The sequence below is a fragment of the Paramisgurnus dabryanus genome, chromosome 9 (genome assembly GCF_030506205.2).
Source record: "Paramisgurnus dabryanus chromosome 9, PD_genome_1.1, whole genome shotgun sequence".
NCBI classification, from domain to species: Eukaryota; Metazoa; Chordata; class Actinopteri; order Cypriniformes; family Cobitidae; genus Paramisgurnus; species Paramisgurnus dabryanus.
The window spans coordinates 18,632,781-18,696,798 of NC_133345.1; the positions used below are offsets into that span (position 1 = coordinate 18,632,781).

The window sequence follows — 64,018 nt, forward strand, 5'->3', positions numbered from 1 at the left end:
AGTGTTTTTTGTAGTCCTCGAACGTTAGAGACGATAACTCGCGTCATCGTTTTCTTTGAGGTATGTACTTTTTGAATATCGTTAGCATGTACTAATACACACGTACACACAAAAGGATGTTTAAAAACGTGTATCCCATAATAGGTGCTCTTTAATACCAAGTGTAAACAGCCCCATAGTCGGGAGGGAGCTGCTGACACGGACTCCTCCATGCCTTGATGGACACGCCTTTACGTCTCATAAATCTGAGACACCACGATGGTCCATCTCACTGTAAAAAATGATGGATGCAAAAAGTTGTACAAATGAGAAAATACATGTTGGCTCAACATAATGGTTGTCAAAAAATAAATATATGTTTGGTCAATGATTTTATGATTTCTATGACTGTACTACGACTCGGCGCAGTAACACTCTCCCTCTCCCATTATGAGAGGGAGAAGGGGAGCGGATTTTTCAGGCGAGTTGAAGTACTCCCAAAAGTGCTGTTCCGCCATACAATATAGTTCCTCTTTTAAATCCGCTTAGAAAAGCGCTACGTTTTATTTTGTACCACCAAACTTGCTCGTATAACTACTCGTCTTAAATAGGAAAAACGTTGATGTGTTTGGTCACTTCTAACTTTATCTCTGAGTGGTATCATTGAATGAATGGGGCTAAGCTAAATGCTATCGAAGTGTAGCAGCGCGCTCCAGTGCTTAAGTGCACGCACTAAGATAATAGAGGGATGTATCAACTCTTCTTAGTTAAGGTAATAACATATTTTAATATTGAAAATGAGTAGACTATTCCTTTAAGCCAGAATGCAAACAGAATTTGAAAACGAATAGCTGCTAACGTTGTAAGTTGTTTACCAAAACCAATTTGCCTCACCAAAAACCCCCTGTTATCCTGGTACCCAGCAATACTTAGCTTAGAAGAGGCATGATGGCTAATGTGCCATTAAGTTTAAGTATAGTTTAAGAATTTCCAAATTCCTGTGAGTACACTGTTAAGAAGTTTAGTCTAGTCTAGTCAAGTCAAGTGTTATATATATTTAGTGCTTTGTCTAGTTCATTGTTTAGTGTCATAGTATAGTCTTGTGTCTTGTCTAGTTTATTGTTCATTAAGTATCTTGTTTATGTTGTTTTGCCCCCTCGTGGGTTTTGTTTTCTGTTTTTGTTAATTAAGAAAGTCTTTAGTGTTCACCCACCTCTGTCTGCACTTGGGTTCCCTACAAACCATAACAATGAGTTATTTATGCATTTGTCTTTGTTTGTATTTCAGGTTTTTTTCAGACTTAAAATGAAATGCAGTGCCGCTATTGTAAATTTACACATCTGCAGCAAGACATCCTGCTTAAGCACTACAGGCTTCATCATTGGCAAGCAGGTAAAGGTTCTTTTCCCTGCATTTATCCAGACTGTGTTTGTATTTTTACAACAACAGGGCCTTTTAAAAACCCATTTATAGAGAGCACATCCTAAAATTGACAGGCCTATCTCCACATGCCCTGACCATGCCATTTGCTCACTTACCCAATTTCTAAAACATTTAGGAAGACATTTGCAAAACCATGAGCAAGTTCATTGTCCATTCTCCAACTGGGATTTTAGCAGCAACAACATAACTTTCAGAGCTCACAAGTCCAAGAAACACAGAAAACCAACTTTGAATGACCTGTGCACATCTGTTTGTACAGTAGGCAATACAGGCAATGACTTTGACACATGAATGACACAGTCTCAGTTTCACAAAGTCCATCACATCAAGCTGATGACATTCAGGCAGATTCTCATATTTCAGATTAGGACCTTGAGGAATGTGAGCCAGTACTTGAACACAAACTTGCTGCCTTATTCTTGTGTATGCAGTCACAGTTGCATGTGTCCGAAAGTGCCTCTCAGCAGATTATTGAAAATGTAAATGACATTCTGTCAATTGCTAACTCAAATACACTGTTTATGTTCCTCTGTTGAAGACTTTGAAGTCTTTGTTGGAGAGACCTGGGGCCTCATTTATAAAACTTTGCGTAGGATTTGCGTCAGAAGTGGCGTACGGATGAAACATAGGACGCGCGTACGCACAGAAATAATCAGATTTATAAAACCGTGCGCACACGCATCCTACGCATTTTTCCCTTAATAAATCACAATCAATTCTAAATGTAGCGCAGCTTTTGCGGCTTCATGACACGCCCATAGTTGCCCATAAATAGTCTGTGAAACGCCCACATTTAATATGCATTGAATGCGAAATCATGGCAAACACAGAGAGGAAATCAAAAAAACGTAACTTCACTCAATGTGAAGTAGAAGTTATCGTTGGCGAGGTGGAAAAGAGGAGAAAATGTTGTTTGGAGGGCACAGTGTTGGCATTACGCATTGTGATGGGGCATTTTATTTCCATCCATTTAATTGCATCTGACAAGCTACAGATGTCGGTAATAATCGACGTGGAAATGGGACATTGTTCAGCGCAAATGTAATTTCTTGTTGCTTTCTGAATGGTTGAGACATATGCCATACATTGTTTTATCAAAAATAAAACACACTAAAGGCATATGCATGAATACCATAATTGCGTAGATTATGAAGATATGGTTTACTATGAAAACAACTTTCCCCAGTGGACAATTAATACATCTATCTATCTATATATCTCCTTAATTATCTGTCTATCTGTCTGTCTATGTAATTGCATCTATATCTGCTCCGCCAGACGGACACATTGACGAGAATATCAGTTTTGTACATTATTTCGTTCTGTTAACTATATTCTTTATGAGAATGAATTGCACAACATGCCAATATTATTGCAGAACATATTTCACTTTTCTTTTAGCAAATATGTGTTCATTTGAATTTCTGTTGTAATTTTCGATTTATTTATTTTTTTTCACTGCTGATCGATCAAATGGGTTTTCGTGTAGACTGTTAATTGTGAGACTTGCTTTATGAAGTCTTCATGTTATTTATGAGAGGCAGTGTTGTCATTTTCACTTTCACGTGTTTCTTCCATCTGCCGATGGTGTCGCCATTTCTCATTTCACCCGTTTTTGTGCGTACGCCTGGGTCAGAGCTTGCGTGACGGACAGCACATTTTCCCGTCAAGTTTGCTTTTTATAAATAACAAGTATTGCGTAGAGAGTGGCGTACGCCTTCTTTTGTGCGTACGCAACGTTTATAAATGAGGCCCCTGATGTTCTTGAAAATACTTTTCCCATAAAAGAGGGGACACCAGGATTCTACACCTCACCTTTTGATGGTCAGTATTTCAAAGTTAACAAGCTTGTAAATGGTCAAGATTTTAGACTTTCACTTGGGTTTTATATTGATGATTTTGAAATTGCCAATCCATTGGGAACTTCTAGAAAGAAGCATAAAATTACAGCAGTCTATTGGGTAATTTTGAATTGGGATTCACAGTTCAGATAGAGTCTCCTCTCTATCCAATTGGCACTACTTGAGAAAAGTTCTGAAGTGTACGAAGGAGGATTAAGGCCATGCTAAAATAAAAAATAAAACCATCTCGAGATTAAAGTCATTAAAATTCGAGAATAATTTAACGAGATAAAAGTCCGAATAAATATAATTTCGAGAATAAAGTCGTTATTTAACAAGAATAAAGTCGTTATTTATTCAGTTTAGGCCTATTCTTTACGTTGTTTACTGCATTAAGAAGTGATATAAATACACTAAATTCACTACACACTATAATATATTATTAATAAGCATGTCAAGCAAAAAAGCTCAGAATGTGCTAGTTTTCATTAAAGGAAACAAACGTGCACTTTAGCGGTTTGTGTTCTTATTCTGGGATCTTCTGCTTGCCTATACACAGACTGTTTTATTAATAAAATGTTTGCTGAATATTACTGTGTATTCAATGTTGTCTTTTAGGGTTATAAGGGGTCTGCACTTAGTAAACTCCTTCTGTTTTAAGGCTCCTTCAGACTGCAATAATCTACCTCCATCTGTGAGATCTTATACTACTTTAGGCTACTTTAGAACATCTTTGTTAATCTATTTGAAAAATGATTGTAAATGCTTTTAATTGTAATGGCTCCTTGAAATATCTTGTTCAGTCTTTGTAATTTGCTATGGTTCCTGAAACAACTGTCCTTGTAAACACTTGTATAATGCAGACTTTGAAATGGCTCTGGGAGGGGACGGGGATTTGTGAGCAGAATTGTCTTGTAATGTTTGTGTTTGTATTGTATTGAATGTATTGTTTTTGTTGTATGTTTTTGGTCCCCCTTGAAAACGAGATGCTGCATCTCAAGGGGTTTTCCATGAATAAAATTGAAATTGAAATAAAGATTTTGCTTTCATGAGAACAAGCCTAAAATGAAACGTAGCCTACTAGTTGCATTTATCTTCACAAAGTCGCAGAGACTTTCCATTACTCCCTCGGCCATACGATTAATATCCCTTATCACCTGTGAAATTTAATTTACAGTAGGTGCGCCTTCATGTTCGTAACTTTCCTTACGAAAATTAACCATGAAAACCAAAAAACCATGATAACTGTAGTAAAACTGTGGTAACCACAAAATAACCATGGTTTTGACAATCATGGTTTTCAAAAACCATAGTTAAACCATGGTTAATGTAATAAGGGGAACTGTGCTTAATGTGTCTGCAGACAATCTTGGTGCGCATGGACTTGCAGGTTTTCAGGAAAGTTTTCGTGTTGAAAAATTCTGCAGATTTTGCTTAGCATCTTTGAAAGACATTCAGACCACAGAAGTTAGGCAGGGACTCTTTCCACTCAGATGTCCTGAGCAACATGATCAATGCATTGCTGAGTTAAAGAGCAATGAGTTTGTAACAAATGTGCATGGTGTGAAAGCTGAATGTGTTCTTCAGATACACCTATCCTTCTTTCATGTCATCACTCGTTTCCCTCCAGATGTTTTGCACAATCTGTTTGAAGGGCTAATACCTAGGGAATTGGCTTTGTTTGTGTCTGCAGAATTTGATTGGTACCAAGTACTTTACATTTGAACAGCTCAATAACATTATCCAACAATTTCAACACTCATATTCAGATAACGTGAATCACCCTCAAAGAATTCCACAGACCTTTCACTTGAAAAAAAAAAACAGTTGGAGGAAATGCACATGAAAATTGGCCCTTAATTAGACCGCTTCCTCTCATGGTAGGTGGTATGGTGCCTGAGGATGAAAAAGCATGGCAACTTTTAATGGACTAAAAAGACATTGTGGAATTAGTGGTTAGTTCAAAGCTATCAGAAGAAGCTCTCTGTTATCTAGAGAGTAAAATTTCTGATCATCGCCAGTTGTTCACTGATGTTTTTCCAGATGAGAGGCTTTTACCTAAACATCATTACCTTGAGCATTATCCAAACCTGATCCACTATTTTGGGCCTTTGGCTGATCTGTGGACAATGCGGTATGAAGCGAAGCATAGCTTCTTCAAGAGGGTGGTGCACGACGCTCGAAATTTCAAAAATCCCCTCAAAACGTTGGCAAGTAGACATCAATCAATGATTGCTTTTGCTTTGGACGCTCAACATTTCTTCAAAGCACCATTGCATGTTGAAAAACTGAAAGTGGTGAAATTGTCAGCTGTTGACCCGCGGCTGCGGACAGCTGTTGAAAACAAATATCCAAATCTGAGTTCCTTGTCTCTGCCAACAAATGTGACATTGCTTGGGAAAAAAAAAACTTCAATGTTGTAGAACCAGTAGAATATATATTAAACAATCAGAAACAACAGAAAGTCTTTTCAGTATGTCCCCTTACTAAAATCCCTGCAGCAATTGCTTATTTGTGAAATAATAATACTCAGTAAGGCTGTAAATTTAAAAGAGAATTTTAAACAGAAGAGGGTGGGAAACGTTTGTACAGATCATTTTGGGAGTCAAATAACTGTAAAAGAAATTGTAAAAAAAATTCCCTGATCTTGTATATTGATGATTTTGAAAATTGTAACCCCCATGGTACTTCACGAAAAAAACACAAAGTGTGTCCAATGTATTGGACTCTGGGCAGTCTGCCCCATGGCTATACCACTCCTCTATATTCAGCATTTATTAAGCTGCTCTCATTAACAGCAATGATGTCAAAGATTATGGTTTTGACAAAGTCTTGAATCCTTTGATCAATTATCTCATACAAAAAAACCTGTGCTGTTCTAAGGTTATAAGTTGGGGAGAACTTTAAAGGGTACAGTGCAGTTAGTCCAGGCAAAATAGCGTTTTACGACAGACTAATTGTAAAATAATTTTTTTCAGCATAGATCATTTCTATGAGGTGTCCAGAACAACATACTAAAAGTCCTAAGAAATCCTAGTTGAGGAAATATGTTAATTTCTCATCAATCCGAAATGTGTGCCAATAAGGCCAGACTACAATACAACCCAATAGGGCTATTTTTTCCTTTACTCCTATCAAAATGAAACTTTACACAATGAAAGTACCCATGAAAAGTAATTTTTTTTGTATTACAAGTTGCTTTGAAAATTAATTTTAATATGCAAATGAGGTATACACTAATCGAATATGCCCAAAATACACCCAAAAGTAGCTTTTTGGTATTACAAGTTTCTTTTGAAATGAATTGTTTCTGCCAGCTGTATAACCCCCGCCGGTATAATCTTCAGGGTCACGGAGGAACACAAGCCTCCCCACCACCACAAGGTAGCAACAGAAGGGGAGGCCTTTTTTGGTGTTTTTGTTTTTTGGTGTTTTTGTTTTTACATCTTTTTTTAAATCCAGCCTGGATCCTCGACCCCTTCTCTGTGGCTCTTGGTTCTGGCACCTCCTATATCAGTTCCTGGTTTGTTCTTTGCTTAGTTCTTCCCCTCTGGGTCATATTCATCTGATAAATCAGGCAACTGTGAGTTTGTAAAGCTATTACCACAACATTCTACACAAATGTTAGTGCAAGGGGGTCCATGTTTTTTGCATGTGCATCTCTTTGTGCTGCAGTCTTTCTTGCAACTACAGTGGACGTAACTATCAACTACAAAAGTGCAGCAGTAAGTAAACATGATTTTAAATGGTATAGATCAATCTTTCTGCGTATGTAATGATTGAGCTGAAGTTTAGAGCTACTGTGTGCATCATGCCATCCAGAACTGAAGCCCGGAAAATGCCGCTATAAAGTATAATGTGGTTATAATGTAACGCTATAGCCTATAATGTAAGTGAGCATCTTATTTATGTATTTAATTTTTTTCAATTCAATTTTATTTATATAGCGCTTTTCACAATTTGGTACCTTTTAGACCCATGCGTATGTGTTTAGTCATAGCAGTGATTAACGATCGCTACTGAAAAATTCAGCTAAGACCAGCATAAGCTGGTAACTGGTTTTTGCTGATTTAAGGTAGTAGCTGGTTTAAGCTGGTCCTCCCAGCCTGGGAAAAAATTGACATGGTGTTGGCTCGTTACGCTGCTTGGCTGATCAGTCATTATTGGCATTAATCTCCCATCCAAAACATGGCACCCCCAAGGTTTTGGGTCCATAGGTTCACTTCCCCCTTTCCACTTCATCATTTGGTAAAAGACCCGACAACTATGGAACTTTGCAGCTGCTGACGTTGGAGGGAGAGATTGAGCTTCCACTGGAGATGAGTTCTGAGTTAATTTAATAAAGAATTGCCTGTATCTTAGCATTGTTATGACACACGAGAGGAAACAAATGCGAGTTAAGAGGTTTATTGAACACAGAGTAAATAGGTGGATGCAAACAGCAGAGCGGGTGACACAGGTAGTTGAGGTGGCCAGCGTGAAAACAGGAAACTCCGGTCTTGTGGAAATCAAAATCCAAAAACACGACACGAACACGAGAGCCGGAACACAGGAACACACAGCACGAGACCTCACTGACATCCACAACGATCTGACAAGGAACATGAGAACAGAGTGAGTATATATAGGTGAGACAATGAGCTGCAGCTGGAGCGAGTTGATGACAATCAGGTGCGCTGGAGGTAAGTGCCACACACACCCACACCCGCACACACAAACACAACACAGCCATGTGAATCAGGAAGGAAACAATGAATTCATAAACCGTGACAAGCATGTCCAGTGATTCATCCTTTTGCCCCCATACAGTGATACTAGAGCTTTTTCACCTGCAATGATGATGCCTTTTCCCACATTTTCCTGTGACTGGCTAAACACCTTAGCTTGTTTGAGAAAGCTAGTGTCATTCTTTACCTTTTTCAGTGCCATCCCTTTCCTATGCCAAATAGATGAGATGTAGAATTACAGCCTCAAAATGATTGGGGTTGGATTGTTTGAAGAGCTCGATGTGTCATCTTGAATGGAAAAAGTCTGAAATCATTTAGTTGCTTTTAAATAAAAATCTATAATACGGTAGTGTTTTCGTTCCCTGATTAAAATGTAAGTATGGAAAACAATCAGTTACACATTCTTAATAAAAATGTCATTTAAATTCAGAAACATAAGAGGATTTTATATAAACTGTTTCAGCACTGACCCATAATAGTGCCCCAACAAAATAAATGGCCAATTGCACTGCATTGTAATGAATGTATTTTGCAATGCAATTTTTTTTTACCCATATCAATGCTGCAAGGAAACCTCAGGTACATTTATGCTGTTATACTATTGACCTTAAGAAAAAAGGAATCAGTCTTTCTTGTGTTTTGTTAATGCATTTACTGTATTGATCTATTTTCTTAACATGCATTTAAATTGTACAGATTTTGCTAGTGCTGCAATTCAGATGAGGCAATTTTATCAGATGAATATAACCCAGAGGGGAAGAACCAAGTAAAGAACAAACCAGGAAATTATATGGGGGTGCCCGAACCAAAAGCCACAAAGAAGGGGTTGAGGATCCAGGCTGGATAAAAAACATAAAAAAATGTAAAAACAAAAACACACAACCCTCCCCTTCTGTTCAGGCTTGTGTTCCTCCGTGACCCTGAAGATTATACCGGCGGGGGTTATACAGCTGGCAGGAACTACCAAGCCAGGCAGTTTTCAGGTTAGAGGCCAGTCTAAAAGCAGCAGATGATTGGATGAACATTGGGCCGATATATTTATCAAACATATGAATGGTGTTTCTGCCTATGCAAATTAGGACATATTAAATAAGTGTAAAGCTCATGTGGATATTCAAATTCATTTCAAAAGAAACTTGTAATACCAAAAAGTTACTTTTGGGTGTATTTTGGGCATATTCGATTAGCTCATTTGCATATTAAATTTAATTTTCAAAGCAACTTGTAATACAAAAAATTTTACTTTTCATCGGTACTTTCATTGTGTAAAGTTTCATTTTGATAGGAGTAAAGGAAAAATAGCCCCATTGGGTTGTATTGTAGTCTGGCCTTATTGGCACACATTTCGGATTGATGAGAAGTTAACATATTTCCTCAACTAGGATTTCTTAGGACTTTTAGTATGTTGTTCTGTACACCTCATAGAAATGATCTATGCTAAAAAAAATTCTTTTACAATTACTTCTATTTTTTGCTCCAAAATGAGTTAGTTTGCCTGGACTAAGTGTGTTGTTGCAGACAATCTTAGGGCGCATGGTATTGCTGGGTTTGTGCACAGTAAAATTGGCAGTGTTAATTACGCAGTGTTACTTCACATTTACTCTTTTGGAGTTATCGTAACAACAAATAGTGAAAGATACCCCCTAGTGTTGGTGAAAATTTTGAGTGCTATGTTCTGCCTCGTTAACTTTACACTGTCAAGCTCCACCCCTCAAGCTCTCAAATCTTGACTCTGAACAGAAGTTTCGTCTGCGTCCATTTTCTTTTCACTCTCGTCGAAAGGTAAGCTCCTATTAAAACGTAATTTTTCCATTTTGTGTGAAAAAATTTGAATACGTGTGTTATTTTCTACTTCATAAGTTTTAGTTTGATAAATTTTGTTTAATATATGTTGGTTTAAACTTTAACATTTTGAATAGGCAACTGACCAAATTCGCGGCAAATTCATTCAGTAGATAATGTGGTAATGATTAGCTTTTATGTTGTTTCACAGTTTTTCTTTGCTATGTAGTTTTTTTTTATTAAAATAAGATTTTTTTAACGTATTTCTTAAAGAGCACCTGTTATGAGATACACGTTTTTAAACATCCTTTTGTGTGTAAGTGTGTATTAGTACATGCTAACGATATTCAAAAAGTACATCTCTCAAAGAAAACGATGACGCGAGTTATCGTCTCTAACGTTCGAGGACTACAAAAAACATTCGGATTGTAGGCAACAGTTTACTTCCTGGGATTAGTGACGTAGATAAGACCAACATTATCATAGTTCAGCCCTCTCTGCTTTGCTTGGGTACGCCCTCAAAGACGGGGGTGGAGAGCGCCAAGTCAGAAGAGAGCTAAAATGGCGGAGGTTGGGAGTCCCTGCTTTGACTCTGTTTGCAAACTCTTGTTTCATCGTTTAAGCGATTAAATCTCTCGAGTAGACGCTGTCTCTTTAGATGCGAGGGCAAAATAGCACTTTTTGGACTTCCACAGAGGACATCATGTTTAATACGGTTCAGGAAAAATCCAGTCAGAAGTTGTTCACGGAGTTTTCACAATAACTGCTTCTCATGAACCGAAGCTGGATTTGCGCGACGTCTCCTCCTGAAAGTTGGATTACTGTGCACTTCTGGATCACAGGCTGTAAGTATTCACGTTTATTATTTGCCTTTTACAGTACGTTACGTAACCGGAGATTAACATAATGTGCGTGTAGAGCTAAGCTTGCAAGCTAATTGTTTTGTGTTGTAATACGTGTATGTTGAATTATGCAAACTACCGTTTTTTTATCAATGTTGGTTTAGACATGTTTACAAACTTGCTAAGTTACCAGCTAAACTGTTACGGGTAAAATTTGTTCTCATGATCAAACTCAAGAATCTCTTAGTACAGATGATTTGTTTAAAGTTATATGTATTTTACTGTTGTATTTACTTGAAGCTTTCTTAGATTTTGAAACGAAGTAAACACGTAATGTGTGTTGCTAATGTTGGGCCATGTAATATGTAATACATTAACGTTTTAATGAATAGTCTAACGAGTTATAGTCGTTGTACTCTATTGTTATAATATGTCTTTTTGACTGAATACATGTTTGTTTTATTTGTCTATATCCTAGATTCGCAGCTGGACACATCCTTCTACACTGTATGCAAACATGCAACATCATTACACACAGTACAAGGAGTCAGACTGGCATATGAGGAGCAAAGGTGTGTCACACATACAGATGTGGCCTTTAAAAATGCGCGTCTCTGAAAGCAGAATGCCGCGAGCACTTCCGAAATTCTGCGAGATCCCGCAGAAGGGGGAATTGGTGGGGGACGCAGGAAATAAAAAACCTGTAGAGGGCAGTCGTGTTTCAAGTAGGGCATAGCCTACTACGACAATGTGTGCTCGACTTTATGCTTTAAGCATTCTATATGATATTGAAGTAACATGACAGGGATTCTTGGTGCATTGGCAGTACTTTGATGTCACATGCAAGCTTTTTGACAAACATTTGGTTGGCGAAGTTTTCTTTTGCCAGTTACATAAACAGTCAAATATTTTTCATAAAAATCTGACTTAAACGCGGATCATTCGTCTTATTTTTTTTTGTGTACACTTACAGTAGAAGAGACGTGACGATAACGGAGTCTTATAACAAAATAATTCGCAAAGACCTTTGAAGAAACCGAGAGCATTTGCGCAATATCATTAACTAGTTTATCTAATTGTACATTTAGTTTATCTTTGCATCTGAGCGTTTTTAATAGCTTGATTGTAATGCGCTTTTCTGCATTATTGTACTTTTTATATTATCATGTTTTCCTTTACATGGTATGAAACTCGATATAAAGTGTGCAATGATGTTGAATAAATTTGTATAATGTGTTATATTTTGTAGTAAGTAAATAAAATCATGTTGTAAGTGTAAATATTCAATTCGAGGAGTTTCTGAGGTGTTTGTCATCGACAAAAGGCGCAGTTTCTCTGTTGCTGATTAAAACCCGTTGGCTATATGATTTTTTAAAATTAACATTTGTTCTAGTTATTATTTTATTTATTTGCCTACATTTACTCAAATAATATCAATGTAAAAATAGTAAGTAAATCATAGTTCAAGTTAGGCGTAAAATGTACATTTTTTTTAAGTTGTTGTTAAATACAAATAATATTAATTTGAAGAAAGCAATTATTACAGGTTTAAAAACTTAAATATATAATTCTGACATTATCAAATATATTGATTAAAATAATCTGTAAATTAAATACTTATATTATTAAGGCGTATACATCAAATAAAATATGTACATTTTAAACAAAATATCTATTTCTAGTCATTAATTTTGGTTTGTCTAACTAAAAAAAACCCACATAACTGAAATTAAAAGATTTTATTAAGTTACTTTAATCATTTATTTTAGATAGCCTACATTTACAAAGCCACTGAATCATTTTTTACAGTGTATACATTGTGATCTTACGGTATTATTAAATGCATATAAATAAAAATATGTAAAACTAAATAAAATAGATGTCATACACGGACTCCATGAAAGCATACGTTTTCTTGTTCGGTCCACGTGGGTTAAACGGTCACATAGCCTATTCTCCATAAAAATCCGACTAAAATGCGGATTATTTGATTCATTTTTTCTGTGCAATTAGAAGAGACGTGATGTATAACTGAGTCTTATAACAAACCTCTATTCGCGTAGACCTTGAAGAGACCGAGAGCATTTGCGCAATATCATTAACTAGTTTATGTAATTGTACATTTAGTTCATTTTTGCATCTGAACGTTTTTAATAGCTTGGACATGGTTGTAATGCGCTTTTCTGCATTACTGTACTTTTTATATTATCATGTTTTCCTTTACATGGTATGAAACTCGATATAAAGTGTGCAATGGTGTTGAATAAATTTGTATAATGAGTTATATTTTTGTAGTAAGTAAATTAAATCATATTGTGAGTGTAATAATTCATAAATTCGAGGAGTTTCTGAGGTGTTTTTCATCGGCAAAAGGCGCAGTTTCTCTGTTGCTGATTAAAACCTGTTGGCTATATGGGATTTTTTAAAATTAACATTTGTTCTACTTATTATTAATTTATTTTTTTGCCTACATTTACTCAAATAATATCAATGTAAAAATAGTAAGTACATCATAGTTCAAGTTAGGCGTAAAACGTAAATTTTTTTAAGTTGATGTTAAATGCAAATAATATTAATTTGAAGAAAGCAATTATTACAGTTTCAAAAACGTGATGTATAACGGAGTCTTATAACAAAACTCTAATTCGCGTAGACCTTGAAGAGACCGAGAGCATTTGCGCAATATCATTAACTAATTTATCTAATTTTACATTTTTTGTGATTTGTGAATTCATGTTCTGCTTGCCCCAATTCCAAATATTCTGTTGTATTATTATTCCCATTTTTTGTTAAACCGAGTATAACTCCCAAGCTGAACACCTACAAAACTAACCGTTTTGTCCAGTCTTAACAGTGTATGATATTCAGCTGTCTTAATTTAATTATTTTATTCCGCCGAATGGAAAAAAATCCATAGGCTATCTGAATGAATGGGATTCAGGAATAAAGTACAATAGTCTATACGTGCGTTAGTGAGACCTGTCGGCAGATCACGTTTGCCAAAACATGAAAAGAAACGCGTTTTCAAAACATATTGCGAGCAAACACAGACGTCTTCATCCGGACGGGATTACATTTCTCAGATGACCTCTGAGTTCGGCGTGAAACAGTAGGTAAAATGCTCTGAAATTTACAGATTACAGAGGTCGTCAGAGAAAAACACAGACATGGCCGATTCAGACGGGATTAAAAACACAGTGGACCTCTGAGAAGCATGATTTCTCAAAATGATTTTTGTCGAGGGTGCCCCGCAAGCACGAGTTTGAAGCCTATGAATGAAAACGTTATTATTCGCTTTGCGTCAAACCCTGTTGCTGAAGGAGACGGACCGGAGCTCCGGCAAGGTGTGTTGTGGACCCGAGGAGGCGGAGCTGCGCTCCGGCCCAATTTAACCTATTACTTCCACTAACTGAGGTATCCTTCCTCCTTTGCTGTCTGCCTGGTATGATTTTATTGGTCATCTAGGAATAATTTTCACTTTATCTTACTTAATGGGGCGCAGCGCAAACCCGTTGGCCTGTGACATCACACTACCGCGAGATCTATTCAAAAGCATACTGTAGGCCTACTGTCTCGCGGTGCTAAGACGTCACATGCCGTCCGATCGGGCTGCGTGGCGCCGCAAGTCGTCAAACGAGCGCTGAGCATTGAGTCAAATACGCGTCAGAAAATTACAGAGGTCCGGGCGGCCATGCCCTTTTTTGCCTCAAAATGCAGACAAATAATGTTTTTAGTAAGGCATGTTTGTTAAAACTAGTTATATTTCCTATTTAAACTAAGTCCTGGCTTAAGCTTATAAAGACCCCGCAAAAACCCTGCTACAGCTCCTGAGGGGGTGCTCTCACTATTCACATGTAAATAAAATGGTTAGAAACCGGTTTTTCTGGTTCTCATTGCAGGACTGTGCGGGGGGAGGGCATTCCGTTTCCATGTGGAGACATTTAACAAACACATTTGATATACACCAAGTTCCAGATTACAACACCAAAAACACATCACGTTTGATAGCAGTGCATGTAGGCCCTACTCAGGGACGGACTGGGGCTAAAAAACAGCCCTGGACTTTTTCCCAAATAGGCCCATCATCCGGCCATTCGCCCCTAGCCGTGCGCAACAGACACAAGGATGTCCTGATACTATGCCACAATACTGTCAGACTATTAGACAAGGATATTTAATATTTTGTCCATGTCATATTAAACTTTATACCATGGTCTGTTTAAATACTCGATTCTGATTGGCTGGAAGGTGTGCATTAAAACCGTTTAATGCACAGGTAGTTCCAGTCAGTTTGATTACAGTTAGAAATTAATCCGCTACTATAAACATTGGTTACCATAGTAACACAGTTACACTTGCAGAGAGAGCGAGAGAGACAGAGCGAGCGAGAGAGAGAGACGTAAGTGCGTCTCTCTTTAAAGTGCGCCGGTTTTATTTCACACTTTACATAAATAAATGACATGATTAGTTCAAATAAAGATTGCCTTGTCACTGTTGCCTGTCATTCATAAATTATTTTAATAAATCAATTAAAGAATCATTAAGTTAGCTATATGCAGAGGCGTTTCCAGCTTTGAAGGACATTCGGGGCTTAGCCCAGACATATTAAATACAGGGATCACTCAAAGAGTGTATAAAGTGTATAATAAGAATATTAACGTGATCTGTAGCATATAAAAGTGTACTCACCTAATGGCGGCGGGTCGCAGGAGTAAAATGTCATAAGAACTTTAATCTTTCATCTCAAGTAGATTTTTGCACGTGAGTTTTACTCCTGAATGAGCTGATGTCACAGAACCGCCAAAATTAGATTATTAAACTGCTGCGCCGAAGGAATAACGATCAAGTGATAAATAAACCTAAAATACTGTATACCTACTGTATAACCATCTTATTTATGTACCATACATAACGTCTAAAACATAATATAAACAGAACATCTAAAACTAAATATACGTATTGCTGCTGGAGACTTGCCATTTTGTAATTGAATAAATAATGAGGTCAGTGTAAGAAAAGATTACAGGAGCTATTTTGGGGATGTTTTCATAAATATTACTTTGTTTCATGGTATTATGTTTTATATTATTACGTTTAATGTTATAATGCGTTATTATAATTATCTGATTTAAATATTAAAGATACTTTTTCAAGTTACCGTTGTTGAGATCAGTGTTTCCTTTCCCGTAGCTAAATAAGATCTCGTCAGCTCCTCCCCTACCTGTTGCATATTCAACAGAGTGGCAGAAACGGAATAGCCCATAGGCTACCGACAGCAAAGAAACGTATTCTATGGGCTAGATATTTTTTAAGACCTAGCCCTATGTCTATTTCTAACAGACTGTATGCAGTAAAGCCAAAGCACAATGAAATAAGACGACTTGATTTAAAAGGTTTACATAGGCTTTTGTCTGGTTTCATATTTGTCAGTCAACTTTTCAAAATACATTCGAAGCAACGAGGGGATAGACTTTAAAAAAGAGACGCACACAGCCACAGGTAACTCGCGCACGCATCTCTCTCTCTCACTCTCTCGCTCTCTTTCTCTCGCTCTCTCTCTCCCTCGGGTCCTTTTTCATTTCTCTTCTCTGTCTCCCTCTTTTACTAATGAATTTTAATAAATGTGATAATTCATTTAAATAAAAGCAATACAATGGCACTACTTTATTTAAAGCGGACGGAGTGCGAGCCTTAACTTAAGAAAATGACCGTAATTTTTACCCTTCTGTTAAAAAACTACACTGTAAACATTATTTGCAGCGTTAACTTGGCAAATAACCAAGGTATAAGTGGGATAATCCACGGCTAGCCATGCATTAAAGCGTTTTAATGCACTTCGCAGAGGCAACCACCCTCCGCTACGCGTCGGGTGGTTCTTCGCCTCTACGTCGTGCATTAAAACCCTTTAATGCATGGCTAGCCGTGGATTATCCCTTACTTGATGTATAATAAGGCTGTGAAATAATGAAAATAGCTAGGCCTATTAATTTTGTCTGTACAGCTTTCACAAACAACCACCAGGTCTTTGCCAATTCCACAATACTAAACTCAAACATGAAAGACAAGGAAAAAATGCACTCTGATGGAAGACAGACAGAAAGTGCAAGCTAGGATTTTTTGGTTAAACTAATATTTGGTCAATTATTTAGCCCCCTTTCTTATTAGCACGTTTAGAGTGGTTGCAATGCATGCCTGATATTTACCCGTTTAATTCAATACCTTAGCCTAATTGTAGCAGAAAATGTGAGCTCACTATAATCTCTCATATACAGTACAATAAAGTCAATGAAAGAAATGAAAACCAATGCAATACGATGAATGTCCACCCACAGACTGATTTCAAACGGGGTTGGATAAATATTTTTTGCTTTGATGTGTGTGATTTTGGTTAGATGACAGTTGTAGGTTACAGTTTGACAAGAGTTTACAGTTTGACAAAAGCAAAATGTTTTGTTTTATTGCGACTGTATACAAATATAAGCAAACACTTTGCCGTTTGAATTATGTCCCATATGAACAAAATGACAGAGTATGTATTGTTTTTATGTTTCCGCTGTTCAATCGCGCCCGCGCCTCTCTCTCTCTCTCTCTCACACACACGCGCGTGCGCACACACTCACATCACGTCTTTCTCTAACACTAGTTGCGCATTACCTTAATTTTCACGCGAGTTTAATTTATTTTTATATCGTGTATATTATATTATAATGTCACGTGTCCTGCTACTACTGGCACTTAGCTCTTGCTGATGTGAAGTTAACTCGGTCTGTCCCTCATCATGACCAGGCTGTGGATGCTCAGGCTCGCAAACATAGACGCTAACGAATTCCGGGAATCCGTTGACCAATCACGGCTAGTAGGCCGACTCTTCTTCCTTGTTTTTTTACACTTAGCAGCATATAAGTGATCGTATTAGTGCCTCTGCTGTTGGCTGTTCATATTGCGTTATTAGACTTTTTTTGCCACCGGCCGGGCGACGGCCCTCCGTTGAACGGCCGTTCTGGACTTTTCCAGAACGCACAGATTGCCAATCCGTCCCTGGCCCTACTTATTTGAGTATATTGATAGAGTAAGTATTATGTTGGACACTATTTTGGATATCAAATTGTCCTTTTCTCCAGACAAATAAAACACTGATGTGCATGTCTATAGATCTTATCTAAAGAGTCATTGCTATCATTTTCACTTTTGTGTTGGGTTAATTCCCTGACCAGACCTCTGTCATTTTCTTACGCTCGTCTTATAATTTGACTCAACGCTCAGCGCTTGTGTGGCTTCTTGCTGCGCAGCGCAGACCAATCGGCATGTGACGTCTATAAGCAGAGGTGGGACAAAGTGAAGGTGGGGCACTAAACAGAAGATACAGTCTGTCAGAATATCTCTCCACAGTTAGAGATGTAAAGCAGAGACGAATCCTCACTAAATACAGACTCAGTGATCACAGTCTGGCAATAGAGAAAGGCCGACATAGACAAACATGGCTCCCAAAAGAAGAGCGAATCTGTGTCCATTGTGACAGTGGCGAGATCGAGACAGAGACACAAGTAGTTGTAGCGGGACGGCATTCGTCAAACTTTTATGACCCCCTCCCCCACCCGGTGACAGTTGCTATCTGACAGGTCGTTTTTATGACCCTTTGACAGGGGGGCGGGACCATCAATCAAAATCTGTACAAGTTGTCAACTTTAGACAGAAAGTATTTAATGGTTTTATTGCCGGTCATTTAGAGTGATTGTTTTTCCTGAGTGTGTTTTATGTCACGCGTATGCTGTTATGTTTAATGACAGGTTGTGTTTGTGACATTTGCTGTTTATTGACATTTGATGTCAGATCTCAACCATCCTTTGCTCGCCCCGTGCGCTTCTCAATACTGCGTGTCACACTGCGGGTGTGTTGTTGAATCTAAAGTTTTGCAACATCAAAAGTTTATTTAAAGGCAATCACTAATCATATATATATATATATATATATATATATATATATATATATATATATATATGTATATATATGTGATTAGATGTAACTGGTTAAACTTAAAGCCGATATTTTCTATCGAACTAGTCTATTTTCTGTTCAGACACAAAGTTTTCTGATGCTGATATTATGACAGTGTGTGTTTGTGTGGGGGTCGTGTGATGTAATCTTTGAAAGTTTATGACCGAACCTTTATTGGGGAGCGACAAGAGATCTCCGGCATCAGTTTGGATGGATCAGAGCTGTTATACTCAAGTCTATTGGTACGTATGTGTTTCGCTGTGTTCGTTCCAGTATTTTGTCTGATTTATTTAAAAACTAAAAATTCAATCTCTGGTATTGCAGCGAAATTGTCTAAACTGGTATTAACTATTCCTGGTAAATCGCGGAGAAGAGTGGAATGAACAAAAAAGTCAGACCGTGACTAGAACCATCAGCAGTGTAACAAGGAAATCTTGGAACAAAAGAGACGCAGAGTGGAGCGTGTTGTCCGGTGTGTATTTATTTAATCCTGTTACAATAGATTTAAACAAACTGGTTTGTTTAAATATTTTCTAATAACATGTGTTATCTGTTTTAAAGGTTTGGATATCAGCGGCAAAGCGAACGTTGTGTGTACTATTGCAAAATATATATAGCGGATCTCCACGGTACGTTTATGTTGCATAAGAAAAAAGTTGTTTTATTTAGATATTTGTCCTAATAACTTGTTTTTATCTGTTTACAGACTAGGATACCGACCACAACACTTTGGACGTATCTTTAAAAAAGAGAAAATCAGAGACTTTTTGGATTTGTCTGGGCACATTTTAAACATTTTGTGTCATATTGGATTTTAAACATTTCGGATATTGGATACCTGTGTTGATTTGTCCACAGAGCTGATCGTTTTTTAAAATCACAAGGGTAAGTGACTATTATAAATTGTTTTGATGTTATTTTAAAATTGTGTTCTTAATACCTATTGTTTTAGTTTTCATCGTTTATATAATCCGTTTTTATACTCATTTTGGTTTAGAGTTTTCATTGTTTTAAACATATTGTTTTACTGTTGTTTTAAACTTGTGTTCTTGTTATATTTTTGGTTTAGTTTTCATCGTTTATATAATCAGTCTTTATATTAATTTTGGTTTAGAGTTTTTCATTGTTTTAAATATATTGCTTTACTGTTGTTTTAAACTTGTGTCCTTAATACCTATTGGTTTTATTTTTCATCGTAATCCGTTTTTATACTCATTTTGGTTTAGAGTTTTTACATTGATTTAACTATATTGTTTGTTTTGTTGGTTTAGTTTTATTGTGTTTACATTGTTTGATTATTTGAATATTTTGGGGTTTCACTGTGTTTCCGAATATTGTGTTAGAAATGGCCCAAAAACGTAATTCGGACTCTGGTTGTAGTCATGCGAATAAAATTATAAGGCGCAATGAATCCCCGCTTGATATATTTGATTACGAATTGGTAATGCAAATACTGATAGAAACTGTCAGAGCTATGAATGGAAATCAGCGTAATTCAGCCGAATTCGCAGAATTGATAAGTATGCTCGATCCCATTTCACAGCCCCCTCCAGAGCCTACTATGGTCTTAGATCCTGATGTTTTAAATACGCATCAAGTTTTTGAGGTTCCAGAAGCTGTATTTATCAATAATCAAATTGATCCAGAGGCTCCAGTCGTTGATCTAAACGACGGGGCATCCGAGAATTTACATGTTCAACACGGTGGTGAGGGGGCGGCCGACCCCCACCACAATTCTGAAATGGCTGATATGGGTCTAACGTCCGAAGACGTTGAGAGGCTTGTGAGAGACGGGGGTGAATTTAATGGTTATACCGTCGTTCCTCGTACAAGATTTAAAAGTGTGGAAATACTTAGGAGTTTAAATCTGAGGGCAATAGCTTCTACAGATATGGCATCGTACGTGCTATTTTTGGATGGTGTTCTGAATGAAATAGTCTCTCTATCTAGAATATTAGGTGGTGATGGGGGTATTATAAATGTTTTATTACGCGGAGAGTCATTAATGTCGGATATAAATGCGATGCTTACGCCCGCTAACGATTATAGCGTCTCCGCGCTGTCAGACCAGCTTGAAAGAGTCATGCAAAGCAACAGGGCCGTGCGCGTTGATGACAATCTGATGTTAAACGTGTCTATTGTAAGAAGCAAAAACGGCGGTGGTGGTGCTCGCAGAAAATTCAGCGATCTAGCACACAATGAGGTTATAAAAAGAAATAGAATGAATCTTTTTTGCCCAACAAATATGTCCGACAAGCTATGCTTCGCACTTTGTCTGGCACACTTTTTGAACCCCCAAAAAACAGACCCAGAATTAATGCCCATAGCTGCTGACATTCAAAAAAAGGCTGGATTTTCAATCCAAGATATGATACGATTTAATGACGTCGCTTTGTTTGAGAGATTGTTAAACATCAAAATTGTAGTTTTTCACAGATCAAGCACTGGTGGTTTGGAAAAATACATGACAAAAAATAAGCCCCACTACAAGACGGTGTTTCTCTATCTGTCCGATAGTCATTACTTCATGATAAAAAGTTTGACAGCATTTATCGGATGCAAGTACGTCTGCGACTATTGCTATGCGGGCTTTTCTAATAAGAGAGATCATAAATGCAGATACGCCTGTGACATATGCAATGCCCCCGACTGTTACAAACACACGGCGAAGACGATACACTGTGCTGATTGTTTGAGGTACTGTAAATCCCAATATTGTTATGATATGCATAAAAAACCTCCACTGAATCAACAGTATGCCCAGTGTGACGTGACCAAATACTGTCCAACATGTAATCAGCGCTATTACATTAGCGGTGACAAGCCAAAACCGCACAAATGCACACCGGAGAAGTGTTTGCATTGTGGCATGGAGTTGACACCCGATGCGGTTCATCAATGTTTTATTCAGCCCCTAAGGCTCGAGACACCCAGTGAGAAGTACATCTTCTATGATTTTGAGACTCGCTACGAGGGTGGCAAGCATGTTGCAAACTTTGTTTGCGCCATCACTTTTGCGGGTGAAGAATTCACGGCAGAGGGCCCCGAATGCATCGCACAGCTAGTGCAGAGATTCAGACACCCTAGGTACACCGATTACACGTGGATAGCTCACAACGCTTCTGGCTTTGACAATTTTATTCTTTTGGAATATTTCACAAAAGTGGGGCTCACTCTTAAAATCATGATGCAAGGATGTCGTCTGATATTTATGTTTGACGAAAGCTACAAGCAAAGATTTATCGATAGCTTCTCATTTCTCCCAATGAGTCTAGCCAAGACAGCATCTGCCATGAATCTGACCTGTGCAGAGAAGGGCTATTTTCCACATCACTTTAACCGTGTGGAAAATGAAAACTACATAGGCCCCTATCCGGACAAAAAAATGTACGGATATGACACAATGTCAGAGAAGGCCAGGGAACAGTTTGACGATTGGTACAAGACCGTAGAGTGTAAAGTTTTTGACTTTAAAAAAGAGCTGGCACTTTACGGCAAGAACGATGTTGTTTTGTTGAGAGAGGCGTGCATGAAATATCGTGATGAGTTTATACAGTGCACCGCCCTTGACCCCTTCAGATACACAACTCTGGCATCGTGCTGCATGGCCGTGTACAAGACCCATTATCTGGAGAGAGACACCTTAGCGTTGACGCACAACGGCGCCTATCTGACTAAGAACAAAGCCTATTCAAACGCCTCCATCGAATGGCTTGAATATGTCAGTCATTCGCGAGGCGTCGATGTACAGCACGCGCTAAATCGTGGTGAAATGTCGTTCGGATCCTACCATGTGGATGGTGCTTTTTCAGAAAGATGGTCAAACTTATATTTTGGAATTTTTAGGATGCCTCTGGCACAGTCATACGTGCAAATATAATGAATATGATATTCATCCTGTGACAAAATTGACGCACGCTGTACACAGAAGACAGCATGAGGCCAAAATGGATGTTTTGGAGAAGTCGTATGGGTTGAATGTTGAGGTTATGTGGGAGTGTGAATGGGACGCTGCTAAGCAGTCTGATCCTGACGTAATAGCGTTTATGTCCACTTACACGCACCCCGAGAGACTGAAACCCCGCGACGCTCTATTTGGCGGACGCACTAACGCGTACAAGCTCTATCATAAAGCCGCCGAAGGTGAGAAAATCAGATATGTCGATTTTACAAGTCTGTATCCCTTCTGTCAGGCCAAGAAGTGCTACCCGATAGGACATCCCCAGATAATTTTAAAAGATTTTGAACCCCTTGAAAATTATTACGGGCTTATCAAGGCATCAGTGTTACCCCCAAGAAACCTGCTGCACCCCGTGCTCCCATACAGAGCCAATAATAAACTGAATTTCCCTCTCTGCGCAACCTGCTGTGAGCAGCAGAATCAGTCTACCCCCTGCGATCACACAGATGAGCAGCGAACGCTTTCAGGGTGTTGGGTAAGTCTCGAGCTGTTAAAGGCTATCGAGAAGGGTTACATGGTGACAAAAGTGGACGAAGTGTGGCATTTTCCACAATCCTCAGAAACCTTGTTTTGTGAATATGTCAAAACATTTTTACAATACAAGCAAGAGGCCAGTGGGTACCCCGCACACGTAGTGACAGATCAGGACAAAGATGCCTACATTGCTGATTACTTTGAGAAAGAGGGGATACAAATGAATCCTGATAAGATAAGCCTTAACCCCGCGAGACGATCTATCAATAAGCTGTTGTTAAACAGTTTGTGGGGTCGTTTTTCTATGAGAGAAAATATGCCCACCACAGTGTTGCATCCGGAAGAGTTTACGAGATACATTTTTGGCATGGCGTACGAGATTAAACACTTTTCGTTTGTGTCAGACAACGTCGCTCTAGTGCAATGGATCCATCCGAACGGCAAAGGCGCGCGCACGCGTGACATAAACATATTTCTAGGCGCCTTTACCACAGCTCACGCGCGTCTAGAGTTGTATGACCTTATGGACAGGCTGAATGAGCGTGTGCTTTACAGCGATACCGACAGCGTGATTTTCACGTCTAAAGACGGCGAGTGGGACCCCCCGCTGGGGCCGTATCTAGGTAATCTGACTGATGAAATTGGGGATGATGATTTTGCGGTCGAGTTTGTGTCGTGCGGTCCAAAAACATACGCTTACCGTACCGCAAAGGGGCGTTCTGTCCTAAAGGCCAAAGGCATCGTGCAAAATTATACAAACTCCCAAATTATCACATTAGACACACTGGTTGATCTTGTCCGTGATTATGTTAATGAGGGTGATCGTGACAGGCACGTGCTAGCTTCTGCTGACAGCATTGTGAGGAATAAAAGACACCTCACGCTCCACAACAAGACAGTTGTGAAGAAGTTTAAACTCGTATACAACAAGCGAGTAATAAACAAAGAAAATCTGACGACGTTACCGTATGGATTCTGATAACGTTTTTGGGCATAAAGGTGCCAGGGATGCTAAAGACCATGACTTTAGGCTACAGCATCCATTCTCTTTAATTGTAGCGGGGCCAGCCAACAGTGGGAAATCAATCTTTGTTAAGATGTTGTTGGAAAATGCTGTAAATTTGATTTCTGAAAAGATTGAGAATATTGTAATTATATATGAATGTTGGCAAAAAATGTATGAAGAAATATCAAGAATGTACAAAATTAAATTCGTTGAAGGGATTCCACAGACTCTGAATGATGATCATTTGTTTCCTGTTAATAAAACATCTCTGCTAATTCTAGACGATGTCATGCGTGATGCTTCTGGAAACATCGAAGTGGAAAAGGCATTCACTCAGTATGTACACCACAGAAACTTGAGCGTTATTTATATTGTACAGAATTTATTTTGCCAGGGAAAGTCGAGCAGGACTATAGCTTTGAACACAAATTATCTAATTCTTTTTAAAAAACCCCGAGACACAAATCAGGTCATGGTTCTAGCCAGACAGATGTACCCCGGAGAAACAAAATATTTTATGGAGGCTTACAAAGACGCGACCAGTCAACCTTTTGGGTATCTTATGATTGACTATAAAGCCAAAACACCGGAGCTGTATCGTCTCAGAACAGATTTGCTTTCACCGCACCCAGTGGTGTACGTCCGGAAAAGAAAACAAAGAGTTTGAAAATGTCTGATAGGCTTTGTAGAAACCTCCCTCTTTTAAAACTTCTATTAAAATCATCACCCAAACAGAGACGTGTTATTCTACAATCTGCCACGGATGATTTCGTTGTGGCATTGTGCGAACTAGCTCTTAATTTATTACACGGACATATACCTCTAAAACATGTGCAGTACCAAAAATTGAAAAAGAAGAAACGTGAGATAAAAATCGTTGCGGACAAGAAGATTAGTGTGGGGAGAAAGAGACGTTTGATAAACCAGCAGGGTGGCTTCCTTCTTCCCCTCCTAAGCGTCGCTATCCCTTTTATTACAAGTCTGATTGCCTCTAGATAAAGACCAGAGAATGGAATTTGCGGAGAAAATGTATCTAGTCCCACAGCATCAACTGGATAAACTAAAGACCGAATCCCCTCGTGAATCTATTCAACAGAATGTCGAGAGCGATATGGATGAATCTATACGAAATATTTTGCACAGAAATGATTTGGATGTTTATGAAAAAGCAAAGTTGTACTCGAACGCCTTACAGAGATTTTTAACAATCGCAAAACACAGAGACCGTGAAGTCAACACTTTAACATTAAGCCTTCCCCCCTCTGATCACACAGATAAGGAGCAAACTACTTTGGCTGTTAAGGCTAATGATGCAGAGGATGTTGTGAATGATGTGTTAAACAATGCTCCACAAAAAAGTTTAAAAAACATCAGATACATTTTAGATAAAATGTCTAAAGCTAAAGATGTATCTTCATGGACAGGTTCAGGGGAATTTGTGTTTAGGGGAAGACCTATACATGGGTCCCATTTGTTTGATTTAGTGAAAAGTGTTACCGCTTCGCATAAGATCAAAGACGAACACAGACCTGTAGGTTGGTCAGAGTTTTTAGAGGCGATCTCATTGTTAAATTTGCCCTATTCTATACTACCAAACCATGCAGTCAGACAGGCTGTTCAGTCTTTTAAATCACCGGCCACATCATCTGGTGTGCCGGCTCCTTACGGAAAAAGTAAAAAACGAAGATCACGGGCTCGAGCATCTGTTGCTCTATCGGATGAACCTCTGTTTAAATCACCCAATCTAGATTATAACAAATGGTTACGTTTCTAATTTTTTTTTCCATTGATGTTGTTGTTGTTGAATGTCTGTATTAATAAATAAAAAACAATCTTTCTGAAAAATCTTGTTCTGGTTAATAGTGTATTTATTGAATAAAAACATTATACAAACATGTATCCCGTCTGCACACACTGAACACATTTAAACACATTTTTATAACAATCAGACGGTTTTATCTTTTTCACAAAACACGATACCATGTTGTCATTTTTAAGCAGATCATCTGTATACTTTTTTAAAACATTTTCATATTCACGATCCATGCACATATTATACAGGAAAAAAACACAATGCTGACCGCAGGTATCTGTTGAGAAATCCTGGACTTGTTTGGCAGAGTATTGCACCGTTACAGAATTGAGATTTAAAAAGTCATTGATTTGATGGGGAAAACGGTAATGATCCGGTCTGTTGCCAAAACTGTCAAAAAAACAACCCACTCCGTATTTGTTTATGTAAATAGATAACCAATGTTCGCCGGGGAGTCCGGACGGGTGTGTATTAATTATGACCATGGCAGGCAATGTTCTTAGGGGGTCATCTGGTAAATGGTCACACGGCACCACTCCAAGGAAATGCGTATTGCATGAGATTTTATCCATTAGGCTCGTTAGTTGCAGAGTGTTCATGATTAATAGTAATCAATCATAACCTGTCGGCGATTAGATATTTCCAGAATTGAATCATAAATCGCATATACGATCAGAGTTATCGTATTTTGGAGAGGCTGCCTAAAACGAAGTTCTAATCTGATATTGCCTGATTTGACTAGCGACACGTGACGCCCACATTCTTCATCTGGTGTGAGGTTAAACGCATAGAGCGTATATCCGTGCAGAAAGGCCTCTCTATCGATAGACAGAGCTTGATTTTTCAAATGTTTTCCCGAGGCCAATGCTAGCTGGTAAAATTCCCTTACAGCAGCACCGCTTCCAAAGTCAGGCTGGAGAGGTTTTGAAGGTGTCTGAACACCGTCAGAATAGATCGCCAAGAATTCCAGATCGTAGTTTTTAAATGCAAAGGGGTTTTTATTATAAGCGCCTGTAAAAGCGTCATTATCAACCATAGCCAGAACGATGGATTTGGGTAGGGTTCCTAAAAATAAGTTTTCTTGGTTACATACACGGGAACCAGCAGGTATGGAGAAGTTTTTCAAACACACTCTGTCGATGGGGTATTTGGCTGTAGCTGATAACAGAGCCTGAGCGTGCCCCAGTCTCACAGCTGGTGACACTGAAACTTTTTTAACAAACAGAGATGCTGAAACAATGTTTATTCGGTAGTTTATATTATCGTTTCTCATCAAACAAAACTCATCTTTGGCCCTAGTCATACGTATTTTAATATCCACGCCGTTAAGCATCAATTTTTCTTGAAAGAATATATCGCTATGAATGGGTCCTAATAACTCGACGATATTACTGGACTCTGTAAAGGCTGCTCTCTTTGTCAGGCCTCTATTTCCAGCAGCTGGGTCTGTAGCGTCCATATGACCCGGCGAATCTTTATAATAAAGTCCAGAGGAGAACGTTGTTTCGAGAACGTCTGTTCCATAGTTTAACAAACACTCTATGACGCAGCGATAAGGATGCGTGCTGGAACTCTGCGAAATTAATCTATCCCCGAGCGACACGTCCGTTTGGGCAAACAAACTTCCAATAGGATAATTCACTAACCCCACTGGCGCTCCGGTGGCTATGTCCGTACCGTTAGGATTAGTAATTTTCACCCTTAAAAACAGCAATGTGTTATTTAAATCGATATAATCCTCTCCGGTTCCTGCTATAAAAAACTCCAACGGGGCTGTGTCTGATAGTGCTGATAAAGGTGGTATTTCTACATAAGTATTTTTTTCAATAGATGTCTGAGTCAGAGGTACCATGAATAAATCCAGTTCGGATTTAATACACTCTTCTGACATGTTGTGTAGCAGTGCCATGATCTAGAAAATAGTTTTAACTCTCTTTGCCGGTGGTTTTTTTACTGATGTCTTGCGCTTACGCTTTGCAACTGATGATTTCTTGACTGTACGCCGTGCTTTCTTTGGTTTCTGGCCACTCCTATTGGTTCCCGGCGGCCTATACACACGTTTGCGAGACATAACCATCAAACCCGAACCGTCCTGTTCGTGGTTGTTGAAAGAGCCTGCCATCGTATTGCTAACGACGTCACTAAATATGTTTTTCGCCGCAGATTTAAGATGCGGTTTGGCTATGTTAAAGCCACGCTTCAACAAGGGCATGGCGAATCTAAACAGACCTCTGAAAAGCCCCCCAAGCCCATTACCGTACATGACCCCTCCCCCCACATATCCTGGTAGTCCATTTCCAGCCTGGTTTGTATAATATGTCACGTAGCGCTCGGGGTTTGCGTTATAATTATAATTGTAATAAGACATTACTGAATATTAAAAAGATGACTGCTTCACGGGTCTAAAATGTAGTTTAACACACACTTTACCGTAAGAAAACGCAACGTCTTTGTTTTGATCGTCCTTTACTTCAATAGCAATTTCTGTGATAACGGACTTGTTTGTAGGTACGTAATGAGGTTTGTCGTATCTAATACTGACGATGTTGTTGTTTTCACCAGTTATATGTACGCATCCTAGGAGCGGAACATATGCGTCACCTACTGATTGATATTCGATAATGTCCGTGTAGATATAGAGCGAATAGAAGCCTCCGTGTATGTCTGCTTGATGTGGACCTCTTGTCGTAACATCTTTGACAGGCTCAGAGTCGGGTGACCGCATGGCCATCCCTATAGGCACATTCGGTTTCAGCCCTAAAATAACAGCCAACTTTCCGCTAAACATTAACAAGACACCGGCTGGTGCTTTTAAAAAGACCCTGTTTCTTATGTTATCATAGCCCATGACTCCGTTTTCACTAATCACCGATGTGACATTTTCATAATATCCTGCTTTTATAAACAGACGTTTACTATCGTTGTAAATATTGGACTCTCCTACTTCTGTAATTATATCAAAAAATGCGTCTTCGGTACTAAATGTGTACCATGTTCTAGGATATTCAATTTCAACAATCCCCACCTCCCATTTGCCTCTCAGGTTTATAGGATTTCCTAACATGGTCCTATAATTTGAGATAGTATTGTTGGTGTAGACATCCAAAGATGCGTTGCATGGTAATGTGACATAAAATCCACCGTCACCCATGTCTACTTTTTATTGGACTGACTTTATTCTGCGTGGGTTTCTCCTTTTTAAGGATTCTGTATATCGATCACCTCTTTTTCTGCGACCCAGCTATTAAATTTATCAGGCCATCCGAGCCATTTCACTAAAACCAATATTTTTTTGCCACGTTTTTTCTTGTCTAAGATTTTTTCTACTTTAAATGCCTTGTTTTCACACACAGATATTTTTTGTAATTCTTGTTCGTAAAAGCGACCATCAATAACTTCGTTATCGTAATCCTGTAATTTGTAGACCGGTGGATCCCGGGGTATACACTCTGCGATTGTAAAATACTCTTCTGTGTAATTCTGTTCATAACCTTTCGCGAACGGACCCCTTACTTTGGAGATTCTGACAACATCCCCGATCTTGTATTTAAAACACACGGGTTTGTCTCGTCGCACTCCTGCAGGTCCATACAGATTTTCAAACACAACGTGTTCAATATCTTTGTTGACATCCACAGGTCTCATCTTAATACTCCTGTGATAAATGGTGTTGTATCCCAGCGTGATATCTTGTAACACGTCAATATATCTCCTGGAGTTTGTGGCTGTTAAAAAACGCCACATTAAGTTTTTGAGACTGCGATTAAACCTTTCAACCACAGAAGCTTTTAAATCCGATGCGACGGCAAAATGATGAATATTATATTTTTTAACAACTTCTTGAAAATGCTTGTTAAAAAATTCTTTCCCCTGATCAGTCTGTATTTTTTGAGGTACCCGACCTTCATCAAGTATTGATTCAAAAGCCTTAGCGACCTCAACACCGCTTTTGTTCTTTAAGACCCGAGTCCACGCATATTTACTAAACACATCTATGCATGTGAGTAAAAATTTTGTGTCGTCATTTTCCTTGGAATATGCAGACATATCGACCAAATCAGCTTGAAATTGCATGTCTATCCCGTAAACAATCACTTTGTTTCTTTTGAATTTAAGAGGGGCCTGTCTATGTAATGTGTAGGCATCCTGTGAGGAGAGCCAGTCTGAAACCTCGTCGTCATTTAACACCACATCGTAATCTTTTAAAACAGCTTGTTTTAAACGATTTTTACCACCTAAAGACCCGGGGTTGGATGGTGTGTAATATACTTTGCTCATGAGCTCTGCCGACATGATGTCTCCTCATCAGACCACAAATAAGTAATGCATGAGAGTTGGTTAGAAAGTCTTTTTTTATTTTCACACACAGCAACGATAATACAGAAAGTCATTACATGGTGTCTAAATACCATAAAAAGTGTATACATGAAAATTTTTTTTATCAATCATATATTCAGCAGCTGTTGCGACAACTTCGTACACATTAAACTGTGCATTCTTTAAAATCATAGCAATGCATAAATCAATTACATATGTAGACATTGTGATTACATCGCCTATGTAAAAATTATCATGACTTTTATACATCAAATCTAGAGTTTTTTTAATAAAAACACAAGGATGATCTTCGGCATTAACACACATCTGCACCATGGTATTCCATGTCTTAGCAATATCTCGAACATCAGACATTTGTTGTTTGAGGTTGGTCACACGTTTGACTGTGTTTTCACAAGCATCAGGTTTGAAATCAAAGTCAGTTTCAAGAGATATCACGCTACATAAGAGTTTAACCAGTTCGCGTTTATAATGGTTTTTAAACATATTTTTAATCAGTCCGGTAAAACACAGATTCCCCATCTGAATATCGATGTCAGTTCAAACTCAGCAGATTTTACTCCAGGAGTCCACACAATCGTAGACGAGTTTCTCACATTTCTCGTCGACTAGCTCATCTGTAATTTCTTTCAGCTTAGCCACAACGTAAGGTTCAGACCTTAGTTCACACAGAATAGCATCCACAGCTCCTTGGATCCGCAGGGGATGAAGTTTCAGACCGATCTGGTTCAGAGCTTGTACGATGATGTGTTTAAACTCCGGTTTAAACAAGGTTCTGGTGAACTCTTCATAATTAAAGTCAAAGTAATAGGGTGTGGGTTCATAGAGGCATCCGTGTTGTATTTGACTAGGATGGTTGATTTTGCAGCCGTAGCATTCACGTTTCATCTTTGAACCGACGGTGCTTCCCAGAACGGACGCAACAATGGCCTTTATTAGCTTAAAGCCATCGACTCCGATACAGCCGTCCACGCCGTCCTCTGATGCACTGTGCGCGGCTGTAGCGATGTTACAGCTACGCGTTGTGAGGAAGTTCAGATTGTGATACCCCAGCTCTCTGCAGAACTCATCCAGCCAGCTGTTAATAGGCGGTGTGTCCTCAACACTTGGCGGGGGAGCCTCCATGGTATCGGGTGTATCTTTGACTGTGTGGCAGGGTGTTTCAGAGTCTTGAGTCATTATGGATCAGTGTGTTTGCGGGGTCTGTGACGGCTCATTTAATGCTTGTAGTAAGTGGGCGGAGTCGACATCTCGTCGGTCTCAGCCATGCTTCCGCGGGGGTCAAACAATTTAACCCTTACGGAGTTGTATTGATCTCGCATCTTGCACCATCTAAACATTTTGTCAATGTGAGCAAAAATATCTCCAAGCACACGAACGTCGCGCCATTGGAATATGAATTGCAGATCGTAGTGGTTGTTGTGCTCATCCTCGGGTATAGGCCAAGTACGCTCGGAAATCTTTGATGCGTCTCTACATGTGAAAATGTAGACACACTCATCAAGTTTCTTTTTACACTGATTGGCGACTACACGATAGCGCATACCCCGTGTCACACCGTTCCACTCTCCAACGTACAACGGCACGTCACAAAATCCTTGCACATCTTTCCAGATACGTTTGTAGAACAATGACCAGTCTTTAGCAGGGAGGAAAAGGAATGGATCGCCGTATTCATGTTTCTCACCAGATTCCACACTGTAAACCTTTACAGTGCGCAATTTCTTGTCAAACTCGTAGTACCCCAAACGCTTGTCAGCCATTAGAAATTCATATTTAACAGCGTCTTCCGAATCGTGTAAAAATTCTGTCATACGCACACGATGTCCCACACCCCTCCGGGGCGCGAAAGTTAGATCCTCATCCATTTCCATACCAGAAGCCGGAGGTGTATTAAACGCGCCAGCCATTGTTCAACGGTTAAGTCAGAGTCAAAGTGTTTTCAGTCACTGAAAACCTATAACCTGTTTTAAACAACCCTATCTTATAACAGCCCATTTATACAACACACACCCGCAGTGTGACACGCAGTGGTGAGACGCGCACGGTTCGAAAAGGGAGGGGTGATAGACAGCAAATGTCACAAACACAACCTGTCATTAAACATAACACCATACGCTTGACATAAAACACACTCAGGAAAAACAATCACTCTAAATGACCGGCAATAAAACCATTAAATACTTTCTGTCTAAAGTTGACAACTTGTACAGATTTTGATTGATGGTCCCGCCCCCCTGTCAAAGGGTCATAAAAACGACCTGTCAGATAGCAACTGTCACCGGGTGGGGGAGGGGGTCATAAAAGTTTGACGAATGCCGTCCCGCTACAACTACTGACACACTTTCTCCTTTACTGTGGTAAATATAAAGAGCTTAGAGAAAAACACTTTGACAAAATCTCAAAGCTCATACCAGAGTTTCATAAATCTTCAGACTCAGATCAAATGAAGATGTTACTGGGGGAAGACAGACACCCATCAGCTGCTGCTAAATTCATTTATCAGTTACACACCATCAGAAATAATCCACAGCCCTGATCTTGTACAGTACTTTTATTTTACCTCTCATGTGCCTCCATAAATGTACATTTGTATACTTCATATTTTTATATTTCAAAGTCAACTTTATATTGTAAATATCCTCTGATTTTATTTTATTTTATTTTGCAGTAGTACTTCATCCATCACCCAGCACCTTAGCTTAATTGCACCTTAATGTTTGTTAATATTGTGTTATTGTATGTTTCTTGTTTTATGTATAATGCTTTGGCAATATTGTAAGTGACACAATCATGCCAATAAAGTTCTTTAAATTGAAATTGAAATTGACAAAGTCATTGTTATGCAAGTCACAAGTAAGTCTTTGCCAGGCACGTGCACACATAGACATCAAAGGGGGCTTGAGCACCTGCCCTTTTTATTCCTGGAGAGAAAGTGCCCTTTTTTCTGGGGTGCTTTAAAAAAAATAAAATAATAATATGATCTTTATTCATATAACAACTGATGTCTGTCTGTTTCTTGTGTTTTTTACTTGTTGCTTATTTAATTAAACATGAATTTATTCAGAAATCATTTAAATGAGATTTAAACTCTTATATAAAGAAAAATAGCGCTATTTGTGGCACACAAACGGTTAACAGATGAGTCCCGCCTCCAAAATTCAAATCGCTAATATGATTGGCTTTACCTTTCCTTAGTCCCGCCTCTCTAACTTACTTCGCTTTATGATTGGTTTGTCTACACTCATGCTGCATCATTCGCGCTTCAAGCGCCAAAGCTCAGCCCGACCGAGACGCGATCATGTGCATGATTATGCAGGCAGGCTACCGGTAAGTGTGTGAGGAAGAAAGCATTCTTATATTAACAGTTTTATGCACAAAATATGGGACACGTTGTTACACAAAACATTGTTTTCCATGGCAATCCCATATTAACCTGAAGAGTTGCAAACTTGTAACAGTGTATTGTAGTTTAAACAGACTGCTCAGAAAATAATAAAGCACAAACAATAAAATAATTGCTAACTGCAGTAGTAAGCTTTTTTGTTTGCGTTTTTTGTAATGGCTTTTAAATAAGTATAATGTGTTATACTGGAGTGCTGGAGTAGATTGGGAAGAAATCTGATGGTTCAGTATTTTACTTGCCCAGTCTGAATTTTCACTGACATCACAAAAAAGTAAAATATAAAATACAAATAAAATAGGCCTAATCTATATTTGTTGTTTCTGACATGTGTAACCCTAATAAATATGAAACCTAAGATTAAAGGTGCCATAGGATGTGTTGCCATAATGTGTTAAATTGTTCTTTGACAATAACATAGAATGTTGCTTTAGTAAGTGCAAAAATTATCCAGAAACGTTTTTACATGTCAATTTACAACCCTAGAATTTGTCATTTTAATTAAATGGTGTATTTTTGCCATATTTGAAAAGGTACTGGAATAATAATGTTGAGCTCTGCTCTGATTGCTCTGCTCTGAGGCTCATGCCAGAAGCTCACATTAGTAAACAGACCTTATATTTTGAGCCCTTATCAGACAAAAATACATTTTGAGTAACAATTAACAACTAATCAGCTAAACGCTAGCATATGATATAGCATTTATTGGCATAACTCAGCAGTCACAACTTTCTTTTTAGCATTTTAACAAATTTGTAATTAAAGTGTAATTTAAAGTTTTAAAACATGCACATTGTGTAATGGCTTCCTTTGGTGCTCTATAAACCTAGACTACTAAGGAGACCATGGTGTCTGTGTGAACTGATTATTTTGTAGACATCTTTTGAAAATTAAACAATTGCGTGAGTTTGAGGAAGATAAAATTAATTAACTTTTTTAATATTTTTTTTAAAAAGGAAGTCAGAATTGCGTTAATATATATATACTTTTTGGTAAAAAAAAGAAAAAAATATACATAATTATGAGAAGTGCCCTTTATTTCACTTGAGCCCCTGCCCCTCAAAATGTCTGTGCACGTCCCTGGTCTTTGCCCTCGAGTCCCGAGTCAAGTCATGTCAAAGATGAGGCAAGTCCCAAGTCGAGTCAAAAGTCAAAGCCAACAAGTCTCAAGTCGAGTCCAAAGTCCTACCATTTTAGTTTCAAGTCATGTCAAGTTCTCTTACAACAGAAATAAAATGCATGCTGTGGACAGGTGGAGGGAGGCCCCTATACTGCATTGCATTTTCAAAAGATCAAATTGGCCATGATGCCACCATGGCTGAAAACTCGCTCCACTGTAGCACTAAGCAGGCACTGCCAAGGCTACTTGAAAGAGTGAAGAAAGAGTGCCCAGAACAAAATGGCATTCTGTCCTTCTGCCATGTCAATGTAGTGACTTAGCTGCAGTGGTATAGATCTCTTGGTGATGTCAAAGTACCGCGAGAGCGATTCCAGTTATCACGTGGCTAAATCCGCTTTGAATCGCTCTCGCGGTACTTTGCTGTCACTCGCCTGTGGGTGCTCTCTGCATGCAGGTGGTGCACATTTTTTTCATAGATGCAGACACACAGAGACCGGCGCAACCGTGTGCATTTTTTGTGTAATGGGTAGGTTGCTTCACTGCTGATTCTTGCCATACCTCCGTTGCCTAAATGCGCACGCATACGGTGACATGTCAACATGGTGTACAAACAGTTAAAGGGTCTATTAAGTAAGATGAAGTCAAAATGAAACCGAGATGACCAATAAAATCAAACCAGGCAGACAGAGGTGCAACACAGAGGTCAGATGCGCAGTTAGTGGAAGTGCAAGAGAGATGTAAGTAATCAAACGCTGACTATTATACAGCAGTTTATTGACGAGAAATATGAAACCGTAGTGACTGTCAAGGTGACAGGACAAGAAACATTAATGCCGCTGAGCACTTGGGTGTCCAAATTTAATGCGCTGCTTTCTCTCCCTCCAGTAATTCACTTTCCGTTAGTAGTTGTAGCGGGCCACCATTCGTCAAACTTTTATGACCCCCTCCCCCACCCGTTGACAGGTCGTGTTTTATGACCCTTTGACAGGGGGGCGGGACCATCAATCAAAATCTGGACAAGTTGTCAACTTTAGACAGAAAGTATTTAATGGTTTTATTGCCGGTCATTTAGAGTGATTGTTTTTCCTGAGTGTGTTTTATGTCAAGCGTATGGTGTCATGTTTAATGACGGCTCGTGTTTCGACATTTGCTGTTTATTGACATTTGATGTCAGATCTCAACCATCCTCCCACATTTGCTCGCCCCGTGCGCTTCTCAATACTGACTTTCACACCGCGGGTGTGTTGTTGAATCTAAAGTTTTGCAACAGCATAAGTTTATTTAAAGGCAATCACTAATCATATATATATATATATATATATTAGATGTACCTGGCTACGCTTAAAGCCGATGTTTTCTATCGAGCTATAGTTTCTGATCAGACACAAAGTCTGAACTAAATAAAATTTTAAACGGTTCACGAAGTCCGGGAATCTTTTCATGACCTGGTCTACAGTTTCACGCGTATTAAAGATCCGGCGGTGTCTGACAAAGCGTCGGGTGATTGTTCATATCTGTCATTTAAAATAAAGTTAATAAATGTAATTCTGTCCACTATGGCAAAATAGGAATTTATTTTAGATTTAGGGGAATCTTTAACCATGTCTCTGATTAAAACTTTTGATTGTAACATCACAAGTTATTTAATTAAATATTCCGTATACGGGTATAGTTTAAGCAATGAGCCATTACCTTCGGAGCCGTCAATACTACAATCTTTAGACGATAGTCTAAACTAAATAAATTTTTTAAACGGTTCAGGAATTCCGTGAATCTTTTCATAACCTGCACTATAGTTTCACGCGTATTAAAGATCCGGTGGCGCCTGACAAAGCGCCGGGTGAGCGTTCATATATGCCATTTTAAAATAATGTTAATAAATGTAATTCTGTCCACTATGGCAAAATAGGATTTTATTTTAGATTTAGGGGAATCTTTAACCAAGTCTCTGATTAAGACATGTGTATACGTGCACAGATGGTGACAGAGAAACTTATATATGACGTTAATAAACTTTTAAATGTTTTTAAGAAGTATTCACCCCATTTTGGGGTTTTATTTTTAATTAAAGGCTTCTTAAAACATGTGTGAATATGTGTATATTATACAATATTGTCTGCTCTGACAAAAATAAATTATTATGTAGATTTTAGGTCAATTGCCTGCGTGTATCTTATAAATACAACTTGATAATACGTTTGTATTGGCAAGAGACTTTTTTTAAAGTCACGCAAGAATAAATATTTTAGTTGTAACTGGTTAACCTTAAATGTACTATTATCTATTTAACTATAAGCTGTATTTTTCTGATAAGACACAAAGTTTTTGATGATGAACTTATGACCGTGTGTGATAGATATTTCACAGCAGGGTCGGTTTGTAATCTAGGTAGAGTCTTTTAAAACTGTAATGTTAAAATGTAATATGGACACTCAAAAATCAAAAATAAAAATAATAAAAATCAAAAATAAAGCATTTGTTTGTAACAAATTATTTAATGAAATATTCAGCAGCGGTATAGCGATGAACAGTGCCAAAACCACCGGGGACACCAATAACACATTCTTTAGACTAAAGGCTATTTATTTTAAACTAAATAAAAGTTTAATCTTTTCAGACATAGTATTCTGATCACACCATTAGATCGCGCTCCGGCGTTTACAAACATACGCGGATGAATGTTCATATCCACCGTTAAGAAACTTTTAAACGATTAAAAACACAATCATATCATTTTCTGAGTTTTGTTTTAAATTAATGACATCTTAAAATCAACTGTGAATATGTGTTTATTACACAATAAATTGTAATTCTGTCCGCTCCGGTATAATAGGGGTTTTATTTTAGATTTGGGGCTTTCTTTAACCAAGTCTCTGATTAAAACATGTGAATGCGTGTACCAACGTTGCCAGAAAACGTACGCTGATGCGCACATATATCTGGCGTTAAGAGCCTTTTAAACGTTTTAAGACATTTCACACCCTATTTTGAGTTTAATTCATTAATGTCATCTAATATCGCAGTGTGTACATGTCTATTTACGATAAATGTAACACGGTAAACATTGCCAAAATAAAAGGGTTCTTGAACATGTTATTCCAGGGGGTGTTTTTTTGTTTTGCGAGTGTTCGACATATTTATTGATGTGGAAAAAGTTTGTTGTTTGGACGAACAGTTTCAGTCTCTCTCTCTCTCTCTCTCTCTCTCTCACCAGTCCGCTATCAACCAGCAGACAACCCACCAGATGTCTGGACAGAGGGAGTGTTGGTAAAATAAAAGAAACTCAGACCCCATTGACAAAAAGTAATAGATTTATTTTAGATTTCAGGCTTCATTACTCAGATACAGATTAAAGCATGTTATTTCTTATTCGTAATTTAAAGAAACTTAGAAGTTTTAAGACATTTTATCTCACATTGTGGTGTTGTTTTTTAATTAATGTAACCATAAACCCTTGTGTTAGCCCTTAGAGGACAACAAAAAGGGTGCAAATATTATTTATCAACGTTTGATGTTGTTATAAACCAGGTTGTCACATACGTGACAACAATCATTGCTTTAAAGACAAAACATTTAACAAATTTGACATTTTGTTAAACATGGTTGTGTGCTAAACACAACAACAGTTAGGACATGGTTCTACATAATATTAAAATCACGGGCTTACGTTATAGGTAAACCTTAATTTTTACTAAATAAAATAAAAATAAACTATTTGAACATATTATCTGCTATTAGGTTAGGTTTAAGATCGTAACATCGTAAAACCCCCAGCGGATATGGTGCGTGCGTGTGTGTGTGTGTGTGTATGTGTGTGTGGGTGTGCAATGGCTGTTATCACGTGGTGCGGACCAAACGACCAACGCTGCGGGGGTTGTGAAGCGAAGAATGTTCTGTATAGATGAGAAGTTTTTCCTTCTGAACACAGAACCTTTACCAAAAACGTAACCCCGGATTAACACATCACAGAACAATTTGAACAACCGTGTCGGATTCGTACACACCAGAGGTCTGTTTTATGTTTTGCAGTAACTGTGGAAACTTTTGATGCTGCCAAGGTGTCCGAATTCGCAAACAAACTATCAAACGCAACGCGGCGGAAACAGTGGACACGAGCCTTTTGTTGCTGAGAAGGCTATTGAACACAGAAACAAACAAGCAAGCAAAGTTGTCTACGAAACTACAGATTCTTGAAAAAGATGGCACAAAGATCATTCGAACGACTACGCAATGGCCAGAGGGGGTATGTGTACGGGACCGACCTTTTTAAAGATATGCTTAAAAAGAACTACAAGCGCGAGATGTCCAATCTACTATGTACTGTGATATACAAAGAGGCCAATGTGTGCATGCCTCCAAACTATTGCGAATCTAACGCCGGTCGTGTAACCAGACTCAAGGAAAAAACAGATGGTGTGAAAATTATAGATGGCTCTTTCAATAACATGGTACAGACAGTTGTACAGGCCCAAGAGGAACCCCGTGTGATTATTAGAAAGGCCCTAGAGATATTTTATGAATGTGACGAGGCCGAGTTCTACATCATCAATATCATACTTATGTCGGCCTTTGTAATTGACGTATGCATTGATATCCTTGTAAAGAAACGAGAAATTAATGTGTGTGAAATCATAGAAAATGCCGTAGATTTCATGTTTGAAAAGGGTCTTGGATCATGCATGCACTATCTATGGTATCTAGATAATGTCATAACGGTTAATGATGACTAAAAAACCAAACCTGTCAGCCAATGGTATATTTTACGCAAGTTTTACAGTTGTTTTTTAGTTTTCCAAAAGTTTCATTCTGTTTTATTTTTACTCAACATTATGATGGCAAGCCATGTCCGTCAACAATTGTATACTTTAACAAAAACTACGTTCTAGTAGTTTCAATGTATGGTCACTGTTGTTTTTCATCATTGATTTTGTTTACTGCTTATGTTTTTTGTATGTTTTGATGTACCGATTTCATAAAAACAAAAAATATACAAGGATTTTTGGTCTTAATGTCTGTGTTGTTACCATTAGAACATTTAGACATCTTGTTCAGACAACGTGTGACATTGCTCATTCTTCATATGTTTTTGCAAATCCACACAGAGAAATGTGAAAGATTAATAGAAATTACATGTGGCTACATCACATGTTTTTTCAGAGGCGTAAAAATAAAAGTCAACAGTGTTAGTATGGGGATCTAAAACATCACATGCACGATATGATCCTAATTTTGTTACCTGACGTCTGTCACATAGCCAAAGATCATCTACTTCATGTCTCTACGAATCCTGACAGAGCTTTAGTTTCATATACACAACACATCAAATGTAAACCACGGTAAACTAAATACATTTGACAGTCAAGATCTCTAATTTTCTGACAAGCCCAAAAAAGATGATGGGGTCATCATCAAACATCACTCACTTTTTAGGTAGCGAAAGGTTTTTGTTTATTTTAGTTTAACTCGACACTGAAATTTTAGTTAAGCACACAGAAATGCACAGATTTTACGTTTTAAGTATACATGTGTACATCACATTGCGATTTCAGTCTCAACTAGATCGATGATCTATCAATATTAGCTACAAATGTTGTTTGTATGCTTGCTCTGATTTCACAAAACATCCATATACATTCAAAACCTTTTGGATTCAACGCCTTAAAGTCATCAATTTTATTTCGTACACATCAACCACACCAAAATTTTTAGAATGTGCAAACTGTTTTACTTCGTTTTAAACATGTTTGTGCGGTTTCGGTCTAGATTTTATAGAAAACTTCAGAACATGACACCGTTTTAACATTTACAAAATGATGAAATATTTTACTTTTAAATGGCTCCCATGAGTATGTGTTGCTGTGACAAATACTTTTGATTGTTTGGAAATTATATGAATGCAGAGAAACAACGCAAAAGTTTTGAACTTTAACATAATTTTATATGGGTCCTGATTTTTAAAAACAGTAAGCTGTAATGTTTCTTTCACACAAATCTAAACACATCACAAGTCTGAATGTTTATTAGTATGCAAAGGGTTGTTGGCGTATTTTTAGACACAAGCTGTTTATTTTCATCTTTAAACAAATGTGTATGACAAAAGTTGTTCTGCCTGAACTGACACTAAGGATCGATGCCGAAATGTTAAATCTAAGTATTTGCAAAACAACCTTCACCGTCATATAGATGTTTTCAATCTAATGGTACCTGATTAAATGTGACCATACTATTTCAAACATTACCAAGTTGTAGATGGTTGTGACTCAAGTTACAAAGGTTTTAACAAACATTACTGTTTGCCACGGTGTGTTTCATCGCATTGCTGCTGCATACAACAGACTCTCTAGTTTATGGTAAAAGGCTTACTAAAAATAAAAACCTAAGCATTCTGTATTATGTTGGTGCTGATGATTTTACAAGTTTACAGTTTCAAACATTATTGCTATATTCGCTGTGAAAGATTTAGTAAATAAATCTAAAACATAAACAGTGTTGAAGAGTTACCGCAATCTTCTAGCAACAATTTTCAAGAGATTACCAACATGTATGATGTACTAACTGTCAGGGGATCTGTGATATTATTTTCTGAAGTAATTAGCTATCTAATGGCTACTGCACAATCACTTAAGCGATAAAGAGTTTGACAAATGTTACATAAACTATAGAAACGAAACAAGATAAATTACAAAGTCACTGGCATGAGGTTTACACTTAAATAAATCACGCAGATGTTTAAAGTGGTACATGTGTTTTATTTCTTATCAAGTAATAGAAATACATAATTTGTTATCATTGTAGTGTAGAAATATCACAACGTTTTTCACGACCGGTTCATTTCACAAACAGCAATTTGATCATTATTTGATATTGTAAACACACACAAACACACAGTAATAGTCTCTAAAGATTCTACAGAATACCATTAGCTTTTTGTCATCAAGTTTGTAACAGATGTATCACGAAGCCTGTTTCATGATCTTGAAACCAAACAGTCTGGGGAATCGATACACACAATGTGTATTGATTCGTCAGGCATTGTCGGATCCTTCTTGGGGACACAGGTCCATTGGAACATCATCAGACATTACTTGAGCAGTACAAAGGGTGGTGTTGTTGTAGGGTGATGGTCCGCCATCAGATACTGTGGAGGTCTTATTGAGTGCGCAAGTCCAACTGTAGGTTCTATCATCTTCATATTGCTGTGGGGTGGGTAGCGCGAATGTGTCGGTGTAGCAGTAGGAGTCCATAGTTTCTTGAAACTTGTTAGGCGAATGTGTTTGAATGAATCATACTGGTGCCGTTTTAATGACTGTAACGGATAGGCGGAGATAGGAGTCCTGGAGTTAGGGACACCCCTCTCTGAGGGGTAACAACTGCACTTTAAACATCTGCGTGATTTATTTAAGTGTAAACCTCATGCCAGTGACTTTGTAATTTATCTTGTTTCGTTTCTATAGTTTATGTAACATTTGTCAAACTCTTTATCGCTTAAGTGATTGTGCAGTAGCCATTAGATAGCTAATTACTTCAGAAAATAATATCACAGATCCCCTGACAGTTAGTACATCATACATGTTGGTAATCTCTTGAAAATTGTTGCTAGAAGATTGCGGTAACTCTTCAACACTGTTTATGTTTTAGATTTATTTACTAAATCTTTCACAGCGAATATAGCAATAATGTTTGAAACTGTAAACTTGTAAAATCATCAGCACCAACATAATACAGAATGCTTAGGTTTTTATTTTTAGTAAGCCTTTTACCATAAACTAGAGAGTCTGTTGTATGCAGCAGCAATGCGATGAAACACACCGTGGCAAACAGTAATGTTTGTTAAAACCTTTGTAACTTGAGTCACAACCATCTACAACTTGGTAATGTTTGAAATAGTATGGTCACATTTAATCAGGTACCATTAGATTGAAAACATCTATATGACGGTGAAGGTTGTTTTGCAAATACTTAGATTTAACATTTCGGCATCGATCCTTAGTGTCAGTTCAGGCAGAACAACTTTTGTCATACACATTTGTTTAAAGATGAAAATAAACAGCTTGTGTCTAAAAATACGCCAACAACCCTTTGCATACTAATAAACATTCAGACTTGTGATGTGTTTAGATTTGTGTGAAAGAAACATTACAGCTTACTGTTTTTAAAAATCAGGACCCATATAAAATTATGTTAAAGTTCAAAACTTTTGCGTTGTTTCTCTGCATTCATATAATTTCCAAACAATCAAAAGTATTTGTCACAGCAACACATACTCATGGGAGCCATTTAAAAGTAAAATATTTCATCATTTTGTAAATGTTAAAACGGTGTCATGTTCTGAAGTTTTCTATAAAATCTAGACCGAAACCGCACAAACATGTTTAAAACGAAGTAAAACAGTTTGCACATTCTAAAAATTTTGGTGTGGTTGATGTGTACGAAATAAAATTGATGACTTTAAGGCGTTGAATCCAAAAGGTTTTGAATGTATATGGATGTTTTGTGAAATCAGAGCAAGCATACAAACAACATTTGTAGCTAATATTGATAGATCATCGATCTAGTTGAGACTGAAATCGCAATGTGATGTACACATGTATACTTAAAACGTAAAATCTGTGCATTTCTGTGTGCTTAACTAAAATTTCAGTGTCGAGTTAAACTAAAATAAACAAAAACCTTTCGCTACCTAAAAAGTGAGTGATGTTTGATGATGACCCCATCATCTTTTTTGGGCTTGTCAGAAAATTAGAGATCTTGACTGTCAAATGTATTTAGTTTACCGTGGTTTACATTTGATGTGTTGTGTATATGAAACTAAAGCTCTGTCAGGATTCGTAGAGACATGAAGTAGATGATCTTTGGCTATGTGACAGACGTCAGGTAACAAAATTAGGATCATATCGTGCATGTGATGTTTTAGATCCCCATACTAACACTGTTGACTTTTATTTTTACGCCTCTGAAAAAACATGTGATGTAGCCACATGTAATTTCTATTAATCTTTCACATTTCTCTGTGTGGATTTGCAAAAACATATGAAGAATGAGCAATGTCACACGTTGTCTGAACAAGATGTCTAAATGTTCTAATGGTAACAACACAGACATTAAGACCAAAAATCCTTGTATATTTTTTGTTTTTATGAAATCGGTACATCAAAACATACAAAAAACATAAGCAGTAAACAAAATCAATGATGAAAAACAACAGTGACCATACATTGAAACTACTAGAACGTAGTTTTTGTTAAAGTATACAATTGTTGACGGACATGGCTTGCCATCATAATGTTGAGTAAAAATAAAACAGAATGAAACTTTTGGAAAACTAAAAAACAACTGTAAAACTTGCGTAAAATATACCATTGGCTGACAGGTTTGGTTTTTTAGTCATCATTAACCGTTATGACATTATCTAGATACCATAGATAGTGCATGCATGATCCAAGACCCTTTTCAAACATGAAATCTACGGCATTTTCTATGATTTCACACACATTAATTTCTCGTTTCTTTACAAGGATATCAATGCATACGTCAATTACAAAGGCCGACATAAGTATGATATTGATGATGTAGAACTCGGCCTCGTCACATTCATAAAATATCTCTAGGGCCTTTCTAATAATCACACGGGGTTCCTCTTGGGCCTGTACAACTGTCTGTACCATGTTATTGAAAGAGCCATCTATAATTTTCACACCATCTGTTTTTTCCTTGAGTCTGGTTACACGACCGGCGTTAGATTCGCAATAGTTTGGAGGCATGCACACATTGGCCTCTTTGTATATCACAGTACATAGTAGATTGGACATCTCGCGCTTGTAGTTCTTTTTAAGCATATCTTTAAAAAGGTCGGTCCCGTACACATACCCCCTCTGGCCATTGCGTAGTCGTTCGAATGATCTTTGTGCCATCTTTTTCAAGAATCTGTAGTTTCGTAGACAACTTTGCTTGCTTGTTTGTTTCTGTGTTCAATAGCCTTCTCAGCAACAAAAGGCTCGTGTCCACTGTTTCCGCCGCGTTGCGTTTGATAGTTTGTTTGCGAATTCGGACACCTTGGCAGCATCAAAAGTTTCCACAGTTACTGCAAAACATAAAACAGACCTCTGGTGTGTACGAATCCGACACGGTTGTTCAAATTGTTCTGTGATGTGTTAATCCGGGGTTACGTTTTTGGTAAAGGTTCTGTGTTCAGAAGGAAAAACTTCTCATCTATACAGAACATTCTTCGCTTCACAACCCCCGCAGCGTTGGTCGTTTGGTCCGCACCACGTGATAACAGCCATTGCACACCCACACACACATACACACACACACACACACGCACGCACCATATCCGCTGGGGGTTTTACGATGTAATTCGTAAAGCTAACCTAATATCAGATAATATGTTAAAATAGTTTATTTTTATTTTATTTAGTTAAAATTAAGGTTTACCTATTTAACGTAAGCCCGTGATTTTAATATTATGTAGAACCATGTCCTAACTGATGTTGTGTTTGTGGACGCACACAACCATGTTTAACAAAATGTCAAATTTGTTAAATGTTTTGTCTTTAAAGCAATGATTGTTGTCACGTATGTGACAACCTGGTTTATAACAACATCAAACGTTGATAAATAATATTTGCACCCGTTTTGTTGTCCTCTAAGGGCTAACACAAGGGTTTATGTCATCATAGGATGTGTGATGAAATGTCTTAAAACTTCTAAGTTTCTTTAAATTACGAATAAGAAATAACATGCTTTAATCTGTATCTGAGTAATGAAGCCTGAAATCTAAAATAAACCTATTACTTTTTGTCAATGGGGGCTGAGTTTCTTTTATTTTACCAACACTCCCTCTGTCCAGACATCTGGGGGGGTTGTCTGCTGGTTGATAGCGGACTGGTGATAGAGAGAGAGAGAGAGAGAGAGAGAGAGAGAGAGCCTGAAACTGTTCGTCCAAACAACAAACTTTTTCCACATCACTAAATATGTCGAACACTCGCAAGACAAGAACCACACACTGGAATAACATGTTCAAGAAACCTTTTATTTTGACAATACTACCGTGTTACATTTATCGTAAATAGACATGTACACACTTCGATATTAGATGACATTAATGAATTAAACTCAAAAATAGGGTGTGAAATGTCTTAAAACGTTTAAAAGGCTCTTAACACCAGATATATGTGCGCATCAGTCTACGTTCCCTTTCAATACGGTTCACTTCGCATTGCGTCAGTTAGCTGACGCTATGGGGGAAACTCCTGTTTACTCCGTGACTGAAGCCTATTGGTTAACGTCTGTACAAAGTACAGACCAATGACGTTTGAACCCGCGCGCGGGAGGAACGCGTCCTTATATAAGCGCGGTTCAATCGTCAGGAGCTCATTATTTTCTCCTTCAGCGCGAACCTCTCGCTGCTCCGAAGAAAAAGAAGAAGCCTTACCTCGCCGTTGACAAAAGCCCTGCAGCGGAGTCCAGGCCTAGCGTCTTCCCCTGCCGTTTTCCGGCTGAGAACCGAAGATAGCAGAGTCCAGGTCTAGCGTCTTCCCCTGCCGCTTTCCGGCCGAGAACCGAAGATAGCCTTCGCTTGCCGTGGTTCGAGCCCTGTGCAGCGGACACACACCTGAGAGGTCTCCCCTGCGGCCGCCCGGTAAGATCAATATTTTTAATATAAAGCTATAAGCTAAAAGAGCAGGCGCTGTTGTAATAGCGTCCAGCACAGCGGCTCGGTGAGCCTCTCTGCTATGAATTTCCTCCGAGCGCGTTACCGGTCTGGCACCTCCCACGCCGGGACCGCGCTTATGCTTTGGTTGTCTCATCCATGTTTCGTGCTCCCCCTGCTGTTCCTCTCTCGCCGGGATGAACACACGGCGAGCCATGAGACTAGATGGATGCATAGACAAGCACACACGGACTAACCCCCCCTGTGTTCTGTCACACCGCAACCGTTCATGCTTACAGAGTCCCTTCGCTCCTTTCACATTCAGTGGCGAGATCTCTGGCACATATATTAATCCCCCGAGTGCATCGGGTGATACCGTCACGACGCATGGCTGTTCTGTCTGTGTTGCTGCTCCCCTCTGTCGTTCCTCTCTTGTTGAAATGAACAAGCGGGGAACCGTAGACCTGGATAGATGCATACGACAAGCAAACACGGGCGGTCTGCCCCTGTCTCTGTCATAGCACAGCCACTCGTGCTCCACGCTCGCGGAGTCCCTCGCTCCTTTCCCCACAGTGGTGAGGTCTCTTAACGGCTTAGCTAGCACGCGGTATTACGGCTCGCTGCCTCTAAATGCAGCTGTCCAGTGTTCAACGATTACAGAGCTTCATGCCCCTCCCCTCCTGGAGCGGCGCGATCTCATTCGTCTGCTCGATAGGGCCGATTCGCCGCTATTGGAGCACCAAGAACACTCATTATAAGAGAGCTTCATGCCCCTCCCCTCCTGGAGCGGCGCGAACTCATTCGTCTGCTCGATAGGGCCGATTCGCCGCTATTGGAGCACCAAGAACACTCATTATAAGAGAGCTTCATGCCCCTCCCCTCCTGGAGCGGCACGATCTCATTCGTCTGCTCGATAAGGCGGACACGCCTCTATTGGAGCGCTAAAACACTTATTATAGAGCTTTACTGGCCTGAGCCGATCTCACTTCAGATAGCTCATTTTTCGTCTGCCTGGTCATTTCTCTCTGGTTTAGACGGAATCAGAGGCAGAACGAATTTGTTTATAATATACTGAGGCCCGAATACCTCCCTTTATTCAGTCCCGTCCTATATCAGTGCGCTGAATATTGGTACATTCTTATATATATATACCCGGTTTTTCTGCCCTTTTAATAAACGGCAAAACCGCGGGCCTCGCGGCAGACTTCCTCTCTGCGATGGGTTCAGTCTGACATTAAACTACCTAGACATACTACCCTGCTCCGTGAGCCGTTCGGTCACCGTCACTACTGAGGCTTGTGCACCTGAACGGCTGAGCTCTGGTCTCCGCAGCATAGCTGCATCAACAGAGAACGCAACTGTCTGGGAAAAAGGGGTTATGTCGCGCCTCGGCTGGACTGCCCTGAAATGTTTTCTGTGTGCTGTTTATCCAAACATACTGTGTAATACTGTCGGCTATGCGACCTCACTATAGTGGCGAACGGTATTTAATTCCTCTAAAAAGAGTAATTTCCGTGCTTACTATACTGTGTTTTGACACCCACGGTTGTACGGTGTCTCTAAACACTTTATCGCCTTACTGACAAGCAATCAGTAATACGCACACACGGCCCGCTGTCCATAATTCTATCGACGCTAGCCGAAAAAACCCCGGTTTGGCCATATACTGTGTATTGACACCCCACGACTGTACGGTGTCTCTAACACCTTTCTGCCAAATTCGCTCGCAGCCCACCTCAGTTTCTCCGCTACGATGCTGATGGCGCAAACGAGCACGGTCTTACGGCTGTTATTCTCTCTTCCTAGAGGAAGGACAGCCTCAGACTTTTGCATGGCTCCAAGCGTTTGAATCGCGCCCTCTCCGGACGGCCACTCAAAGGCTTACAGCCAAGCGGTTTATGACGTTTTTCGGCCATATAGCTGATTTATATTAGCGGTCCGAAGACGCTCACACCTCCGCTCCAATACTCGGAGATATTAAGGGTAAGATCAACCTCAAGTGAGCTTGCTACCCGCCACAATAAGTTTCAAAGCTTAAAGCGCGCGCACAGTCAGACGCGCGCGGCATCTCGTTTAAGACGGGCGCACGTACCCCTCTAACGAGCCTCAGAAAGCTGAACATCGTGGCATTGTTCATAAGTCCACTTCAGTTTGACTAAGCAAAGGTCCCGCCCCGAGCTGACGGCCGGGAAGCTTGCTTAAGTTACACACTGCTGCATGAAGTGCTGTCATCACGAGCTAGCCCAGCATTTGCTGTGGGTTGAACACGCTTTACGACGGCAATCAGCCTTCGGCGCGTGGAACGCCGTTTGTCTCATATAAATCACCTTGTACTGTGAATACGGTACATTAAGAGGATGATTTAGCACTGCAGCACTCTCGACCGTGTTATTGTGATAATGCGGTCGGGCAATCTACGGTGGTTTCATTATTTACCGAACCAGACTGAGATCTCGCCCCCTGAACAAGCTGACGAGTCATCTCCTTTATAAACTCATTGCATCGCTTTATAAGCTATGTTCAATCAGAGTGATACGCATCTCATGCTTAAACTACCAATATTAACCCATTACGATGGGCGTGCGGAGATGGCATCCGTGGGACACGACCTACATTACGTGCCTTATGACACATTGACACAAGCTGCTAGGACCCCTTTCACGAGGCGTCCTTATGCAAAGTCTGATCCATTCTGTCTAGTGACATTTGAAAGTCAATACCCCCCGCGAATCGTGGGTGGAACACTTTTCTCCTCACTACAGAGGCACGGCGGCTCTCTCCCCTACCTATATCTATGTGGCCGTGATAACAGCGAACCACGCTTTTACGACCGACCATTCATTTAATTCACAAGCCTGTCATCTCTCAGATGCGGACGGCGGCGGTAACAGCGAACCATGCTTTTACGGCTGGCCATTCACTTTATTCATAAGCCTGTCATTTCTCAGATGCGGACGGTGCCCGAGGCACAGCGCTCTGGAACTGTCCAAGGTCCTGGATGACACATACGTCTGACGTACATCAGACGATCAGCTGTTCATCTGCGTCACAGATCACTCACTAGAGCACCTGTCAATACAGGCTATTTATGGATCGTTGACGTTATCACCTCCCGTGACAATTATGCTCACTTGTCTTAGAGCATGGGCATGGTCTTAGAGGTTTCTCATTTGACAATTGTGACACGGCCGGCTGGTCCCCGCCGTCCACGTTGTCAGTTTACAGCTTCGACATCCCTGCTTCGCACTACTGTGGTTTGTTGCATTAAAGGTGCGCCCATTAGCTCACCTGTATGCACGATATGGTTTTTAATTATATGCGTCCACCGTGCGCTTAGAGAAGCTCACATGTACACGCTATAACATTTTGGTATACAATAAGATGCGCTTGGGAAAGCTCACCTGTATACACAGCTGTGTTATGATTTGTGACACATACATTGTTGTTCATCTGTGTACGTTCACGGTGCGTTGGGTGCCCACCGTTACGTTCATCAATCATATTTGTACACATTCACGGCGCGTTCTGTGCACTGATTTATCTATACGCATTCACGGTGCACTGAAGAGTTCACCCGTGTGCGCACAATTTATTATCAGAACACATGACGGCGCGCTCGAGAATCTTGCCGGCCTGTGCATTATAACACTCTGATTCATCTATATGCATTCACGATGTATTCAAGTGTTCACCTGTGCCCGTGCAATTTATAGTCAATACACATTTACGGCGCGCTTGGAAAGCTCACCGATCTGTGCACTATAATACTACCTATATGCATCCCGATGCGCTCGAGGGTGCACCTGGGTTCACACTATTGTGGTATCTGTATAATCCCACGCTACGAACCGTTCTGCCGCATATTATAGTCAGATCGGCCGTTCGTGAGCTTCGCAGATCACTCACTACGTATGTCTGTTGCTAACAGTGGTTATTTAGATGGATGGTGGAAACCATCGCACTGGCTCACGCCCCTCTATGAGCTATGTCCTATATAGAGCCCACTCTCTGCGAGTTTGGCTTCTTCATGAACTTGGTCTACAGGGGTATCTATATCTATATTTGATATCTGCTACGCGGCCGGCTGGTCTTCGCCGTCTACGTTGTCAGATTGTACAGCTTAGACGTCCCTGCCCTACGAGCGCAGGTTCTCTCGGCTCAATCATGCACGCTCATGCGTTTTATGTGTACACCACGGTGCGCTCAGCGAGCTCACCAACGTGACTCTGAATTTACTTATCTCGCACAGCCGCGGCGCGCTCGGTACCTCGCCGTCTTGTGCTATGTTATGTGCCCCCGGTGCGTTTAAAACCCCACCTTGTGCGCGTCAACAATTTATATGGTGCTTACACATTTGCTTTTTAAGCTGTGAATATGCCGGGTATAGGGCCACACGCAGTGTCTCTCCGGTAAGGCACTTCAGTACGTTGTGTATGCACGGCGTGATGGGATTACGTTCCCCCATAGCGTCAGCTAACTGACGCAATGCGAAGTGAACCGTATTGAAAGGGAACGCTTAGGTTACTCACGTAACCCCGGTTCCCTGAAATAACGGGAACGAAGCATTGCGTCTCTTGCCGTGCTACAAACGTCTACGCAGCGAGTGTTATTCGGCTGCGCGCTTCAGTCGAATATAATGAGCTCCTGACGATTGAACCGCGCTTATATAAGGACGCGTTCCTCCCGCGCGCGGGTTCAAACGTCATTGGTCTGTACTTTGTACAGACGTTAACCAATAGGCTTCAGTCACGGAGTAAACAGGAGTTTCCCCCATAGCGTCAGCTAACTGACGCAATGCTTCGTTCCCGTTATTTCAGGGAACCGGGGTTACGTGAGTAACCTAAGCGTTATCTGACAACTTTGGTGCACGCATTCACATGTTTTAATCAGAGACTTGGTTAAAGAAAGTCCCAAATCTAAAATAAAACCCCTATTATACCGGAGCGGCCATAATTACATTTTATTGTGTAATAAACACATATTCCCAGTTGGTTTTAAGATATCATTAATTTAAAACAAAACCCAGAAGATGATATGAAAGTGTTTTTAATCGTTTAAAAGTTTCTTAACGGTGGATATGAACATTCATCCGCGTATGTTTGTAAACGCCGGAGCGCGATCTAATGTTGTGATCAGAATACTATGTCTGAAAAGATTAAACTTTTATATAGTTTAAAATAAATAGGATTTAGTCTAAAGAAATGTCGACCTACGGGGGTTTTGGTACAATTCATTGCTATACACATACTGCGTATTTCATTAAATAAATTGTGTTGTTAAAAACTTTTAGATACAGTAATGTTTGCCATAAAATAGATTATGATCTAAAATAAACCTTTTACTTTTTTTTTTTTTTACTTTTTTTTTTGAGTTACCATATTACATTTTACCACTACAGTTTTAAAAGACTCTACCTAGATTACAAACCGACCCTGCTGTGAAATATCTATCACACACGGTCATAAGCTCAACATCAAAAACTTTGAGGTTGATCAGAAAAATATAGCTTATAGTTAAATAGATAATAGTATATTTAATGTTTACCATTACAACTAAAAGATTTTATTCTTGCGTGACTTTAAAAAAGTCTCTTGACAAAACAAACGTATTATCAAGTTGTATTTATAAGATACACGCAGTCAATTGACCTAAATAATACTTTATTTTTGTCAGAGCAGACAATATAAGACTCTTTGTATAATATACACATAATCACACATGTTTTAAGAAGCCTTTAATTAAAAATAAAACCCCAAAATGGGGTGAATACTTCTTAAAAACATTTAAAAGTTTATTAACGTCATATATAAGTTTCTCTGTCACCATCTGTGCACGTATACACATGTCTTAATCAGAGACTTGGTTAAAGTTTCCCGTAAATCTAAAATAAAATCCTATTTTGCCATAGTGGACAGAATTACATTTATTAACATTATTTTAAAATGGCAGATATGAACGCTCACCCGGCGCTTTGTCAGACACCGCCGGATCTTTAATACGCGTGAAACTATAGTGCAGGTTATGAAAAGATTCACGGAACTCATGAATCGTTTAAAATTGTATTTAGTTTAGACTTTCGTCTAAAGATTGTAGTATTGCCGGCTCCGAAGGTTATGGCTCAGATAATTGCTTAAACTATACACGTATACGGAATATTTCATTAAATAACTTGTGATGTTACAAACAAATGTTTTAATCGTAGCATTGTTCATGATTTGTCTAAATCTAAAATAAACATTTTACTTTTTTGACACCGTAATGGGGGATTGTTTTACCAACATTGAGTTTTAGAAATCTTTAATCGCTTTACAACACGCACCCCTGTGAAAGAATGCATGTCTTGTGCGAAAGGAGGGAGGATGGTTGAGATCTGACATCAAATGTCAATAAACAGCAAATGTCGAAACACGAGCCGTCATTAAACATGACACCATACGCTTGACATAAAACACACTCAGGAAAAACAATCACTCTAAATGACCGGCAATAAAACCATTAAATACTTTCTGTCTAAAGTTGACAACTTGTACAGATTTTGATTGATGGTCCCGCCCCCCTGTCAAAGGGTCATAAAACACGACCTGTCAACGGGTGGGGGAGGGGGTCATAAAAGTTTGACGAATGGTGGCCCGCTACAACTACTTCCGTTATTCAGCATGTTTATTAACAACATTCCACGCCACCCTTTAATTCTTGAAGATATGTTTTTAACTGTATAATGATTAGATTCCCTGTGTTGCACTGGACTTCTGCTAAGCTTGAACTTGAAAACGCGATGCATCACGTGCGCGGTACAACGCTTCATCCACCCGTAGCGCGCGTGCACGGAGTTTAAATGTTCATATTTTGGCTTGAACATTTTATTGCATTCAGTCTTAAAGCCTAATAAACAGTACCTGTTGAAGTCATTAAAGTTAAATAAATAACAAAAGAAGAGAAAGTGTGCAGCAGTGTGCCCAGGATGGTAAAATAATTATTACAATGTATTCCTAATGACCAACACAAGTCTTCTGGATCCTGACATGGTTTGAAATCTATAGGTATTTGATTCTTTGGTTTTCTGATGTATTAAAATTCATATATGTAGAGCAGGGAAATAAGAAGCTTTTTTTCCTGGGGTGCATGCCCTGGAAAATACTTATATGGACCTCGGTATTTATAAAATCATGCAATGCGGCGTGTTTGTCTTTACAGTTATGAAATTTATTATTTTAAACACACATTTCACAAAGTATATATTGTAAGTGTAAATATTCATAAACTCAACACTTCGGAGGCGTTTTTCTAAAGAATAATGTTTAAACTTTATTGGTGGTGGTTGAGAATAATTCCTCTTTCCATATGTAACGCATTTTAGCGCAATATAAATGTATCATATTGTTATTCTTAATATATAAGAATACTAATATATTTTTTAAAACATTTATAACACACACACACACACACACACACACACATATATATATATATATATATATATATATATATTTATATATATATATATATATATATATATATATATAAAGATGCTTAGTACAATAGCTTTGCTTCATATAAGTTTCTGTAATAAATCTTTAAATCAATCACAAAACGTGTTGACAGTGGCAAATAAAATGCTTGTTAATTTAAACAAGGCAGAAAGGTGTATAAAACAGCTTTAATTAACAATATCTGAATTGGCTCTTTGCACACTTCAAATTTTCTCATGTCATAATTTATAATTATTAATTAGATTTAATATAAATAAGTTTTGAAAAGTGTTGAATGCGAACGTGTAAGATATCTGGAAGGCGATGTGGCGTGTTTGTCTCTACAGCCACATGTTATAAAATTGATTATTTTACACACACATTTCACAAAGTACATATTGTAAATATTCATAAACTCAACATTTCGGAGGTGTTTTTCGTCCACAAAATGCACAGTTTCTCTGTTCGCGTCAATTATTTTGGTTTGACCAACTAAAAAAACACAGAAGTGACATTAAGACATTTTATTAAGTTACTTTAATAAATTATTTTAGTGATATTCTATTTTACAATAATATTTTTTACAATTATGAATTACGTAGAAACACTGACTGCATATGCGCAAGAAAGGTAGCCTATTATTAAAGATTTTATAAATATAAATATGTAAAAACGAAATAAAAAAGATATCATATGGCAACTGTACAGCCCGGGTTTAAACGCCTTTTTTCTAAAGAATAATTTGTAAACTTTATTGGTGGTGGTTGAGAAGAATTCCTCTTTCCATATGTGAAGCATTTTAGCGCAGTATAAATGTATCATATTGTTATTCTTAAAATATAAGAATACTACTATATTTTTTACAACATTTTTAACTTTAAAACATGTCTTTTTTATACCACATTAATCTCTTTAAAATATTGATACTTTTAGAAAAACTGACAATTATAAATATTATGAACAAACAATGAAACGGTGTCAAAATTCGACAACACAAATAATTAAGATATTCATTGTAAATAGAGTCGCGTTTATTAGGCTCACACTAAAATCTCTGTTGCACTTCCTATAAGTTCGCATTGCACGTATCTTAATAGTTGTATGCGCTGTTATGCTGGCAAGAATGGGTTGACATATCACTTTGCTGTTTTAATACAGTAGCAATGTAAAATATTCAGCAATGCCCTTATTAACTTCTGGAAACAACGCAATGCAATGTTTTTATGCGCCACCTGGTGGATATTCTGTGAAGCGAAACACATTAAGGGAAAATGGAAAGTAGCCCCCCCGAAAGCACTTGCAGAATGCTGCGAGACTCTGCGAGACGAATTGGCGAATGCCGCGGGAGAAAACGCTCATTTTTAAAGGCCACATCTGTATGATGTATTTAGCTAGTGAAACCACTACCAGTCTTAAATGTATAACTGATGATGACAAAGTTTTTTTCCTCTGCATAATCATAGGAACCCAGGCAGTAGCATCGTTTCACAATGTTTCCATCACCATCATCAGTGGATGCCTTTGCCGTCCGTAGCCTGAGATTTCAGATTTGCAGCAAAAAATTAGATTTTCTCATTTATTGGAATGCTGTGCAGGTATTTAAGTATTTAAGTAACTGTGTTAAATAAAGTAGTATTTACTTTTACAATAAATTTATTACTTGTTTATATTTTTACAGGTTGTACCTTGCAGCCATCCATTACAATGTCACCAAGCCGTAACAAAAGCAGGAGAGGGAAAGTACAAGGCTATGTTCCCAAAACACACAAGTGACATACCGTAAGCAGTAATGTTTTATTTCAAATACATTCATAATTAAAAACTTAATGTATGAGCAGGGAAATAAATGATCAAAACAAATGATTTATTGACTGCAATATTTCTACAGTTATGTGGAGGATGTGATCAGGCTTCTGTTTGATGAGGTATTTGAAGATAAGCTGAAGGAAACCCCGATTCCAATGGACCCATGGATTAAAGTGACAAAAATTCTTCTGACTGAAATTTTTTTCAGGCCAAGTCATATTTCTTTTGTTTACTTTCTCCTAAGACCTAAATGGTCGTGTTTATATGAGGATACTTGCAAAGACGGGATTTTTGATGCATATTTGTATTTAAGGCCAATAAAGTGGCAAAAATACTCACAAGCTCAATGAGAAGCGAATGCGCGGCTTACGTGTTCAGCTCTGACACACAAACAGTGGATGCATAGCACTGTTGTTTGTGTTTGAATGGCTTAATATCACTTGTTTATAAATTGCGGAGCTTAAATATATGTACAAATGTTACGTTTTTTGAGACCACACGCAAATGAAACTGCAAGAACTAACAGGTGGATGACATCAAAGTGCCGCGAGAGCATTTCGGAAGCAGTCTCCTCTTATGATTCCTGAAATCGCTCTCACGGTATGTGGATGTCATCTGCCTCTTGGTTCTTGTGGCGCCACATTAAGTTTACCCACGAATTTAACAAACCTGTTGTATCAGCAACTGGCCTGATGAGCATAGCATTCAAAAACGGGACGCGGGTGATCACGTACGTGAGAAATCATTTACCCCCAAAATACAGGACCCCTAATCGCAAAGACACGTAAATTACCTGGCGGTTTGATTTTCTTATCCCACGAAATGAAAGGCTTGCCAATCTTCATCATTTCGCTAAGCCAAGTCAATCTCCAGTGCTCTTTTACACCTTTATCAATCGCCAAAAACATCGGAGCCTTTCTGCATTACAAGTTTGTCCATGCTAGCTGAAATAAAGTTTTACCTCAGCTTAACGTGATACAGTCAGAAAACCCGGAGTGGATCCGGTGCGCAGTGATTACAGAACGCTTAGAGTGGAGAGAGGAACGTGATTTGGATCCACTCCAGGCTTTGATCACATCCAACTTAAAGTTGAATACACGTCGTCTTTATGAAAAGTGAATTTAATAATTTTGCAATTGACGGAAATCCGTCTAGCGACGGAAAACTTTAATCCATGTGGACCTGGCATCACAGTTTGAGAGACCTTCAAAGGAGGAAGTGATTGCATGCCATCTTCAGTGCAGGGGTCATCGAAAGCCAACATTGTGACCGATCTGATCAGGAAGCTCCAAGCGTATCTGGAGAACAACACACGACAGCATGATAACCTTATAGTGTCGTCTTAGATAGCACCAGCTGACAAAGCTTTGATATGCCATTTATCTGAATAGATAGCTGTAAGAAATGAATTGAACAATTTTTGAAAGAAGAGCACAATATGGTTACTAAAGTATGTTTATTTGTATATTGTTTAACATTTAAATATATATTTGTAATAAATAAAAAACTTTTGACTGACTACTATATTTTCTTTAAAGTTACATCTTTTGTTCTTTTGGGTACTTTGTTACTATAATGATACTTTAGTGTTATTGGTTTAAAAATGTAATAAAACTTACTCTAGTCCTGCGCCTCAAAGGCTTATAGTCGGTACAATAAATGTTCTGTGTGTAGGGATTTAGACAATTTGTGCAAAACCTGGATGATTTATTATTAAAGAAACTTGATGATTGGAAAGTAGGAAGGTAAACGTATTAAAAAATATATTGTAATGCTACTACTTACTGTATATATTTTGGTGTAAGTCAAACACACAATTTTTTGTTATCTTGTGGACATAATCACACATACTGTCATGTTTATGCAAATTGTTGCAACAGTTTATCTCTTTATTTATACGCATAGCACAATCTTTTCTTTTTTGTTAACTGTGAAATTCTTACAGAACATGCTGGTTAAGGTGAAACTAGGGGATGCCCAAAAAATTTTCAAAATATCTGAGCTAAGACTGAAGGATTTTTTGTCTGCAGGTAAATTTTTTTTTATTTAGGTGTATTTAGCTGTATTTTAGCAGCAAGCTTTTTTTAAGACCATTGATGTCAAAACTACAATTTAAGCAGTTTAGTTTCTCTTTAAATTCTCTTTAACTTTTTTCAGCCTTTTTAAAATTTGGTTTCCCAACTGTGCCCGAGGGAGTGAAGGTTGTTGATGAATCGGGGATTGAGGTGGATGATGATGTGTTTGAGGACGTAATTAAGGATCCCTCACTTGGAGTTCTCACCATCATATATGGTGCAGGTTTGTATCTGACAAATTATAGACATTTCCTCAACTTATTACTAACATGCAAACTTTTTTAACCACATGAATGTATATGCACCCAGATGTACTTTCTGCCTCTCCACAAGCCTCTCCTGTGCAGTCAGATCGGTCACTTTCTTCGTACACTGACTCCAATGAATCACGTGATACAGTCATCATTGAGGAAAGCCCTTCCAGTATAATAATGAGGATAGATTCCGAAGCCAAAAGGGTGGGGATCGAGATTTTTATACTTGAGCATTTTGAGAATTATTAACATAAATTTGATATGTGTGATTGGAGTTTAAAAATAAAAATAAAACTTTTAGAATAGATACCGTTAAATAATTGTTTTAAATAATGCTGGAATAGCAATGAAATGTCTTAACATGCCATATTTATTATACATTTTTTTCCTTAATTTATTTTTAGTTGGTAGAATCCATTCTGATCCAGAAACCAGGCGGGGAGCAAATAATAAATGAATACAACCGAACAAAGTCTTTGGGGGATGAAACAAGGAGGAAAATGGTTAACATCCTGGCCACTAATATGACAGAAATAAATGGGGAATCAGCATTATGATCATTATTATTAAACGATAATTGTCTTTTAAACAATGGCTTAAAAAACGATACAATCTAATTTCTTAATTATGCAGTTCATCCCTACCAAGGCAGGTGAAAGAAACATATGCCAGAGGAATTATGGCTTTGTTTCCTTACCTCAGTGATCCCTTTTCCAAAAATGGCTATGTAAGTGTCACTCAGTTTTTGCATTGAAAAATGCTGACATTTTAAATGCTGTTGATCACACACCCATGCTAGAGTTTTTGTTCCTGAATTATAAGTTATTTAATCTCTCAGGTTTTTTTATTTCTGTATTTTTGTTTTATAAGGAGCATTACTATGATGGTGAGAGCGGCACTGGATACTTAGCATGGAGAATTAAGATTATACAGAGAGGCTTGGCTAAAGAGAGACGAACATCATTAGAAGGTACAGAATCAAATTCAGAAATCTTTTGACCTCTAAGCTACTTTCTGTACCTGTACGAAGTTTACTTTGATGATATGAGGAAAAAACTTTTAAGTGTTTAAGATCATAAAATGCTCTGGTGTTTACCATCAGGACAAGGACCATCTGCTGAGGGGATGTCTGGTGGACCAACTATAAGACGAGAACCACAATTTGCTCCAGAGGCTGTCTTGAGTGAAGATAAATGCAAGGAGGCAATTGCATTCATGAAGCATTCTGCCGACGAGGACTCCGTCAAGATGAAAATGAAGTTGACATTTGACTATCAATGTCAACATGCATTCCACGCGATGCAGCTTCACGGACCGTGAACGACATGAAAGCGATCGGGAAGCTGTGGAGGAACCGCTGCCCGGCCTTCGCAGATTCGGCAAGCCAAACATCACCCTAGCCCCAGACGTTCGCAGGCGACCGAGGGGTGTCACAACCGAACACCCCACGCGATGCAGCTCCGGGGACCGCGTTCGGGTAAAGGAAGACGCCATCGCCCAGCATGAAAGCGGTAAGACTCCGCTTGTTATTGTAACATGTACTACTTGCCACATGTATAGTTTAGCTTCTGCTGTTAGCATAGAGGGGTTTACATGCACTAAGTGTATTGAAGTATTAAGGTTAACTGAGAAGGTTGCTGAACTAGAATCGCGCATCCGAACGCTTGTTGAGGATAGCAAAACCGCTAATGTTACTGTCGCAAATAATCTATCGAGCGAAAAGACTAATGGCTCGGTTCCGACATCAGATGCTAATATAAATATTACAAATACTGTATCGAGCGCGCATAGTGTTTATCAAAATACACATGGCTCGGTTCCGTCATCAGAGTCAAGTCGGCGGTCAAACTGGGTGACTGTTAGGCGGCATAGTCATATAAGGCGTCCTTCTAAGACCCATAACGTAACGACAATTTCTAACAGATTCGATCCCTTAAGGAGTATACCAGCTGAAACACCTTTTAAAAGTGCCCTGGTCATTGGAGATTCTATACTCAGGAACACTAACATTGAGGCTCCAAACACCATAGTCGACTGTATACCGGGAGCCAGAACGTCTGACATTAGATCCAAACTTAAAGTGCTGGCTAATGCTAAGCGGAAGTTTTCTAAGATTGTTATTCACGCCGGCACGAATGACACTAGGCTCCGCCAGTCGGAAATCACCAAAGATAATATTAAGGAGATGTGTGAAATTGCAAAAACAATGTCAGACAATGTAATATGCTCTGGTCCCCTCCCCGCCTACCGGGGAGATGAAACACATAGTAGATTAGTGTCTCTCAATGGATGGATGTTAAAGTGGTGCCCTCAGCATAATGTAGGGTTTATAGACAATTGGAAGCATTTCTGGGGAAGACCATTTCTCCTAACCCGAGATGGCCTTCATCCGTCATCGGAAGGAAGTGCTATACTCACTAAAAATCTGATCAATAGTCTTAATTCTGATATAGTATGACTATCCAGGGCCCAGGTCAGGAAACAGACGGATCGGCTTAACCGTCCATCTGTTAGCTGCCGTGATATGTCAAGACCACTTATATCCCAGCACTTCGAGTCAATCTTACCGAAATATCAGCACATTTCAACTGTATCTGTTCCCCGAACAAATAAATACAGGGCACCGCTTGTTACATCTGGTACAAATCTGATTCAAATAAAATTAGAAAACAATACATTAACAGATGAATCTCGAATCTTAAAATTCGGCCTTCTTAACATTAGATCGCTTACCAATAAAGAACCTATTGTCAATGAAATAATTACAGACCAAAACTTAGATGTACTCTGTTTAACAGAAACCTGGCTTAAAGCAGACGACTACATTAGTTTAAATGAATCCACCCCACAAGACTATTATTATAAACACGAACCTCGATTAAAGGGGAGAGGGGGTGGTGTAGCTACAATATACAACACAATGTTTAAAGTAAACCAAAAATCTGAGCTAAAATTTAAATCATTTGAAGTAATGTTGTTAAATATGGAAATAACTGATCGTAACCACAAACAGCTTTCTTTTGCTTTAGCGACAATCTATAGACCACCGGGCCACCATGCAGATTTCCTTAATGAAATAGCAGATTTCCTATCTGAGCTTGTAGTCACTGTAGATAAAGCTCTTATTGTTGGTGATTTTAATGTCCATGTGGACAACCCAAAAGACGCATTAGGACGTGCGTTTATAGATGTTCTAAATTCTCTCAATATTAGACAAAACGTGACAGGGCCAACGCATACTCATAATCACACATTAGACTTAATTCTGTCACTCGGACTCAATATTAATGACGTCGAAATATCACCTCAGAGTGATGCAGTTTCTGACCATTACCTTGTGTCATACACTGTACTTCTAGATAGGATCACTCAATCTACAACATGCTACCGACTAGCCAGAACAATAATTTCCACCACTAAAGATAGCTTTATTAGCACTCTTCCAGACCTGTCCCAAATGAAACATGTAGCAGATAACTGTGACGATCTAGATATTGAAATAGAAAACCTAAACAATGTCTGTTCTAACACATTGGATGCCGTTGCTCCCATTCGAAAAAAGAGATTCAAAGAAAAACCGCCAGCCCCATGGTATGACCATCACACAGCAGCCCTTAAAAAGGCAGCTAGAAAAATGGAAAGAAATTATAGAAGCACAAAGTTAGAAGTATGGCGCGCAGCATGGAAACAGAGTGTTAAACACTACAGACAGGCTATTAAAACCGCCAGATCTACATATCTTAGCAAGCTTATAAATGAGAATCATAATAACCCTCGTTTCCTCTTTAGCACAGTTGCGAAACTGACTAGAAACAAAGAACAAACAGAAACCAATAGTAAACTTCAACACAATAGTAACGACTTCATGAACTTCTTTTCTAACAAAATTTCGGCTATTAGGGAAAACATCGTAGCTACCCAGGCAGCCACCATTCTACCCATTAGTTCACTTAACACTAGACTACCATACGAACATCTTGATTCATTTAAACCTACTACAATAGATGAGCTCTCTAAACTAGTCACATCATCCAAATCATCGTCCTGTATATTAGACCCCGTTCCCACAAAACTACTTAAAGAAGTATTCCCTGTAGTGTCAACCCCGGTTCTAAATATCTTTAACTCATCGCTAGAAATAGGATACGTTCCAACAGCTTTCAAACTAGCAGTTATTAAACCGCTGATTAAAAAACCACAGCTTGACCAAGGAGAACTTAATAACTTTAGACCAATCTCAAATCTCCCTTTTCTTTCAAAAATATTAGAAAAGGTAGTGGCAAGCCAGTTACGCACATTCTTGACAAATAATAGTACATATGAAAAGTTCCAATCAGGATTCAGGCCCCACCATAGCACAGAGACAGCGTTGCTTAGAGTTACAAATGACCTCCTATTAACATCCGATCGTGGTGAAATCTCAATTCTTATATTACTAGACCTTAGTGCAGCATTTGACACAATAGACCACAGAATCCTACTCAATAGACTAGAAAACTATGTTGGTATCAGTGGTCAGGCGCTAGCCTGGTTTAGGTCATATCTAACCAATCGCTATCACTTTGTTTATGTAAATGAGGAAGAGTCATATCACTCCCTGGTTAAATACGGTGTACCGCAGGGATCAGTTTTAGGTCCTATCCTGTTCTCGTTATACATGTTACCCCTAGGAGACATTATCAGGAAACACAACATAAGTTTTCACTGCTATGCGGATGATACCCAGCTTTACATCTCCTCGCATCCCAGCGAAACACACACGTTTTCTAAGCTAAAAGACTGCATTAGCGATGTTAGTGACTGGATGGCACATAACTTTCTTAAGCTCAACTCCAATAAGACAGAGGTACTTATTATTGAACCAAATCGCTACAAACATAATATGTCAGATTACAAATTGCACATAGATGGCTGTACTGTGGTGCCATCTTCCACGGTTAGGAACTTAGGTGTGATGTTCGACAGCAACTTATCCTTTGATAGTCATATCTCCAACGTCTGCCGCACAGCATTCTTCCATCTTAGAAATATCTCAAAAATACGCCATATACTGTCTACATCTGACGCAGAGAAGCTTATTCATGCTTTTATGACCTCTAGAATAGACTATTGTAACTCGCTACTCGGGGGATGCCATTCAAATCAGGTCAACAAGCTTCAGCTAGTTCAAAACGCTTCTGCAAGGGTACTTACTCGATCTAAGAAGTATGACCACATAAGCCCAATTCTGGCATCTTTACACTGGCTACCAGTTAAATATCGCATCCAATTTAAAATATCATTAATCACCTACAAAGCTTTAAATGGCTTAGCACCCTCATATCTTAGAGAATTACTATCAGAATACAATCCATCACGCACACTACGGTCGCAAAATTCTGGCCTATTGATTATCCCTAGACTATCAAAAGTGTCTAAAAGTGGAAGATCCTTTTCCTACTTAGCCCCTAAGCTCTGGAATGATTTACCAACCGATGTCCGAGAATCAGACACAGTCGATCATTTTAAATCTAGACTTAAAACTTTTCTCTTCAACAAAGCATTCGCATAATTTGTCTAGTAAAGGTTCTTAACTCGCAATAGTTATTTTCACGGAACAAAGCACTCACGGTCATAACACAGACCAACCAAATAAATAAATAAAAACCTTTTCTACATGAACACTTAAAATGAATTGCATTAAATAGTTTGCCACCGTTTGCCACTGAACCTGCATTAACGACGACAGTGGGGCCTCCAGCCTTAGTCAAACGGGTTGGCACGTATGGTCGGGTTGCGATTTTGGCGCTATCGTAAGTCTTATGAATAGTATGCCATACAGACCCGTTTGCCACTGAACCTGCATTAACGACGACAGTGGGGCCTCCAGCCTTAGTCAAACGGGTTGGTATGTATGGTCGGGTTGCGTTTTTCGCGCTTTCGTGTGTCTTGTGAATAGTATGCCATACAGACCCGTTTGCCACTGAACCTGCATTAACGACGACAGTGGGGCCTCCAGCCTTAGTCAAACGGGTTGGCACGTATGGTCGGGTTGCGA

The 64,018-nt window shown here is 38.8% G+C and overlaps 2 long non-coding RNA genes across 2 annotated transcripts; both read left to right on the forward strand.

Moving 5' to 3' along the window:
• The first annotated feature begins 10,322 nt into the window (after positions 1-10,322).
• Positions 10,323-55,417, forward strand: LOC135746378 (uncharacterized). The gene is made up of 3 exons (XR_010531533.2): positions 10,323-10,617; positions 11,093-11,186; positions 55,310-55,417. It is a non-coding gene; the product is annotated as an uncharacterized lncRNA (long non-coding RNA).
• On the forward strand, positions 18,720-19,240 carry LOC135732123 (uncharacterized). Its single transcript, XR_012337293.1, has 3 exons — positions 18,720-18,851; positions 18,934-19,081; positions 19,171-19,240. It is a non-coding gene; the product is annotated as an uncharacterized lncRNA (long non-coding RNA).
• Positions 55,418-64,018: the final 8,601 nt, after the last annotated feature.